Below are 72089 nucleotides of genomic sequence, written 5' to 3' on the forward strand. Positions count from 1 at the left end.
GTTTGTACTATGCTTTAACTTCTTTCCTCTATCTTATCAACTGTATGACCTTGTAGACCAGGTCACAAACCTTGGATCCAAGTATCAAAGTTTGGATCACACAATGAAACCTTGGCAATGAAGTTTCCCTCACATTCGCTCTACATAGCTTATCTTTGCATTTCACTCTTTTCAATCATTCATACACCTCATCACCTCTCTCATGATAAAAGAAAATGTCATTTCTTTATACTTAATCCATAAAAAAATTCCCTAAGTCAACTATTACACTTCTCAATTGATTGTTATACTTGACCTCATTAAGAACATGTTACACTTAGCGATAACATTAATCTTTCATATTGTAACTTGAATATATTTCCATACATTTAATATTATGATGAGTGAGTTTAGCTATGTCATCTCTAGAATGTCTTCTTCACATCTTAAACTTTGGCTTCTCAAATTAACAAATTTGCTAAGAGATTTAACAAGTTTACCAGAACATGCCTCTATAAACTCTATCTCAAAAAATTCTTCATTGAAACTCACATAACTTCTTTCAAACTTAATATCTTGTCCTTCCAAGGTTAGCTGCATAGACTAGACACTTAGTAGTATCTCTCTTTAACCTTTCTTAGTGAAAGTACTCAATGATCTATCCATACCAACATGGTCTTTCCATTAATCTTCTATTAGATACCACAAAAAACTATTATGTTGACATCAATGACAAACACCATCATGAATCTACCATATCATCATGATAATGATTTAATCATGTTTCTACAAAACTCCCCTATAGAAGTATCATCAACATTCATGCTTCCAACAATGCATTATTTATAATGTGTCCTCTCTAATTTTCCTCAGTTTCATGGTGGGAACTCATGGGAGAGTCATTTTTGTGTGGCTTGCCTGGGTAGGACCAGTACATAGGAAGTTTTCAAAATAATTTCTAAAATCTTAATAGATGAACACTTAATGGAATATTTAATGAAACAAAAAAAAAAAAAAATTGTATAAATATGAACAAACTCAATCCAAGATAAAATGTCAATATTTAATCTGTTATCTCATACTTGCTTTATGAAATCCAAAAAACTGTTAAAGGAAATGTGACAAAAATTTTGTATTCAAATTCAAGAATGAACTCTTCCAACATCTGACCAGTAGATTTGTCTTCTTCTGGGTCTTATAGGACCTCCAAGGGCATGGATTTAGTCAAACCAAAAAGTTGTTGACCATATTGCAATATTTTTGCATTTTTAACTTCTAGACCCTTCAAACATTTTTAAATGGAACCAAATAGGTTCAATAAAAGTGTTTAGACATAATGTGTCCCCCTGGTAACCAATATGGCTCTTTTTTCCCCTAGACCCATTTGGGCAACTTCTTGACAACTTACCAACTTTTGGCATTTGGGATCCTAATCAACCAAAATTACATTTTATGAGTTTAAAACACTTGAACAAGATGTAGTATTACTATTTAGGACCTAGTTGGGTCATATCTCACTTACCAATGACTTGTATAGGTGTTGACCCACTTTGACCACCTAGTGTCCCCACTAATATTTATTAGCTAGCACATACCTAAACAAGGCTTAGTCAAACCAACTTGATCTAAGCATACCAACACACCACCCTAACTTGGCCAGAGTCACAACAAGCCTCAAAGAAACAACACAAAAAAATCCACAAGAATGGTTGTAAGATGCCCTACACTAGGATAATGATAGACAAAAGACATCTAAGAAAAAAATGTAACAAATATAGCTATATGAATCCTAAGAAGAGCATATAATGTGTTTCCATGAATGAAACTCTCAAAGAGATGGATAAGAAAATAATATTGATATCAAATTCTATGAATAAATTAAAAACTTTATTTCAAGTCTTCTTGTGTTCTGAAGATAAAGCATATATAAACTCTTGACATGTTTATGATGACACTATGATTCAAGCTTAGACATTTACATAATGCAACCAACTCAAGAGTCAAAATTCAATATTATTTATATGATACTAATAAGAATTCAAGTTTCATTGTTCTCATCTCAAAAAAAACTTCAAATAACTTACACATAATCAAAAGTACTCATAACTTGTACAATCTAAATACAAATTAATATTATAGTTTTATTCACATGTCAAAAGATACTATCAAAGCTTATTATAATGATTCCTACCCTTATTTTGGATATAAATTATATTAAAATAAAATACATGAAATACTTAAAACATAAATAAGAAAAATAAGATATATATTATGATAACCAATAATGTCATATATGAACAAACTGATACATCAAAGTTGTAAGTCTAATAATGTCATGCATCAAATATATATCATACATCAAATATAAAATATTATATATACATCAAATGTATGTCAAATATGCCCAACATAAAATCTAAAATATATGTCTACTAATGCCTATACATGTGTCCATCCCTAGAGATATTCGATCGTTGCATGGAGGGAGATGATTGGGATAATGAGATCTTCACATGCTCGATCATCCTCTTGTTTAGGCTCCTCTCTAACTAGAGCTGATACAAAGGTGATATAAACAAAATATTCATGAATCAATAATTATTATACATTAAAATCAAATATGTGTACACACAAAATTAATTATTTTCCTACCACCATCAAATAGTTACTTTGTATATCCACCTCAAAGGCTTGTGAATGATCAAGAGTAACAAGGCCCTAAAAAAATTCAATCATTATAATCATTCGATCATACTTATAAATAAAATTTAAAATTTTAATATTAACTATTATAAATAACAACTAATACTATGAAAACTATTTCATACCTCAGTCAATGACTCTAAACTAGCCATCACAATAGCAACTCCATGATCAATGGACTGGAAAAAATGAGGAATCTCTAATGTCAATAGTTGCAAATAATATAATATAATTTACATTTTTTTTATAGAATATAATATAATCAAATGAATCAAATTAACATGAAACAAATGTACCTCTATGAAATTTGTATCATGCCTAAGTTAGAGTGCCTTGTGCATGTCGACAGTCCAGTAGAGAACTAATGCACATAGATTAAAAAAAATTGCCAATCCTTCATATATGTATTAATTTAAATGATTAGGTTGATACATACTTGTTGACTCATCGACAGGATGTAAAAAGGGGCTGGAGAATTTTTACTAAGTTCATCAACACTCTTACTTTGAATTTTGAACAATATCAAGACATGCTAATTTATTAGTCATTCATTGTATATACAAAATGTGATCAAATTATTTTATTATAATTATAATTTACCTATGTGTCAATGCCAAATGTCTCACTCAATAAGTTATCAATAACTAGCCTTAAATTCATAGCATCTCCAATGTGACTGCCAAATGTACATAAGGATCCACATGACATGTACATGTGACCACAGTGCAAAGAAGGATCGTCTTAAACTAATGGATTGATGCAATAAATGAGGGTTTGTGTTAAAGCATTGATAGTCCCTAGAGTATTGGTCTCCACATGTTCCTTCACAACTCAAAGAATAATGACATGCTCACCTTGAGGCTTAACAATAGGTGCCCTAACTACATTAAGATCATGATATGCCCACAACCTCTCAAGTGAAGACCCCCTATCTCTACCCTAAGAATTTAACATGTCAAAATAGTTGGGAATCTCCCTAAAGACAAATTCACAATACAATTTCTCTAAGAAATATATTGGAACCTCGTGATTATTACAAGGAGGGTCATCAAAGGCCATCCACCATCTATCCCAAAAGTTAGTTCTAATATCATTGTGGATACACCAGTGCATGGAAAACCTTTTAGATATAGTTTTAACAATGTCTTATTCTCTTGATTTTTTAAAAAATGCACATATGTTCCCTTTCATTATGTTTTTTTTAAAATATCTTTATAGAATAATTTGATTGCATAATAAATTTTTTATTTTTCTCTCTTAACATGCCAAATATCCAACTAGCCACTAACATAAGCTACCTAACTCGTAATGGACTCAAGGGAGGATGTCACTTATGCTCTCATAGGATGAGTTTTCCTAAAAGCTTTTAACCTACCAATGATTACTTCTAATTCATTTTTTCTTATTTCTATTTAATTCACTATATTGTCTTAGGTGCTAGGAGGAAGTCTTTTAATCGATTAAGGTTATAGAGGTTCTGGCTCTTCCTCGTGAGGCTTTTTATTTTTATGTTGTAGAGGATTTTTATTTTTATTTTGTGGACAATTTTTATTTTTATTTTGTGGAGGATTTTGTTGATTAGGCTAGGGATTTTATAGTTGATTATTCACATTTCCTAATAAAAAATCAATTGCATTTTAAATAAATAAATAAAGTTGAAGCAAAACTTAAAAGAACATACAAAAAAATGTAGAAATAAGATTAGAAAACATACTTGATGAACCTGATCTTGATCTCCTATTATGAGGAGGCATTTTGAAGAGAAGAGTGAGTAAAGATTTCACCCTCTATAAAATGTGTGCGCATTTTTTGGGACAGAGAAGTAAACTAGCAAAAGAAAACCCAAAAATTGAGATGTATCACACAACCTATCTCAATTTTTGGGTTTTCTTTTGCTAATTTTCTTCTCTACCCCCAAAAATGCACACACATTTATTGAAGGTGAAATCTTTTTTCACTCTCATCCTCAAAATGCCTCCTTGTCATCGAAGATCAAGATCAAGTTTATCAAGTATGTTTTCTAATCTTATTTTTGTAATCTTTTATATACATTTTTAAAATTTTGCTTCAAGTTTGTTTATTTATTTAAAATGCAATTGGTTTCTTATTAGAAAATGTGAATAATGAACCACCAAATCTTCTACCTCATTAACAAAATGCTCCACAAAATCAAAATAAAAACCCTCATGAGAAAGAGCAAGAACCTCCAAAAGCTCCACTGATTGAAAGACCTAGCACTAAAATAAAAAGAGGGAAAAATGAATAAGAAGCAATCATTGGTAGGTTAAAAGCTTGCAGAGAAACTAATCCTATGAAACCATAATTGACATCCTCCCTTGAGTCTATTATAAGCTAGGTAGCTTATGTTAGTGGTCAATTAGATATTTGACATGTTAAGAGATAAGAACAAAGAATATATTATCAAACAAATTATCCTATATAGATGTAAAAATAAAAAGACATAATAAAAGGTAACTGTTAGTACCCGATATGGTCACAATTTCAAAGCTTCAAGTTTAGAGTTGTTGAACCACTTTGAACTGAAGTTCAAAGTAATTCGAAGTTGTAATGATCCCATCTTTTGGCCTTCACGTTCTTTTAGCAGTTGACCAAGTGTGTGTGCGTTAGCCTTGTTCTACATGGTCTTGAGGGCTAACGAAGGGTTTAATGGGATCTTGGAGTGTTTTGGCCTAGTCATTTCCAGTTTGGGCCAAAACGAAGTTGATTTACTTAGTTTCAGGCATACTATTTTTAGTAAGTCGGCAGGACACAGTGCAGGTCAATTTTGGTGATTGGATTCGATACTCCTCGGTGAGAGCTTTTCGATGAGCTATCACTCGCATTATTCGGAGTCCGATTGCTAATACATTTTAATGCCTGAAGTTTTATTAAAGTAACGTCTAATTTAATTGTAAAATATTAAAGTGTTACTTTAATATTTATTTTATGGTGATGTGTACCCAAGGGAGACATAAGGGGTATTTTAATATATGTTTTATATATTACATATCTTTTATCCCACATTGCCCATATGAGTTGAGCGGACCCTTGGAAATAGAATAAAAGGAAGCATTTGTGGCTTCATTAGGCAGGTTGAATATGAGAAGAAATTGGTGTGTGAGTTGCAGCTCTGTTCTTGGCATTTGAAGACGTCTATCCTCTCTTGTAACATTCTAGACGTCATTCCCTTGGGGTTTGGCCTTTGGAATTCTTTGTTATTGGCTTCATTATCAGGCAATTTAGTTGCATTTCCGGCTACAGGCAGATTTGGTATTTTGCTCATATCTTCTTCACTACTTGTCCAATGCTTATGCTGCTTTGAGGAAATGGTATTACGAAGGTAGTGGACTGATTGAAGGACAAAGTATTGTAGCAGCAAGTTTGAAAGCATGGGCTGGAGTATTATGTCAATACTGCTGAAGTAATTAGTGAATTGTTAAATCTGCCATGTATTTGGTTTTATGAATTCTGAAAATAACATTTTATTAGTAGCAGTTCATTTCCACTTTGCATATTATTGTAGTTTCTTTCTTGTTTATGTTGTATGATACCAATTCCATGCACAAAACACAACAAACAAATAAATGTTTGATTTTCGGAGTTATAAGGGGTTTAAAACATTAAACGAAGAAATAAGAGGTTGCATGCAAACTATTTGGCAAAATTCCTTTCAGCAATTTGGTTTAGTTAGTTGGGACATCCAAGGGTGTCCATTACAGAAGTAGTTCAATGGTTTAGTTGATCTGTCCTGCAGGTTCAATAGAAACAAAATTCAGACTCTCGGTTCAAAATTGCAAATTTTTTATTCAAAAAGGTTTAGAACTCTATCTCAATTCACATTTTAGGCTCATATTTCAAAGCAGTTCAATGATTTAAAAATGCAATGTTCAGCCTTTTTCAATATTTTGTTGATTTCTTCAATCATGATGGAAGATCCTTTCGAGGCAAAGCATAGAATTATAATGGATTATGGAAATTGGACATTGAGAAACCAAATTATTTAGAAGGCCAAACCAATCTCAAGTAACATACAATGAACTTACATTAGAATTCATCCATCTTAAAATGGAACAAACATATACAAGCAGAAGAAATTTTGGATTCTCTGATGACAGAAAAATAGTCATATTTCGGGGGTCATATCTCAGAATTAAACCATTGGATTGAGCCCAATTTTGGATATGTGTTTTCAATCCTAGTTCTCTAAATCTTTACCATATAATTTTTTCATATTGCATATGGATCAAAAGTTACAAGTTCTTGAGTGCACCACTATCGGATCAGCAATAACAGTCATAAAATGCAGATGACAGAAAATAGTCATATTGCGGGGGTCATATCTCACAATCTAACCATTGGATTGACCTAAATCTTCAATATGTGTTGTGAATGCTAGTTCTATAAATCCTCTACAAATATTTTTGTAATATTCACTATGGATCAAAAGTTATGGGTTCCTATTTGCACCTCTATCGGCTCAACAACAGCAGTTACAGAATCCAGACAATCAAATTGGGTCTCAGTGCGTGGGGTGTAACTTCTAATAAAACTGTTGGATTTGGCTCAATTTTAGATATGTTTCTAAGAAGAAAGTTATGCATGATCTGACCAAAGCATTTTTCAAACTCATTTCTGGTTAATGAGTTACGACTGATTTAGTGGGATGCTATCAAAACTGTCACTGACAGATACAAAATCATAATAGAACCTCATCACTAGCAAATGCCACTTGTCAGCATGAGTATACCATAGGGGCCACGAATTTGAAAAGATAAAAGACTATTTTTATAATGATATAAACACCAAAAGGAAGAGGGAAATCAAAAGTTTTTCAAGATTCAGTTAGGAAACTGAAAAGCCATGGGAAAGAATAGATTAAATAAGCCAGCAACAGAGTAAGCAGGGGGTTCCATTTTTTCTCTCCAAAAGACTACAAACTTTGTGCTACAGCAAGGAGGAGAGGTTTCCCCAATTTTATTTCATTTTCTTGTCAAGTTGTGGAGGGCAAAGAAAGTTTTCATTTTCCTGTTCTAAACTGTGTGTTAGCAATAGGAGAGTTTGATTTGTTACAGCTTTCTTTAATGGTGATTGTAATAGCAAGTGCAGCTTTATGCTTTCAGAGGAGGGAGACTTGAGAGTTAATTGTTTTTCAAAACTTTGAGTTTGAGCAATCTACTTTCCACTAAGTGTGATCTTTGTGTCACTTTGGTTTTCTCTGAAATATGTTGTTATATCTCCATATCTTCATTTCTGCACTTTCTCAAGAAGATGGATAATTTGTTTCTTGATTCTATCTGTAGTTAGGGTGAATGGACTTTGTGTCATTTACCATTTAATCTCTTGTAGTTGTTTAGTTTTTCCCGCATCTACGTTGTACTTATAGGTAGATGTTTGATATCTTTTTATGCTTTCTGGTAAAAGCATTCACATTTGATTCACTGAATATTTCATACGGGGAGCTGTACCTAATAAAATTCAGAGGAAAGTTATCAATCCAATGATAACTTGTCCAACTGTTAGTGCTTATTAGTCTTCTCATTTGGGCATTCAGGGTTATATTTGTATATATTTTCTTGGAGGACAATCTGTTCACTAACAGTATTATATGTGCATTGTTTAAAAAGCTAGGAGAACAAGACACTATTAAAACTACAACTAAAAGGTTTTCCATCCACTAGTGCATCCATAATGATATTAGAAATAACTTTTGGGATAGATAATGAATGGTCTTTGATGCCGCTCCTTGTAATAATCATGAGGTTCCAATGTATTTCTTAGAGAAATTGTATCAAGAATTTGTTTTTAGGGAGATCTCCAATTATTTTAACATGTTAGATTCTCATGGTAGAGGTGGGGAGTCATGATTTGAGAAGTCAAGGGCACATTGTGACTTTAATATAGTTAGGGCACTTGTTGTCAAGCCACAAGGTGAGCATGTCATTATTTCTTCACTTGTGAAGGAACATGTAGAGACTAGTAATCTAGGTACTATCAATGTTTTGACATAGATCATCATTCATTGCATCAAGCTATTAGTTGATGAGGAACCTTCTTTGCATCGCAATCATATGTACACATCATGTGGATCCTTATGTACATTTAATAGTCACGATGAAGATACTATGGATGATGAGCCAGTCACTAATGACTTCCTAAGTGAGACATTTGGCATTGACACATAGGTAAACTACAATTATAATAAATTAATTTGATCATATGTCATATGTACAATGAAAGACTAATAAATTAGCATGTCTTAACATTGTTTAAAATTCAGCATAAGAGTGTTGTTGGTCCTAGTACAAATTCCCTAGCCCCATTTTATGTCTCAATGACAAGTCAACATGTATATAACAATTTAATCATTTAAATTAATACATGTATTTATTAAGTAATCATATGAAGGATTGACAAATTTTTTAATCTATGTCCATTAATTCTCTTTTGGACCATTGACATTTATAAGGGACTCTAAGACTAGGCATGACACAAATTTTAGAGGTACATTTGTTTCATGTTAATTTAATTCATTAGATTATATTATATTTTATAAAAAATATATATATATTGTATTATATGATTTCTATTTGTTGATGTTAGAGACTCCTCATCTTCACCAGTCTATCAATCATAGAGTTGTTGTTGTGATGGCTAGTTCAGAGCCATTGATTGAGATATGAAAGAATTTTTATAGTTTTAATTATTATTTATAATATTTAGTAATTAAATTTTAAATGTTATTTATAATTATGATCGAGTGATTATATTGATTGAATTTTTGTAGTGTCTTATTAGTCTTGATCATCCATGAGCTTTTGAGGTGGATGTACAAAGTGACTATTTGATGGTGGTAAGAAAATAATTAATTTTGTGAGTACATATATTTGATTTCAATGTATAATAATTATTGATTCATATATAGTTTGTTTGTATCAGCTCTAGTTAGAAAGGAGCCTAAACAAGAGGATGAACAAGCATGTGAGGAAGATCCTATTATCCCCATCATCTCCCTCCATGCAATAACCAAAGACCTCTAAGAATTTGTTTCCTTCCCATCATGGGAAGGAGAAGATATAGGGATGGACATGTATAGGCATTATTGGACATATATCTTAGATTTTATGTTAGTAGACATATTTGACATACATGTTTAATGTATATATGACATTTAATATTTGATGTATGGCATATATTTGATGCATGACATTATTGTACTTACAACTTTGATGCATTGGTTTATTCATGTATGACATGTTATTGGTTATCATAATATATCTTATTTTTCTTGTTTACATTTTAAGTATTTCATGTATTTCATTTTAATGTAGTTTGCATGCAAAATAAGGGTAGGAATTATTATAATAAGCTTTGATGGTATCTTTTGACATGTGAATAATGTTATGTTATTAATTTGTATTTAGATTGTACAAGTTATTCAAGTACTTTTGATTATGAGTAACTTATTTGGAATTGTTTTTGGGATGAAAATAATGAAACTTGAATTCTTATTACTGTTATACAATTAAAATTGAAGCCTGACTTTTGAGTTGGCTACATTAAGTAAATATCTAAGCTTGAACCTTAGTGTCCTCATAAACATATGAAGATTTCATATATTCTTTATCTTCAATACATGAGAAGACTTGAAATTTTTTATTAAAAAAAAAATTATTTATGGATTTTGATATCAAAATTGCTTGTTTATCCATCTCTTTGATAGCCTCATTCATGGAAATACATTATATATGCTCTTCTTATGACTCCTATAACTATAGTTGTTGCATTATTTTCTTGGACATCTTTTGTGTGTCATTACCCTAGTGCAGGGAACCTAATAACCCTCATTTCAGTTTTGTTTGCGTTGTTGTTTTGAGGCTTGTTGTGACTCTAGTAAATTTAGGATGGTGTGTTAGTGTTCTTAGATCAAGTTGGTTTGACTAAGCCTTGTTTAAGTATGTAAAAGCTAATAAACACTAGGGGGACGTTAGATAGTCAAAGTGGGTCAAATCTCGTACAAGTCATTGGTAAGTGGGATATAACCCAACTAGGTCCTAAATAGTAATTTTGTATCTTGTTCAAGTATTTTAAACTCATTAAATATAATGTTGGTTGATTAGGATCCCAAATGCCAAAAGTTGTCAAGTTGTCAAGAAGTTGATCAAATGGGTCTAGGGGACAAAAAGAGGTATATTAGATATCAAGGGGCCACATTATGTCTAAAAACCTTTATTAAACCTATATGGTTTCATTCAAAAAGATTTCAAGGGTCTATAAGTCAAAAATGCAAAAATTGCAATGTGGTCAACAACTTTTAAAAGTTGTTCGACAATATTTTGTGCAACTTTTTAGTTGTGATGTGGAAGGAAAGAAAGATGGCTAAATGAACACCTTGGGAGGGCCTTTAAGACCTGAAAGAAGACAAATCTATTGGTTGGATATTAGAAGAGTTCATTCTTGAATTTGAATACGAATATTTTGTTACATTTTCTTTAACAATTTTTGGATTTTGCAAAGCAAGTTTGAGATAATGGATTGAATATTAAAGGTTTACCTTGGATTAAGTTAGTTCATGTTTGTATAGTACTTTTTGCTTCATTAAACTTTCCTTTAACTATTCATCTATTAAGGTTTTAGAGATTAGTTTGAAAACAGCCTATGTGCTAGTCCTTCCCAAGTAGCCCACACACAAATAAGAATCATCATGGAACTAAGGGAAATGAGAGAGGAAACATTGTACATAATGTATCATAAAGCTTGGGCCCTACAAATAGAGTTGGATAATTTTCCAATGATGCCCTAGGAAAGTTTTGCATACTTGGCTAGGGAATTACAATACTGATTTAAGGAGTTTAGATTTTGAATGTAGATGATAGTTCAAAAAAAATTTGGAGAAGGTTGAGGGATGAGAAATGATGCTTTGTGCCAAAGAAGGCTTTCCCAAGAATGAATTTTATACCCCTAGGATGTTATCTTTAACATTTTGTATCTTTTTCACTCTTCCAAGTATCGACACACAATATTTAGTGACTCTTAGGGTTAATTCTATTCGACATGCCTGAGAATGTTTGAGAGGTTATTGGGATGAGACAAGCTTGGGGCTAGGGTTTACTCAACTACTTAAAGCTAATTGAGTAGATAGTTTAGTCACATGACAAATAGTTAGAGAGCTTCACTAGTTGGTAACATTGTCCTACCCAATGCTACAAGTTTCAACATTATCGGAGATGGGGCTACAAAATAAAAATAGAATCCAATCTCTAAAAAGTGAGAGATGTTATTGTTAGTGTGAAAAAAAAAAATTTCTTGTAGCACCTAGAATTACATCCATACCTCACATGAGTTATGAGATATGCCTCATCAAAGATTGCTACCCTATGGCATTTAATGACTCTTAGGGTCAATTTCATGGTCAAGAATATTTAAGTAGTAAATGAGACAAGAAAATCTTAAGACTAGGGTTTACCTAACCACTTAGAGCTATTAGAGTAGACAATTTGATGAATAGTTAGAGAGATTTACCATTTGATGATTTTGTACTAGTCAGCACTACAAGTTTCAAGATCACTCAAGATGGTACCACAAAATCAAAGTGGAATCCAATATCAAAAGAGAGATATTTTATTGTAAGTGTGCACAACATGATCTTGTAGCACCCATAATTGTATCCATACCTTCCATGAGCTTTGAGATATGCCCCCTCAAAGTTCCCTACCCTATGGCATTTATTGACTCTCAGGGACAATTCTATTTGGCATGATTGAGAACATTCGAGTGGTTAACAAGATAGGATGGTCTTGAGACTAGAGTTTACCTAGCCACTTCAAGCTAACAGAGTGGATAGTTTGATCCCATTATGAACGGTTAGAGAGATTCACCAATTGGGGATTTTGTACTAGCCAACACTACAAGTCTTAGCATTACCTAAGATGGGGCTACAAAATCAAAACAAAATCCAACCTTTGAAAAGAGAGAGAAGTTATTGTAGGTGTCAACAACATGACTCAGTAGCACATGAAATCACATACATACCTTGCATGAGCTCCAAGATATACCCTTTCAAAGTTCACTGGCCTATGGCATTTAGTGACTCTCAAAGTCAATTCCATTTAGCATGCTTGAGAATGTTCAAGTGGTCAATAGGAAAAAACAATATTTAGACTAGGGTTTACACAGCCACTCAGAGCTAATGAAGTAGAAAATTTGGTCCCATGACAAATGGTTAGAGAAATTCACTAGTTAGCAACTTTGTATTAGCCAACACTACAAGTTTCAAAATCACCCAAGATGGGGCAACAAAATCAAAATGGAATCTAATCACCTTAAAGAAAGAAAGCTTATTATAGGTGTCAACAACATGATCCTATAGCACTTGAATTACATTCATACCTCACACAAGCTCCAAGATATGCCTCATCAAAGTTTACAGCCCTATGACATTTACTGACTCTCAAGGTCAATTCTGTTCAACGTGCCAGAGAACATTTGAGCAATCAATGGGATGGGACAACCTTGGGACTAGGGTTTACCCAACCACTTAGAGATAATGGAAAAGATATTTTGGTCCTATGACAAACAGTGAGAAAGATTCACTAGTGGGCAACTTTGTACTGGTCAACACTACAATTTTCAACATCACTCAAGATGGGGCTACAAAATCAAAATGTAATCTAATCTTCTCAAAGTGAGAGATGTTATCGTAGATGTTGTCAACATGACCTATAGCACTCGACATTTCATCCATACCTTACACGACCTCTAGAATATGTCTTGTCAAAGTTCACTATTTTATGGCATTTAGTGACTCTTAGGGCCACTTTTGTTTGGCATGCCCAAGAATGTTCAAGTGGTCAATAGGATGGGATGAGTTGGAGCCTAGGGTTTACCTGATTTGGAGATAACATAGTAGATAGTTTGGTCCCATGACAAATAGTGAGAGAGATTTACTAGTTGGCAACTTTGTACTAGCCAACACTACAAGTTTTAGCATCACCCAGGATGGAGCTGCATAATCAAAATGAAATCAAATCTCCTCAAAGTGAGAAAGTTTATTATAGGTGTTTACAACACAACCCTATAGAACCCAACATTACATCCATACCTCATACAAGCTCCTAGATATACCCCATCAAAGTTTACTACCCTGTGGCATTTAGTGACTCTTGGGGTCAATTCCATTTGCTATGTCCAAGAATGTTTGAGCGATCAATGTGACAAGATGAGCTTGGGTCTAGGGTTTACTAAGCCACTCAGAGCTGATAGAGAAGACTATTCGATCCCGCAATGAATGATTAGAGAGATTCATTAGTTCATGACTTTGTAGTAGCCAACACTTCAAGTTTTAGCATCACCCTTGATGGGTATGCAAAATCAAAATGAAATCTAATCGAGAGAGAGAGAGAGAGAGAGAGAGAGAGAGAGAGAGAGAGAGAGAGAGAGGTTATTGCAGGTATCGACATCACAATCTTGTAGCACCTAGAATTGCATCCATATGTTGCACAAGTTCTAAGATATGCCTTATCAAAGATCACTGCCCTATGGAATTTAGTGATTATTAGGGTCAATTTTATTTAGTGTACACGAGAATGTTTGAGTAGTCAATGGAATGGGATGAGATTGGAACTAGGGTTTACCCAGCCACTCAGAGTTAACAGAGTAGATAGTTTGATCCCATGATGAATAGTTAGAGAGATTCACTCGAGATGGGGCCACAAAATTAAAACATAATCCAATCTCCAAAATGTAAATGAGGTTATTGTAGGTGTCAACAACACAACCCCATAGCACCCAACATTGCATCCATATTTGATACGAGCTCTAAGATAGGCCCCGTCAAAGTTTGTTTCCTTATGGCATTTAGTGACTCCTAGGGTCTTAAGTATATAAGTTTTACATCAAATATTTTTCCAATTATGTTCATTAATATTTTCATAATTATATTCAATCTAATGAACTAGATGGATTTTCTCTACATTTTAATGCCTCAAGTATTACATCATGGTCTGACTTGCAAACCTTCCAAAGAGCCTTATTATGTGGTTTTCCTCCATATTTTATCAAGTGGATATTTGACATAACAACAAGGTTCGAATAATGAAGAATCTTCCTCTCTGTTTGTCAATCCTTGAATAACCACAAGTTATGGTTCTTCATAGAATATTGTCTAAGCCATGTATCGGTTACAACCACCACACCTATATAGTACTCTAAACCTTCACCATCTGTAATTGAGTGATCCAATTTTTTTTGACCTGGACACAATGACACAAATAATAATTTATCCCTTCTTCATTGTCTTTATGTGCAATAACAACAAAAACATGGCCTACAATAAAAAATGTACATATTATGGTCATTAATTCAACAAATAATTAGGTAAAAGCTATAAAGTTACATATTGATCAAACAAGTGGTCAAAGTCAATGGATGAATCCATCTCTACAATTTCAAGTTCTTGTGGGGGACTTATAGGTGTCAGTTGGGTCCAAAACATGTATATCTCATTTGTCCACCCATTGAGTTGACTCACACTCATCCCAATTTTCCTTTGCACATGATGGACAAGAGCTTGGCATTTTTTGTGTGTGGATACTCCATGAACTTGCATCAAAGCTTCTAAAAGAGTCGAACTCACTTGATATTTTTAGTGTGCAATAATCCTCATATGGTGCAATGTTAGTATTATCTATCAACCAAAAAAATCTACAAATCATAGACTCACCTTCCTTACCTAGACCCATTGTAGCATTACACTACAAGATGATGGATTTTGTATCTGTCAATGTTGCTTTGTATTTGTACTTTAATTCTTCATGAGCTAAGGTTGTTTTAATGCATGTTCCTGCACCATCATGCTCTTCCTTTTCATGACCAGCCTCTGTGAAATTCCACATAAATTGAATTCTAGAAAACTTGTTCATCATACTCAACCAATAGAACATCCATGCATTCTTGAATTGAGATGCATAATTTTTTGACCAAATAATGTGTTGGTGATATGGTATGCCTTTGTTAGCCAATTTTTCATAAAATAGTTTAAAACAACCATGTACAAACTCCATAGAATGTGATTGATCATCAATGATGTAAAAATGGTACTTCCTCTATATCTTCCTTCCAGCCTCTATACTATAGGTGAATACATGAATGTTATGTCAACAAATATGGAAACTTAGTAAGAATTATAATACTTTTTTTGAACCTCATTTTGTGGTTGTAGCATGTAATTCTCTATGAAGTCTATAACCTAAACAATGGTTTCCAATGGAAATGTATCCTTGCACAACTTGAATTGCAAATCCAACCATTGAGCTCAATATGTATGCCTTGCATACTTGTAAATAATCTTTCATGAAAATTCTTCATGGACTCATACACTAGAATCTTTTCAATGACTAAATCACATCTTTTACCTTGTTTCCCATCGTTTAGAGCATATGTCACTACCTTATATTTTTTGTATTCTACTATTTTGGTGCAAAGGTCTTTAGCAAGAGTGTAATGAGTCTGACACTCCAAATTTCTCTAGGTATCCTATACCTATCTTACCCTTCAAGGGTCTACAAGACTCCTTATGACACTACTTCAACCTACCATAAGTTCCAACACAACTCCTTGAGTTTCACAAATTATCTTTCACAAAGTGACTCTAAAAGCTAACCTTGGATCTAGGGACACAACCTGCAAAATGGTCACTACCCAACTCCTTGATCTTAACCAATGCTTGGGACACTCCAAGGGACATACAAGGACCAAGATTCCATAGTAGTTTGGTTTCCCCAACCTTCACAACTGGAAAATGCACCAAGAGGCCTAAAACTTCTAGTAGTAATTTTATGGGTTTTAGGGAAACAACTCAAAATTCTTCCAAAGAACTTGCTAAACATATTATAGTTCTAGATACCCTTTTGGAACTTCTATCTATCCTCCAACTTTTAATTCCTTAGCCTACTCCAGCACTCCTGAACTCACACAGACTTCATAGGCCTAATTAGCCAAATTAGGCTTCAAACACTTGGTAAAGAGCACGGATGGGTTCCTAAGTGTTAAAAATTGACTTGGAATGTCCTCAGTCACTTATTACAACATGAAACCAATGTTCACCAAGTTTTAGGCCTTCATCTTTTTGTTTACGCTACAAACCTGCACCAAATTGGTTGAATACATAAGGATATTCAGTCTAGAGCTCGATCATAGGACCTTCAAATCTTCTGAGAAAAATTTGCAACTTAGGAATCTATTAATACATGTCCTAAACTTGCAAAATCTACTAGGCCATTGAATTCCAATCATGGAGTTGCAAGTTAGGACCAAAAATCTATTAAAATGCTTAATTTTAAGGTATGTTGACCCAGTCATAGAAAAACAACAATATTTCCCTTCAAACTTAACCAAATTGGACTAAATAAAGTGTAATAGAATAAGGACTCAAATATCTATGCAATCATGTCACTAGTTTTACTCTCCCAATCTGTACAAATTTGTACCAGTAATAAATACTCAAAAAAATTGTTTATTCCTCTTCAAAACTAGTTTGTCCATATAGCATATCACATCTCTAAATGTCTCGAGGTTGTTTAGATCTAAATACATCATTCCCAATAGTTACAAATGACACTTGAAAGGTTGGGATTGTTGGATGAAAAGTTGCAACTTTTTAACAAAAAGTTGGTAGCAAGAAAAGTTGAGCATTTACAATATTTTTCCTTAAGACCTTTATACTTGAACATTTATTATTCCACAAACCCTCTCTCATCCTCTCTTTCTCTCTCTATCTCTCAAACTTAACCAAATTGAACTAAATAAAGTGCAATAGAATAAGGACTCAAATATCTATCCAATCATGTCACTAGTTTTACTCTCCCAATCTGTACAAATCTATACCAGCAATAAATACTCAGAAAATCAGTTTATTCCTCTTCAAAACTAGTTTATCCATATAGCATATCACACCTCTAAATGTATCGAGGTTGTTTAGATCTAAATACATCATTCCCAATAGTTACAAATGATGCTTGAAAGGTTGGGATCATTGGATGAAAAGTTAGTAGCAAGAAAAGTTGAGCATTTACAATATTTTGCCTTAAGACCTTTATATTTGAACATTTATCTACTCTCTCTCACTCTCTACCCTCTCTCCATCTCCCCCTATCCATCCTCTTTATTGAGATACAAGACTTACAAAGTGCATACACACTATGTAAGCCTTGAATTTAAAAAGTTCTTCAAATAGCGCTTGCACACTATGGCATGCACAACCTATTTAAATATTTGGATGCTACTAAGCCCAAGGCTTGGATTTTCCTTGGAGATCCAACCCAATGTTTTGGAGTCTCTAAACTAGTATGAAACGTGTTTTGCAGCAAGCATACACAAAATATTTAATTTTTCTTGTGTGCTCTCCTTCAAGTTTCCTCGTGGTTAAGCATTGATAAAATTAGGTTACATGATATTGTAGATCTTTGTGTTAGCTAGATAACCATATAATTTATTTTTAATTCATACTATTTCAAGCATTTCAACCATAATTTCTTTTGAATGTATATCCATTTTCTGTCAAACACCAACATGTACTAATTGGGGTGTAGATTTTAGCTTGTTCATTGAATTTCACAGCTTACTTTTTTAGAAACTAGATTTCATTCTACACACTTTGAAAAAAAGAAGTTTTGATTTTAGATTAGTTTTCAATCATTTCTAAGGGGAGCACACAAATATTGCACATTTTTGAGATGTGTCCAATTACAAAATTCATAAAAAATACACATTATAAAATTACTCAAAAAATCTAGAATAAAATACACTTTTGACCAAACCAATTAAAGAATTTCAAAAAAAAAAAAAAAAAAAACTTTTAGGGGGGGCACGATTTGCACTCTGTTATGGTTTTTTTTGAAAAATAAGTACACTTTTTGTGGCCCCATTTTTTTGACCTAAAACTAAACCATTTTGGAAAAAAAAATAGTAGTTTAAAAGCTAGATTCAAAGGACTACTATTTTTTTTTTGTCATATCTTAAAAAGTTTGAGCATAACTATCTTCAAATTTGGAAGTTCATAAATTGTTAATTCCACAAAAGAAAAAAGAAAAAAAAAAGTGGCCACGTATACCCCCCTTTGGCACCACAACTTGGTGCACTTACCCAATACCCCACTGCCAACCTTGAATAGAGTTCTGAGACACTGATACTTGATGAATCTACCCAAGCCTTCAACCATAATGATGGAAAGATAGGGGGAGCGATGATCACCATGGCGGAGACCTCTAGATGCATTAAATAGCTGGAAAGATTGACCATTATGAAGAATAGAAAAAGAGGCAGGAGTAACACAAATCATAGTCCAACTCATCATCAAATAGTTGAGTAGGTTGACCATTAAGAAGAATAGAAAAAGAGGCAGAAGTAACACAACTCATAGTCCAACTCACCCAATCAAAGCTAAAGCCAAAGGTAAGAAGAATATTCCTTAGGAAACTCCATTTAACCCTATCGTAGGCCTTAGACATATATAATTTAATAAACATAGATTGCTCCCTTGAACTAGCCATAGAGTGAATAGGCATAGTAGCAATAACTACTCGATCTAAAATTTGTCTTCCTACAACAAAACCACCTTGTTCCTCTGAGATAATAATGGTGGAGCCACTTTTTAGTTCTCTCTGTAATCAACTTAGTATTTGACTTTATAAACCACATTACATAAAGCGATAGATCTAAAAAACTCTAGTTGATTAGCCCCCTCTCTTTTTTGAATAAGAGTCAAGAAAGTAGAATTTAATGCCCAAAGTATTTGTTTGCTAGAATATGATTCCTTAACCATCTCTAACAAATCATGATTAATGATGTCCCAAAATTCTTGAAAAAATTCAACTAGATAGAGATCAAGACTAGGAGTTTTGCCCTTAGGCATGTGCCAAATACCACCTCCTCCAACTCATCCAAAGAGATCAGTTGCATGAGATAATCTTTCATTTCATAGGTAACAAGGGAAGGAATACAAGACAAAATAATATTCTCTTCATTATCAATAGGAGGAGAGCCCTCAGAGAAGAGGGTAGAAAAGTATCGAGTAGCCTCCTGGAACAAAGCTGGCAAGGAAGATAATTGAATACCTTCAGAATTAACCAATGAAGAAATATTGCTCTGATTTTGATGAGATTGCATAGTTTTATTGAAAAAAATAGTGTTCCTATCTCCTTCTTGGAGCCAATCAACTCCAGCCTTTTGCTTCCAAAAATTTTCCTCTCGAAGTTCCCATTCTTCTAGAATTGAAATCTAACATGACAAAATGTTTAAAAATTGGAACATATTCAGCTAATGATTGAGGGTGGTAATTAACTCTTCTATTGTAGAGGGGTTAGAAGAATGATAATTTGAGAACATTTTACCGTGACATATAAAATCCATATCAAGGATGATGGTGGTAGGTTAAAATGACATTTATAAGAACTTAACTTGTCCAAGGTGATGTCAACAGAACAAATTAGTCATGTTTGTATCATTATTATGATGAGCTTTAAGAGGTCACATGATAACTAGTTCCTCCTCCCTAGTGCACAACAAAAACATATAATGAAATTTCATGCCTAAAAAGAATAAGAAATATGACCTTGAATAGCACTATCTTGAATCATTTATGATAATTTTCACCTATTCTGAAACAAGAATAAGTTACAAACATCAATTGATATAAATTGTAGATTAATATAACCTAGATTCTCAGTCTACAAACTTTTTGATTTAATTAATCTTCATTAACCTAGTTGGAATTATATATTTGTTAATAAGTAGGATGATTCCTTATACACGTTTAAGATTACTAAATAATTGATCTCAAATGTAAGGTTGATTCCCATGAAATTATTTTTCATCGATTATATAAGTATTTCATAGATTTTATTTTTGGATACAAGGTTGACTCACAAGTTTTAGAGAAAAAATTGACCTAGTTATAATAACTACACATTGCTAGCCTAGAAGTTTTCTTCTTCCTTATAGAGAGCTAGCTCACGCCCATTCAATCTAATGAAGTAACATCTTTTCTCATACCTTTTTTGTCCTCCTTAATCAAACTACAAATAATTATACATATCTCAAATCTTAACCCAAAATCCTTAAGTAGAGGTTCATGACATAACCTTTGTAGATTTGAAGCACAACAACTTCATTTTCCTTCATTATACATAAGACATGGTTGATTCAAACTTGTGATTGAGGAAATTATCCACCAGATATGGTTCACTCAATTGATTTAGAAATGGTTCTAATAAGTTTATGTATGGCATTTAGTCATATTTGTCAATAGCATGAGCCTTGAATCAAACATGACTGCAATAAAATTGATGGGTCTTCTCGCAAATCTCCTCCTATCCGTATTGCATGGAAATGCAGTGTTTCCTATATGGATATAGATATCACATTTACTGAGAAAACAAAGACATTATCAAGCATATACGCATATACTATTTTTTTAAACTAAATTATTTTCATATGTTTGTTTTCTTTCTTTTTTTCAATTTTTTGATTGGTATTCCTGAACATAAATTATCAATGTTGATTTCTTTTTTCAGTGTTTCAATTTTTTGTTCTTATTGCTATGGCACGGTTCTGGACAGCCTTGTACCATTATACAGTATCTAAGGCTATATTTTATTCATAAGTATCTGGCAAATTTGAAGATAATTTTGCAAATTTTCAAAGCAAAAAACTCGTATTATAAGAGTAAGTAATCATGCTTAATCCTATCTATCTTTAGATATGATTGTTGCATGTCCTTCTATCCAATTGTTGCAGCATAAAGACTAGATTTTCAAAAATACAAGAAATTAAATATGTCTTCTATATGATTTAGATGTTGCAGAATAAAGACTAGATTTTCATCAGATTTTTCCTACTTCTATTGTGATGCATAATTCTCTCAAATCTGTCCGTCTTCTCGAGCAACTCCATGTGTTCTCTATTACGTAATTCAAGAGCAGTAACATATTCAAGAGCAGTTCACATGGAAAAAGCTCAATTCAGGAGAAAGTCAAATTTGTTGTAGTTAACTTTAATCTTGGATTGGATAAACAAGACACTTATCTCAAGGGTCAAGGGTTATAATCATATATAAACAAGGATGGCACAATTGAGTCTAAAAACACGGAAAAATGTAGTGAAAACATTGTCAATATCATAAATGTTGGTCAAAGATACATTTTATTACTACCATGGATAGACCAACAAGTTCCCCCAAGAGATTGTCTCCCAATTCAATGGGTTCCTTCTAACCGTGCTCTCTCGAGCTTTGTTGATTTTGATAGCATTCATGAATTATCTATGTTAATATGGCTGTCAAAGCCTCAAAAAAGGAGGAACCTGAGTACATGTGGGTGACAATCATGTGGCATCTCTTCATCAATTCACCAAAGGAGCCAATATAGAAGTGAAGCCTCAGACATTTTGATGACTTAACCATGAAAATAAATATTGCCGACCCAAGAAACAAGATGTGAAGGGAGACCAGTGGCAACAAGTGTCTAGTCCTGCAAACTTACCCATCTCAAAGTCAAAGGCTTGGGCTATATATATGTCCCTATTGTAAATTGTCACAAACTAAAAAAAATATCACAAATGCATGCAAGAAAAGGAAAAAAAAATTAGTTTGAGAATTATAGACAATTAAATCCCCTTCATCATTTTCTGCTCTTTTCTACCCTTCTGATGATCACGGTTGCCTTTCCTCTAAAATAATAATTTTGACTTCAAATTGTTTTAAAATAACAGGAGAAAAAAGTATTAGTTACATAACTATATCAAGGGAGCTTCCCAAGAGTTTGAGAAATGGCAGAGTTTGGCTATGCCCACAAAGATTCATCTCCACCAGTAATACAGTTATAAGTGATACAGTTATAAGCAGCTGCTCCTTTGGGAAAAATAGGGGAGAGCAACAGTTGTAACAGGTCTATTTCTTGGACCAAGCATGCTTTGATATGCAAATTTTTTGGAATCTGGATTTCCCTATCCGCTTTTAAGGCATGGATCCGTCGCTCATGGCAAGTGGAAGGCGATATGGAGATTATGTTGGCAGGGAATAGTTTTTTTTTTGTTGTATTCTCTTGCATGTTTGATCATGATCGTGTTTTTGAAGGAGGCCCTTATTTTTACAACCATGTGGGGTTATTTGTCAAACCCTGGCATTCAGGATTTAATTTTGCTAAGGATCTCCCTTCAACAGTGCCAATTTAGGTTCACTTGCCTCGCCTTCCCCTGAAATTTTGGCGTGAAGACATCCTCCGAAAAATTGCTGCTTTGTTGGGAAAGCCGACTGCAATTGCACATCAATCCCTTGATAAAAGGTCATTTCTTATGCTAGAATTTGTGTTGAAATTAATTTGAATAACCCATTACCAGATTCTTTGGAAATTTGTCTTGGGGCTTCTTCCTGGGTGCAGCAGTTAGATTATGAATCCCTCTCTTTTCGTTGTCAGATTTGTCATGAGTATGGTCATTTATAGCATCAGTGCCCCCATAACTTGACTTCCAAAGGAGTGGATGGTTCTACAGCTGTCAATGCTGGTGGTTTGGCAAATACTACAGGGAAAGGACAATCTCAGATGGCTAATTCTACCAAGGGGATGAATCCGCAAGATGCTTTAGTAAAGGGTAAGGCTCAAATGCGGGATAAGGATGGATTTACCCCTGCTCGCCTCGAGCTAAGGGGTGTGATCAAAAGAGGCCTTTGAAAGAAAGAGTATCTGATTCGGGTTTTAATCACTTTGAGGTGCTGGATAGTATGCTTCTAGAAGAGGGTATTCCTCATATCTCTTCTGACCCAATTTTCCCAGATGAGGAATTTGTACCTAATGATGCTTGTGGGGCATCCCAAGTTGTGGTATATCAGAACTGTGAGGTCCTTGTAGCTCCTGTGTCAGAGGCTCTGGTGACACCTACAGTATTGGAGGATAATGGCATTGTTTTGGCCGACTTGGTTAAGGATGTGCGACCATCAGGTAAGGGTAAGGGATCTCCTCTCCCCTTGGGGTTGATGCATAGACCCTTTAAGCGGGTTTCTTTTACTTCCCTTCTAAGGAGTGGGCACAAAATAGACCAAGAGAAGATTAAACTCACAGGAGATATATTGATTGAGTCTAGGTCAGTGAAACCTTTGGATGCTCATTTTTCCCATTCTAGTCAATGATGATTATTCTCTCATGGAATGTTAGGAGGTTGAATAGCATCCCTAGACAAAAGGCTATTCAAAATTTGGTGGTTGATCATTGTCCTGATGTTTTTTGTATCCAAGAGACTAAGCTTTCTATGGAGTCTATGGTCCAACATGCCTCTAGTATTTGGTCTTGTGGCCAATGCCAGTGTGTTGGGGCTATGGGCAGTGTTGGTGGTTTAGCTATCTTTTGGGATCCACGAAAAATTTCTCCCCTTGGCTGGGTATCTTCTCGCTCAGCTCTCTCTATTGTGGCCTCTGCTTTAGACTCGGGAGAGGTAATCATGGTTATTAATGTGTATGCGCTTGTTGATCTTGTGGGAAAGGAGGAACTTTGGAGGCATATTCAATATATTAGAAATTGTCACCCTTATCATCCTTGGGTGTTAGCAGGGGACTTCAATGCAGTTTTAAATCTACAGGAGAAGAATGGTGGTTTGGCTAGAATGGGGCCTTCTTCTGCTCTTCTTTGGCAACACATATCTCTTTTGCATCTCTCTGATGTTAAGCCTTCTAATGGTCTATATACTTGGAATAATCGAAGGACTAGGGTTGATGCTATCTCAGAACCTCTGGACAGATTTCTTGCTTCTTGCTTTTGGGTTAGTGGCACCCTTACTCTCTCTTCAGAAATCCTTGATTGGAGGGGTTCTGATCATTGGCCAATCAAATTTTTTGCTATTGGGACTTGTATTCCAAAGCGTCCTCCTTTTAAGTTCCAGTTGATGTGGCTTTGTGACACCTCTCTTCATGATTTTGTTTTATGTTGGTGGAAAGATGGTGCTCCTCCATATGGTATTGCTATGTTCTCATTTTCTAAAAGGCTTCAATATGTTGAAAGGTAGCTCAAAATATGGAATAGACAATGTTTTGGGAACCTTCACTCTATGAAGAGGCTTGCTCAAAAAGATCTTGATCTCATCACAAGGGAGATTAGAGATAGAGGTTTCTCGAAGGATCTTGGAAGGGCTAAATCCCTTGCTTCTAGAGCTTTAGAAGAATGGGAGCTTCGAGAGAAAATTTTTTGAAAGCAAAAGGCTAGAGTTGATTAGCTCCAGGAAGGTGATCGGAACATGTAATGTCCCCTTTTCAAATAATAAAAAAATAATAATCTTTGCTAAGGCAGACAGGCCCAAGAAAGTGAAGTTTCAGAAAAAGGGGGTTAATCTTTGGAAACCGTTGGACTAATAAATGAAATTATTATTAAAATATGTTTCATTAACCTCTCTTGGACGTGAGTTATAGTTATAGCCTCTTTTAAGGGGTTTGGAGGCATTTTGGGCAAATTCCAGAACTGGATTTTGCTCATTTCTTTGTTATTCTTCAGAGGCTGCCAAACCTGTGGAGAAGGAGACCCAAGAACGGGAGTTTACAGGTTTCCAGGGAGACCCAAGAACGGGAGTTTGCAAGTTTCTAGGAAGGCTAAGGATGGGAGTTTGAAGCCATTCCATGTGCATGCTCATACAGAGTTTGCCTTTGTGCTGAACAGTGCAGATTTGTGGGTTTTCGGGTGTGTTTTTTTGTATGAGTTTGGTGTTTTCAGTTAAGTATTTCATATCAGTTTTGGTTGCTGCTGTATTTCAAACTTTAAGGTGTTAAAATAGAGCTGAATACATGTATTCGGACATGATTAAACTTTTAAGATAGATTATTAGTGTTTTTGTGGTGTTTCCGGGCATTTTTGTGTTAATTTCGAGAGCCCGATGAGCATAGTTTTTGTCCTACATTTGAGAACTGTTGTGTAAAGGCTATACGGATTTGGAAATTTCATTTTGTAGGCTGTTATGCTACTGAAATTTCTGTAAAAATGTCCACTTTCAGATTTATTAATAATAGGTGAAGCTGTGAAGCTTTTGGCACCATATCTGACATACCCGATTTGGGGTTTCTTGAGAAATTTGGAGGATCTTTGTGATATTAGTTGTTTGATCTTAAAGATCTGATTAAAGGTTGGAAATATCATACAAAATCAGTAAAGGGACATTATAGTGGTATCAGAGCCATGATCTTGCCAGCCTGAGGGTTTGTAGAAGTTGTATGTCAGTTTTAACAACTACCCAGATCTTGCATTTCAGTTTTTAGAACTACCCAAATCTTGCATGCCATAATTTATGATTGCATGTTGCTTTTAATCAGCTGCATGAAAAAATTTATGGTTGCATGCTACTTCTAATCATTTGCATGTTAGTTCTTGGTGAATTTGGTGGTTGTAGAAGTTTGCACGTCAGTTTTGACAACTACCCAGATCTTGCATGTCAGTTTTGACAACTACCCAGATCTTGCATTTTTGACAACTACCCAGATCTTGCATGTCATCATTGATGATTGCATGTTGCTTCTAATCAGCTGCATGAAAAAATTTATAGTTGCATGCTACTTCTAATCATTTGCATGTTAGTTCTTGGTGAATTTGGTGGTTGCATGTTGCTTCTAATCAGTTGCATGTCAAAATCTATGGTTGCATGCTACTTCTAATCATTTGCATGTTAGTTCTTGGTGTTTGAAGAAGTTATATCCTATTGGGGTTACACTCTACTTTATCCAGAATGGACAGGTATAGTGCAGAGTCTTAGAGGACATGATCTTGGACAATTGATATCCAGAGTCAAAACAGTAGAAAGGATGGTTATTTAGACATTCGAGATAAACTTATGAAAATAAGCCATGACATGTCTAAACAGTTGATTGAGCACCACCGTATAATGAATGACATGTTGTCTGACCCAGCTAAGATGGATAAGTTGACTGGATTTCTATTTGGCAGATTTTCTCATAGGGCAGATGACACAATTACCAAGAACTTGCATGAACAGTTTGAGAAACTAGATGATAGCCAGGTAGAGGTCTCAGATTCTACTCTGCCACAGGAGGTGGTGGGAAAGGATATTACACAGATTGATAGTAATGGTCAACTTGATACTCAAATTGAGACAATTGTTTACAGGTCGTCAAAGGGTGATGCCACAGGTATTCAGGATGGTATAGTTACAACAGGCAGTGACTACAGTGTAGTGGGTTCAGATGATGATTATGAGGATGTTGTTGTGCAGGATGGTGAGATACCTGGTAGAGATGAGCAAACATTGAGCATTCATGACTTTGCTGAGAAAGAGTACCAGGCATAGTTAGATGCTTCATCACATGAGGTTGAGGCTGGTAGTACTTCACATGATTTGTCCAGCCAGCTGAAGGTGAACAAAGATAGTATTGTGACTTCATTATCTCATCATGACAAGTATGTGGAGTTAGTTGGTATTGGTCATATTACTCAGGTGAGGAGTTTGCTTGAGTTACCAGTTGATTCTAGTTTACGGATATGGACTCGAGATTGTTATATTGGCATTTGGGATTCAATTGACTGGAGATCTTTAACACTTTTTGGTAGCAGTGTTTGTTTGGGTGCTATTATGGATTTGATTAGCAAATTACACGGTGTTGTCTTTTCTTGTGCCAGTATCTTGTTTGATGTTGGTATTAGTTTTTATACACCAATGTTGGGCTTTGTTCATATATCCAGTCGACCATACTTGCTGGAATGTGTTGATGATATTTCATATTTGGCAGTGTGTATAGATGAGTCCCAGGATCATATTGGCATTGATGACAGCCAGGAGGATGCAGTGGGCAATTTTGAAGACTTAGTTTCCTTGGGTATAGAGGAGTTGGTCAACAATGCTAATGTTTTTGATACTCTGTATGTTGATATGAGCTTTAGATTTGATTCACAGGATATGGATGGTAATACTCTAGAGACTAGTAACTTTGAGGATACTCCTTCAGACAGTGCATCAGAGGAGGTTTGTAGGAGACAGTCAAGCCAGTGCCATCATGTGTCTAATCAGTTGAGAGTTAGTGACTGAGACATTGCTATCACTTGCCAACATTTCGATGCTGCTCATCAGTTGTTAGCAGTTTATGGATGGGGTTCTCCTACTAGTGATCAGCAGGGAGGCAGTTATCTTTCCTTGACAGAGTTCCACTCTTTATGGGAGGCTATTCGGATTTCGAGACAGAATTATATGCAGTTGGTAGCCGACAGAGATTATCTTATGGAGTGGGGCAGTACAGCATATGATGCATTGTTGGCCAAGAAAGATGAGGTGAGTGAGCTTACTGAGCAGCTTGACGTGACTTCTGAGATTCTTGAGAGTACACAGTTGGCTTTCAAGGAGTCACAGTTTCATTTGGCTAAGGTGACCATGGAGTTAGAGCGACTACAGTCTTTACCTGATTCTATACAGTCACAAGTTGTGGTGTTTGGTGATCCGAGGATGTCCATGACCGAGATTGTCAAAGACAGTGGAGATGGGGATCATCCATTCTTGATACTAACATTGGCATATCAGGTTCATTCCCACTAGAGTGAGGTTCAATTGAGTTGGGTGTTGTAGCAGATTGTTGTATGCCTGACATGGTGGTGGCCTCTAGTATTGATGGCATAGAGACTAGAGATGTATCAAAGATCATGTGTGATGTTGGTGAGTCAACAGTTGGCATGGTTCCTGCTAGTGATACTACTCCCTTGGTGATATCTTCAAAGGTAGTAGTTAGTTCCAACACGGTTAATGATCAATTGCAGTTAGTTTCATCTGGATTACAGTCTGAGCCACTAACTGAGATTGGCGCATTCTATCAGCATTACACTGTGAGGTACACTCATCAATTTACCTTTGATGATCATGTTGATGAGATAATGATACAGAGATGTACTTTGGTTCCTAGTGCTTATCATCAGTTATGGAACAATTTGATGCCTCAAGATGAGAGTTGTGATGGGCATGACATGGTGATAGGTTCTGCAATTGACAGCTTGATAATATGTGACTTAGAGCAGGAGTTTGGGAGTTATGCTTCACTAGGTGTTGTTATTGATCCTACTCCTTTGGCTATGACATCTCTTGACTTAGCTAGTGATCAGTCACAGTGGGTTGTATCACTTGTTCATGGTGAGTTGTTGACTGAGGTTGGTTTTTTTAATCAACATTATATTGCAAGGTATGTACATCAGTTAGCATTTGATCCTTGTTTTGAGGAGTTGATGGCAGGCAAATTTGGTTTGGATTCCATTTCTTACTCTTTATCTTGTAATTTCTTTTCACCATCAGCAGTGCATGGGAGTTATGGTTATGAGATAGTGGTCGGTGATTTGCAGAGTTGTGTTGACTACAGGAGTTGTACAGTGTGTGGATTCTCCATACTTGGTACAATTTCATTCGAGAGTTTTCACCATTATTGCAGAGTTGGATTGTACATTCCGTATAGGCCAGTGGGATGCGTTGATGGTATTTACTGTGTTGGTAGTTTGATTTGTCCACTTTACTTGGGTTCTGATGTTCTAAGAGTTTGTGTCTCATGGGTTTTTGACTATGGTGGTGGTGATTTTGGAGTTTGGTTGAGCTATAATTGTCAGTTTGATTATGGATTCCTCTTGGTCATATTGCAGAGGATATTGTAGGAGCCTGTGTTAATTGGTAGTAGTATAGTTCATGACTACATTTGGGATCTAGGTGGATTGATTGGTTTATTGTTCAGCCATTGCTTGAGGACAAGCAATGTTTGGGAGGGGAGGACTTGTCATGTCCCCTTTTCAAATAATAAAAAAATAATAATCTTTGCTAAGGCAAGCAGGCCCAAGAAAGTGAAGTTTCGGAAAAAGGGGGTTAATCTTTGAAAATCGTTGGACTAATAAATGAAATTATTATTAAAATATGTTTCATTAACCTCTCTTGGACGTGAGTTATAGTTATGGCCTCTTTTAAGGGGTTTGGAGGCATTTTGGGCAGATTCTAGAACTGGATTTTGCTCATTTCTTTGTTATTCTTCAGAGGCTGCCAAACCTGTGGAGAAGGAGACCCAAGAACGGGAGTTTACAGGTTTTCAGGGAGACCCAAGAACGGGAGTTTGTAGGTTTCTAGGAAGGCTAAAGATGGGAATTTGAAGCCATTCCATGTGCATGCTCATACAGAGTTTGCCTTTGTGCTGAACAGTGCAGATTTGTGGGTTTTCGAGTGTGTGTTTTTGTATGAGTTTGGTGTTTTCAGTTAAGTATTTCATATCAGTTTTGGTTGCTGCTGTATTTCAGACTTTAAGGTGTTAAAATAGAGCTGAATATATGTATTGGGATGTGATTAAACTTCTGAGATAGATTATTAGTGTTTTTGTGGTGTTTCCGAGCATTTTTGTGTTAATTTCGGGAGCCCGATGAGCATAGTTTTTGTCCTACATTTGAGAACTGTTGTGTAAAGGCTATACAGATTTGGAAATTTTATTTTGTAGGCTGTTATGCTGCTGAAATTTCTGTAAAAATGTCCACTTTCATATTTATTAATAATAGGTGAAGCTGTGAAGCTTTTGGCACCATTTCTGACATACCCGATTTGGGGGTTCTTGAGAAATTTGGAGGATCTTTGTGATATTAGTTGTTTGATCTTAAAGATCTGATTAAAGGTTGGAAATATCATACAAAATCAGTAAAGGGACATTACAAAACACTGCCTTTTTCCATAAAATAGTGCAATCTCGTCAGAATCAGAGCAATATCTCTTCTTTGGTTAATTCTCAAGGCATCCAACTGACTTCCTTGCTAGCTTTGTTCCAGGAGGCTACTCGGTACTTTTCTACCCTCTTCTCTGAGGACTCTCCTCCTGCTGATAATGAAGAAAATATTATTTTGTCTTGTATTCCTTCCCTTATCACTTAGGAAATGAATGATTATCTCATGGGTCCAATATCTTTGGAAGAGCTTGAGGAGGTGGTCTTTGGCATGCCTAAGGGGAAGGCTCTTGGTCCTGATGGCTTTCCAGTTGAGTTCTTTCAAGAATTTTGGGACATCATTAATCATGATTTGTTGGAGGTGGTTAAGGAATCCTATTCTAGCAAGCAGATGCTTCGGGCTTTGAATTCTACTTTCTTGACTCTTATTCCTAAGAGAGAGGGTGCTAATCAATTGGAGTTTTTTAGACCAATTGCCTTATGTAATGTGGCTTACAAAGTTATTACTAAGTTGATTGCTGAGAGTATTACAAAGCGGCTTCCCATTATTATCTCTGAAGAACAAGGTGGTTTTGTTGCTAGAAGACAAATTTTGGATGGGGTGGTTATTGCTACTGAGGCTATTCATTCTATGGCTACTTCAAGGGAGCAAGCAATGTTTGTTAAGCTGGATATGGCTAAGGCCTACGATAGAGTTAAATGGAGTTTCCTAAGGAATGTTCTTCTTTCTTTTGGATTTAGCTCTGACTAGGTGAGTTGGACCATGAGTTGTGTTACTTCTGCCTCTTTTTTTGTTCTTCTTAATGGACAACCTTCTCAACTATTTGGTGCCTCTAGAGGCCTCCGCCAGGGTGACCCTCTCTCCCCATATCTATTTATCATCATGGCTGAGGGCTTGGACAAATTCATTAAGTATCAGTTGTCCTAGAATTCTATTCAGGGGTGGCGGTGGGGTAATGGTTTACCTTCTCTTTCCCATCTTCAATTTGTTGATTATTCTGCTCTTGCGGGTCTTGCTAGGATCAAGGAAGCTAAAGCCTTTCGACATACTTTGGACATTTATTTGGTAGCTTCAGGCCAGAAAGTTAACGAGCACAAATCTTCCATTTATTTTTTCAACACTCCTAATTCTATTCAGCACAGGATTGCTGGCATCCTGCGGTTTCGGATTGGGTCACTTTCTTTCACTTATCTTGACATTCCTATTGTTGTTTCTAGGCAGCCACGTCTCTTCTGGAAAAATTTGATTACCAAGCTTCAGGATAAGGCAAATCATTGGACTCATAGATGGCTTTCTACTGTTGCTCAGGTTAATCTTCTTCAATCTATTATCCAAGCTCTTCCTACTTATAGAAGCATGGTTCAAGCTGCTCCTATTTACTTTCTCAAGGAGTTTGATGCTCTTTCTCGGTAGTTCCTTTGGAGTGGTAATTTGCGTAGTACTAAATGGAGTTTGATTAGTTGGGAGACTATTTGTAGGCCTAAAAAGAAGAATGGTCTTGGGCTTCGATCATCTCTCTTGAGTAGTCAAGCATTGGATGCTAAACTTTATTGGCAATGGTGCTCTGGACAACATCTACTTTGGGCTCGTATTATCACTCATAAATATTTTCATGGTGTTGATCCTTGCTCTATTTCTGCACTTCCTCTTGAAGGTCATGGCTCAATGGTTTGGCATACTCTAAAGATAGGTACGATGTTAGTCAAGAGGGGTCTGTTCTAGATATGTAAAGGAGGTTCTGAGGCTTTGTTTTGGTCTGATGCTTGGGATGAATTCCCATCCATATTATCCATGTACCCTCATCTTCAGACCCTTTGTGACTCTTTTCATGCCACTAGATGGGATAAAGTGGCTCATTACAAGACTCCTTATCAATTGAGACCTGTTGTTGGTTACAGATGGAAGCACTCTTTTGAGTGGCCTCCTAGAGGCACAGATGTGGATGGTTAGGAGCTTTCTCAGATTTTGGCCTCTAGAGAGTGTTCCTCTTTTCTCGGTCCAGATGTTTTGGCTTGGGGAGGTACCTTGTCTGGTAAATATCATGTCTCTACTGGGTATCAGGAGATAACTAGACAATTATTTGGGGATGCTGAGGTCCCATGGTGGAAGCAAGTCTGGAATAAAGTTTCTTGGTCCAAGTGCAATTTTTTCATGTGGCTAGTGGCTTACAACCACTGTCTTACATGGGATAATCTTTGTAAACATGGATTTCAAGGCCCCTCTTATTGTGTTTTGTGTGGTAATGGGGAGGAGTCTATTTCCCATCTGTTCTTCTATTGCTCCTATTCTATTCAGCTATGGCACCTTTGGTGGAGTGCTTGGGGTTGCTCTTGTAGGCATGCTTCCTCTTTTCCTAAGTTCTGGGCCCGCTTGGGCAATGCTCCCTCCAATTCTTCTCCTCTCCATGCTGCTTGGATTGCTGGCCCATTGTTCATGCTTTGGCATATTTGGTTGGAGAGGAATCGTTGCATCTTCTAAGATGTTCGGCTTGGTGTTTTGCATCTTTGGTGGAAGACCTCACATTCTCTTCAGGAAACTATTCAGGTGAAGTGTGAGCTTGATGGGGGTATGGATCCAGTTGATCTTGCTATATGCCATCGCCTCAATTTTCATCTTCAGGATGTGGCTACAGCTCAAAGGTTTCCTTCTGTGTCCAAGCAGCTTCAGCATCAGAGGAAAGGTTAGGTGAATCGGGATGGGCATTGGACTCCTCCTCCTTGTGGAGTTCTAAAAATTAACACTGATGGTTCTTCCTGAGGGAATCCAAGCCCTACTAGTATTAGGGGAGTGGCTCGTTGTAGTTCTGGTGATGTTAAATTCTTTTTCTCAGTTCATAAGGGTGATTACACTAACAATCTCATGGAAGCTCGGGCTATTTTATATGCTATGGAACAGTGTTGCTTGCGGGGATGGAGTAAGATTATCTGTGAGTCTGATTCCCAAGTGGTGGTGAACTTGCTTTCCTCGCAGGAGCTTGAGGATGTTAGTTGGCAGCTGGCCACTGTTGTTAATCAGATTATTTTCTTTTCTACCTCTTTTCAGTTCATTAGGTTCACTTATATTCCTCGTGAATGGAACAGAGCTGCTGATTGTTTAGCCAAATGGGCTTCTAGTCATGATCCGGGTTGGAATATTATGGATAGGGGGCAACTTTCCTTTGAGATGGTGCAAGAATTTGATGATCTTGTTGCTCAAGATCAAGCTTTCCTTGTTGTTTTTCTTTTTGTCTTAATAAATTTTTACCCCTCTTTTTCCGAACAGGTCTATTTCAGGTGAATTGAAGATTAAAAAATGGAAGCAATTACCAAGAGTTTGAGAAAATGACAGTGTTATTAATTCTCACAAAAATTTTCCCCATAAGTGATACAGACAATGAAAGAAGCAGATGCGTTGTAATCTTTCAAAGTTTCTAAATGCAACCCAAAATTTGCCCCATAGTTGATACATGTACAAGAAAAGGGCAAAGCAATGACTAGATATGCCAAGTCTACAAAAATCGTGCCAAGTCAATTGCAATTTATAATTTGAGTGATTTAAATATATACCAGTTTTCACCCACAAACTAGAATAAGACTAGTTCAGTGGTCACTACCTATTTCAATCAGATGAGTGAAGTCTTCATGCTGAGAAATAATGTATCAATAAATTAACCATACCATCCACAATTTTGAGATTTTCTATAGCATATCACATAATAATTATATCTATTACTATCAGCATATTAACATTAATGCTTACAGTTGCGAGTCTGGATCATTTAAGCTTATGAAACACCTAGTTTGAACACTCTACTAAAATTACAGCTTTGATATATGCAAATGGGAGTCTAGTAGACAGACGAGGTTTTACTCAGTAATTTATGGTTGTGAAGACATAATAACTAAATTTATAAAAGTGTTTACCATGTGACAAATTACAAAAAAATCACAAAATCTGCATGGTAATTATTATGGCTGCTGGGATTCGAGCCCAGGTCCCCACGGCCACAACTGATGATCAAAGCTTAAAATGGTTTTTAATGGAATCCACGGTGGGGTTTAAATTCATTTTATGCTCTTGTGCAATAGCAAACGTGGTGTTTATGGTCCCAACTAGAAGTTGAAAACACTGTACAATACTTCCAATTATGTAATATTTGTGTTTTATTCCCCATAAATCATAGAAGAAGAATAAGATGCTTTCTAGTTCAGATTTCAACTTCTTCCTTTATACATCTCACCAAAAATTTTGGTAATCCAAAACATTGTTAAGTACCCATTGCAATAACAGTGCCATTCCTGATTTGTGAGAAGGGAGAGGAAAACCTATAATTTGGCCATAATTAAGCTAAACTTTGGTGTAATTACTTATTATTATGCCAAAACTACATGGTTAGTGCCATAGAATTGGCCTATGCAGGTTTCGAACCTGCGGCCTTCGCGTTATTAGCACGACGCTCTAACCAACTCAGCTAATAGGAGAATCAATGCTAATTTCCACACTGTGATTGCCTCCTTGCAATCCCTTGAGTCTCGCCTTTTTACGCAGTTTGCCAATACTATGCAGTTCGACATCAATAGCCTCCGTACTAATTATCAGAGTTTTCGCACTTCCAGCCAAGCGTGGTGGGCCGATAGCACAAATCGGTTATCTTCTTTGTCTGCAACTTCCCATAGCATAGCCAGTATAGCACAAAGTATCACCACTACTACCCAGACTATTGCCAAGAAGTTATCAGTTATAGAACAGACTACAACGCAAGTATGTTCTCAACAGCTATCAGATGCACAAGGCATCCATAACAGTTTACAGTCTGTAAAAGATACTGTAACTGATAAACTCAGTGCTTTACCACAGCCTCCACCTGCCAAAACTCCTAGCAATTTTCTTAGCTCACAGGCAGATCACCAAAGGCTTAAAGCTCTACATTCTGGTAAAGCCTTAGTAGTCCATGTACCTCAGCCAAAGCCTCAGGAGTTTGACCCTAAGACAGGTACTTGGAAACAAGTTAATATGGTTTCTCAAGATCCGTATGATCAGCTGTATGCCTTCAATGAAAATGTACCATCGTACATTAATTTAGACAACTACGACCCTGTTAAGAACAAAGCAACTCTAGATGCATTACGAACCTGGATGGACAATGCAATCTACGCCGCCAACATGACACCAGACCAAGCTATCAGAAAAGGTCTAAATGCCCTTACAGGCATTGCAAGAAGTGCTTGGGACAGTCTTCCTACTGAATATAAAGATGATCTTATTAATGCTGGTGTCACAACTGTTAGTAGTACTTTATATAGAATGTTTGTGGGTCAGCATGATAATGAACAGCGAGTAGCGCTGAAAAAATTCACAGAAAACAGAATCTGTGATATGAGCAAATTGGATAAGTACTGCAGTGATCAGTGCACCAATTTTTATAGATCAAGCCAAACAAATAACAATGTTTGGATGTACAATACATTTCTCAATGGATTTCCTCTTCAGCTGCAATCTTACTATAGGGAAAAGATTCTTTATAGTATTATGAATACTCCTGATATGAGTATTAATGACGTTACTTTCCCGCAGCTATGTCAATTCATCAAAGAGATCAATAGTGATCTTTGCAGTGAAAAGCAGAATCGAAAAAAGAAGAAAGAGGTATTGCCTTAACTCAAAGCTAGACTTTGTCATTGTCAGTCTACTTCATATGGTTGTGAAAAGCACAAATCTAAGCACAGACCTTATAGAAAGTCTAAATTTCATAAGACTAATGATCAGTATCCTAGGTCCAGAAAGAAAAGAAAAGTGTTTCTAAGAAGAAAAGTTAAAATCAAAAGGAAAGATTTCAAGCCTACCTGCTACATTTGCAAGGGAGAACACTATGCCAATAAATGTCCAGATCGTGACAAGAAAGGTAAGCGCGTTCGCGCACTTCAATCTGCCAATCTGTTTAATGAACCTGTTTCAATCATTTCTGATGCTAGTGATTCAGAAGATATCTGCATAGAAGACAGTTCATCAGAAAGTGATGAAGAGATTATGCAAGTTCGACATCTACATCTTGCTCATAGTTCTACTGATGAAGAATCTGACCGATTCTTCTCACCTAATGAGGACGATCAGTCAGAAGTATCCTTCTACTGCAATATGTACCATTGTGTTGATCACATCCCAGACCGACATCGCTCAATGAGTTAGATCAACCCTCAATGGTTGAAATTGACTCCGCGATAGGAGCTTGACTGAATACAAGCTCGTAGTAACCAGCTGCTGAAGCGAAAAGAGGAGTTCATGACTCCATATCAGTTCACACAAATCAAGAAAGAGTTAGTTGCTTTAGAAGAGCAAAGGAATAAACTCTTACTGGTAGATGAATCTGTGCTAACACAGTATGATCCAGATGCTCCAGGACAAAGGTCATCTCCCAGACCTCATGATTATGTTCACAATCCACAAGGACAACAAGCTTTTGCCAAAGCATCAAGGAAAGAATGGCTGTCTCAACGGCTAGCCTTCTTGTATCAAGCTAAAGTGGATATTTTCTGAGAGATCCATCAAGTTCAGAATGAACTCCGCGAATATGAAGCCAGCAGTAGCTCCTTGATAGCCTTTGAAAAGTTGCTTCTTGAAAGAGAACAAGTTCAAGAACCAATTCCTGCAGAAGAACCTGCTACTTAAACCAGTCCTTATCAACAGCCTCCAGATGATGAGTCAAAGCAAGTATACGGATATCAGAAAGGTATGTGAAATCCATGCCCTGCATTTCTGTTAACCGTCAAGTTATCTGGTTTAAAACCATATCAGCTATGTGCTTTGTTAGACTCAGGCGCAGATTGTAATCTGGCCCATAAGGAAGCCTTTCCCCTTGATTGTTGGGTTCCTACTTCCACTAGTATACATTCAGTCACCCATTCAAACAATCCAATCCGCTTCCAAGCACATATCCCTATTCAGTTTGTGAAGCAAACTTGTGTTGTTACTTTTTTATAGTTTCCCGTCGACCAATATGATTGCATCATTGGCAGCCATACTTTACAACAATGGTCCCCTTACACCGTTGGGCATCAGGGTACCTTTATTGATTTCCAATTTGGTCAAGTCTCTCAGATTAATGAGTTTCGCGCATACTCACCCAAGCTCTCTTTTCCTTCCATGCCGAAACCCATTCCTCCTACCTCGCGTGTTTGGTTAGCCACGTAGTCTCTTGCCACCCGGGGGGATTTAGCTAATATACAGTCTGATTTTTGCGCCACCATTTTAATTAAGGATCTCAACAAATATCAGCGCAATATGACTTGTACACTCCCTCTGAAAACTGATGAGAATAATCAACCAATGCTTCCAATAAGTAAAGCCAATTACTTTATCCTATCTCCAGAAGAGCAAGCATTGTGCGACAAGGATATTCATGAGCTTCTGAGCAAAGCCATCATCAGACCCAGTAATAGCCCATTCTCCTGTCATGTCATGTACGTACCAAAACAGGATGAAAATGGCAATATCATCCCAGAGAAAAGGTTAGTAGTCAACTACAAGCCCTTGAATGTCTGTTTACAGAATAACCAACATCCTCTTCCCAGTAAGGATTATATATGGCAAAGGCTTCAAGGTTGCAATATTTTTAGTAAATTCAATCTAACGAAAGGCTTTTGGCAAATTAGTCTGCAAGAGAAAGATTGATACAAAATTGCCTTTTTAGTCCCTCAAGGACTCTATGAATGGAACGTGTTACCATTCGGGATCAAGACCGTACCATCTATCTTCCAGAGCCACATGGACCGTATCTTTAGTCCATATGCAAAATTCATACAACCATATATTGATGATATTTTGATCTTCAGTCAAGACTATCAAAGTCATATGAATCATCTGAAGTAGTTCTTGACCATATGTCAAAGTAATGGCTTATGTCTGAATCCTACTAAGTTGCAGTGGTGTACTGAAAGTCTCATCTTCATTGGGACTCGCATCGAACCTAATGGCCGACTGTATCCGTAGAATCATCTCCTCACTGCCATCTCCAAGGTAGAAGTTAGAGACAAGAAATCCCTTCAACGATTTCTTGGTATGGTCAATTACATTGCTGGATACTATCACAGAATAGCTGAAGCCAGAAATGAGCTGAATAAGCTTCTGCGCAAGAACGCACCACCATGGACTCAACAGCATGATCAGATCATCCAGTCCATCAAAGATTAGTGTCAACAGCTCCCTCCTTTGAAGATTTTAGGAACAGGAAAGAAGATTGTTCAGACTGATGCCTCTAATGAAGCATGGGGCACTGTCCTTCTTGAAGAAGTTCTACATGAAGGTAAAGTTCGAGAAGAAGTTGTCAGGTATGAATCTGGCTCATTCAGAGGTGCTAAATTAAATTATCATAGCACACATAAGGAATTGCTTGCTGTTGTAAATGCTTTCACCAAATTCCAGTTGTTCATAGGTGATAAGCCATTTGTGTTAAGAAGTGATTTGAAACATCTCGCAAGCTTCTTCAAAAAAGAATCCAAGCACAAAGTCACTCGTGGTCACTTGTTGCGATGGGCGCAATTTCTAGACACATTTGAATTTGAAACAGAATATGTAGAAGGCATCAAAAATGTCTTAGCAGACTTTCTCAGCAAAGAAGGTTACCATGTTAATGCCTTAAATGAAGAAGAGGAGTATCAAGAATATATCCGTCCTCGAGCTAATCCAGTGGCTCAAAATTTACCGAATATTGTGTGTAATTTGTATAATAGCTCATATTTTGCTTCTGATTTAACAGATCAACAGATTCACAATGATCAAGTTCACATGAGCTATGAAGAAGAACGAGGAAGACTAGCAGAAGATCACAGAGATCAAACTCTGCAACGATTGCCACAACTAGATAGATATATCGCAGTCCCTCTAGCTCCACCTGTTGTTCCTCCTCCAGCACCTGCACAACAACAACAAAATCAACGACATGTTCGTGTGATTATGGAACGAAGGTCCACTTACCCAATGGTGTGTAATACACGTTGGATTGCAAATACAAGGATGTTGACAAAACAAATCTATGATGAATTTTGTTCGGTTCATTTTGCAGCCAGTCGACAGCTTCTCATTGATGCTCTCATCATCAAATATCCTTGCTAAGAAGCCGATCCAGAAATCTCTGCTGCCATAGGAACTATTCCTACCTATGCATCCTGTTATGAATGGCCTATTGAGTTTTTCACGAATACACATATACCAAATCAACATCAAAGCCAATACCACTATCTATCCAGGCTTGATGATTTCTTTTTAGGCCTATACCCACATTCACATTTGCAAAATCCTCTAATTATAAACTATGGGTATCTGTTTCGTTTATAGTTTTTATCAGCAACACCAACACCAATTACCCTTGGCGCTTTCTCTAAGTTTGGACCTACACTAGCACAAGAAGATACCATTGAATTGCGTACCCTTTCTTCCTTTGTAACACAAAGAAAACCACTGTGGTTGTTTACATAGTTTGAGACAATCCCTGAAGATTGTACTCCCGATATCAAAAACTCTACAGCATTCCTTCAGGTAACACGACGTATCTTCTAGAAGGAAGAATCTATTGAAGATCGCCTTACAAGACTTGATGCAGAACACAGACCCATGTCTGAAGATGAAGAAAAAATGAACTGGGAAGTCAGTTATCCACATTCGCATTAGTACTAACACTCATCAAGTGGGGTTGTCACTTGACGCAGGCATCTTAACCTGTGTTAGTAAAACTAAGACAAGGACGTCAGCCTTGGTAAAATTGACATTAGCCGAGTTACCTTTCTCGTTCAAAAAGATGCTGTTGTAATAAAGTATGTCGGTGTATCCCTGTTCACCGTCTTTTGTGAGTGGAGTTCCTGTAGCAGATTCCCTCTGTCGAAGAGCCTCTTTACGCGTGTCCGTTTCCTATGGTCGGACTTGAAAATTTGTAAAATGAAGAATATCTCTTCCATCTATATAAGGAAGATCGATCTTCATTCAAAATCAGAAGAGGTAGTCGAAGTAAATTTAGTTGCTAAGTTTAAGTTCTTAGGAAGAAGAGTCTTAGAAGTTTGTTATCTCTAAGCTAGATGTTCAATCTGTAAATCTCAATCTCTAAGGTTTCTTATACTCATATTCTGGTATAGAGAGTATGCTCTTATCTCTGTTTGAGATAATAAAAAATTAGACTATCAGCGCGTGATGTATATGTAAACATATGTAAGAGTTCCGCTGCATATCAATGAAATATCATAATTCAGTTTACATTCACAGCTGTGGAAAAGTTGGTATCAGAGCCAAGTTCTTTCTTATTACTATGATGTCTTGCTTCTGCACTTGTCAATAGAGCCTCTCGTGTTTCTGTTCAATCCTCGCATGATGTAAGTCCTCGTTGTTCAAGCCGTGTGAAGGCGTTTAGAGGCAGGGAGAGTAGCGCACTTCGGATCACGATAACAGAAAAGAGATCGAGATGGCCGATCCCCGAGATCAACAAGATGCAGACCAGACAACAGAACTAGTAAGTCTGAGTTCAGTTTTTGATTCCATACAAGATATTAATGTGGATGAAGATGTATCACAGTCTGAGGCATACTCTATGCCTACAGATCGTTTTAAATTAGCAGTTAAGAAATGGAGTGAGATTTACAGTGATTTAGGTTTGTTAGCTTATAAGTCTAAGACAATATGTAAATTAATAGAATTGCAAGTAGTAGTGAAGAATGATCAGCCTCACAGCTTTATCAATCTGTTATCTAGTAAAGACATACAGAATCTAGTTAAACAAGCCAAGACTAAGAATGGATACAAGTATTTGCCCATAGGTAGTATTGTGGCTGGAATAGAACCCCTATATCACAAAGGTATACCAGCAACAGTCATGATGACTTTGCTTGATTGTAGACACAACAGATATAGCGATATGCTCATGGGAGGTATTTCTGCACCCATGGCTGCAGGAGCCACAACCTTTGATGTCATCCCTAACTTTGCAGTTAGTCTGTTAGATGATCATTTAGACAAGGTGATGATGTTCCAATTTGGAACGAAATACTTAAATATGAAAAAGGGCTCAAGAACACATGCTTTATGGTTTGCCCTCTATGGCCGTTTGTTTAACACTACAGTTCCAATAGTTAAAGATCCAAGGATTGATAAAAGTCAGAATAGATATTCATTACTCTGGCAGACAGATGCGAAGGGTGCGTAGATCACTGCACCTCGCATGCTTCAGTTGACAGATATTCAAGTTCCAAAAGAGTGGATAATTGATATGAAAGCTTTACGCCAACTAGAAGGCCCTAGTAATATGACAACAATTACTAATGTACAAGAAGATTATAATCAAGCCCAAATATCCTTTGGTTCTTCCCAAAGTTCATCCTCGACTTCTACTCCCATCCGACAACCGTTGTCCAGAAGTCAATCCTCACTGAGTTCATCTTCTGTACCTAATATAACCAGACAGCCTTCTATGCCACCAATGCGAATGCCACCTACTATTCCTGTCAACCCAATATCCAAGCATTCACCAATAGTAGTTTCTAATCCTCTCGCTGCTCCATGTGAACATCCTCAGTTCATGGAGTTGGACAATGGTGAAATGCAATGCACCAACTGTTCGTTCATACATCCCCGTTATGTCCGCATGATCCTTTCTGGTCAACAAACTACTTTTGACCAAGCTAGACTGCAGTCTCCCGAAGTCCCATCCTTTCATGACTTTCTCTTGCAATCTGCCAATGATAAGGATAGCATTCCTGGCTGGCCCCAACACGTAATAGCCTCTGGTCAACCAGATGCTCCCACACAGATCAAAATGCTAAATTATGCTAATCTGTGTATTCAGAAAGCCTTGCTTGTACAGCAAAATGCTTTTCAAAAATTTGTTTAGATGGAACTCGCTGCCCAGTAAGCTCAAGCCAGTAACAATGCTAATTTCCACACTGTGATTGCCTCCTTGCAATCCCTTGAGTCTCGCCTTTTTACGCAGTTTGCCGATACTATGCAGTCCGACATCAATAGTCTTCGTACTAATTATCAGAGTTTTCGCACTTCTAGCAAAGCGTGGTGGGCTGATAGCACAAATCGGTTATCTTCTTTGTCTGCAACTTCCCATAGCATAGCTAGTTGGGCGGCGAGTTCCATCTGAACAAGTTTTTGAAAAGCATTTTGTTGTACAAGCAAGGCTTTCTGAATACACAAATTAGCATAATTTAGCATTTTGATCTGTGTGGGAGCATCTGGTTGACCAAAGGCTATTACATGCTAGGGCCAGCAAGGAATGCTATACTTATCATCGGCAGATTGCAAGAGAAAGTCATGAAAGGACGGGACTTCGGGAGACTGCAGTCTAGCTTGGTCAGAAGTAGTTTGTTGACCAGAAAGGATCATGCGGACATAACGGGGACGCATTTCACCATTGTCCAACTCCGTGAACTGAGGATGTTCACATGGAGCAGCGAGAGGATTAGAAACTACTGTTGGTGAATGCTTGGATATTGGGTTGACAGGAATAGTAGGTGGCATTCGCATTGGTGGCATAGAAGGCTGTCTGGTTATATTAGGTACAGACGATGAACTCAGTGAGGACTGACTTCTGGACAACGGTTGTCGGATGGGAGTAGAAGTCGAGGATGAACTTTGGGAAGAACCAAAGGATATCCGAGCTTGATTATAATCTTCTTGTACATTAGTAATTGTTGTCATATTACTAGGGCCTTCTAGTTGGTGTAAAGCTTTCATATCAATTATCCACTCTTTTGGAACTTGAATATCTGTCAACTGAAGCATGCGAGGTGCAGTGATCTGCGCACCCTTCGCATCTCTTTGCCAAAGTAATGAATATCTATTCTGACTTTTATCAATCCTTGGATCTTTAACTATTGGAACTGTAGTGTTAAACAAACGGCCATAGAGGGCAAACCATAAAGCATGTGTTCTTGAGCCCTTTTTCATATTCAAGTATTGCGTTCCAAATTGGAACATCATCACCTTGTCTAAATGATCATCTAACAGACTAACTGCAAAGTTAGGGATGACATCAAAGGCTGTGGCTCCTGCAGCCATGGGTGCAGAAATACCTCCCATGAGCATATCGCTATATCTGTTGTGTCTACAATCAAGCAAAGTCATCATGACTGTTGTTTGTATACCTTTGCGATATAGGGGTTCTATTCCAGCCACAATACTACCTATGTGCAAATACTTGTATCCATTCTTAGTCTTGGCTTGTTTAACTAGATTCTGTATGTCTTTACTAGATAATAGATTGATAAAGCTGTGAGGCTGATCATTCTTCACTACTACTTGCAATTCTATTAATTTACATATTGTCTTAGACTTATAAGCTAACAAACCTAAATCACTGTAAATCTCACTCCATTTCTTAACTGGTAATTTAAAATGATCTGTAGGCATAGAGTATGCCTCAAACTGTGATACATCTTCATCCACATTAATATCTTGTATGGAATCAAAAATAGAACTCAGACTTACTAGTTCTGTTGTCTGGTCTGCATCTTGTTGATCTCGGGGATCGGCCATCTCGATCTCTTTTCTGTTATCGTGATCCGAAGTGCGCTACTCTCCCTGCCTCTAAACACCTTCACACGGCTTGAACAACAAGGACTTACGTCATGCGAGGATCTAACAGAAACACGAGAGGCTCTATTGACAAGTGCAGAAGAAGGACATCATAGTAATAAGAAAGAACTTGGCTCTGATACCAACTTTTACATAGCTGTGAATGTAAACTGAATTATGATATTTCATTGATATGCAGCGAAACTCTTACATATGTTTACATATACATCACGCGCTGATAGTCTGATTTCTGATTATCTCAAACAAAGATAAGAGCATACTCTCTATACCAGAATATGAGTATAAGAAACCTTAGCGACTGAGATTTACAGATTGAACATCTAGCTTAGAGATAACAAACTTCTAAGACTCTTCTTCCTAAGAACTTAAACTTAGCAACTAAATTTACTTCGACTACCTCTTCTGATTTTGAATGAAGATTGATCTTCCTTATATAGATGGAAGATATATTCTTCATTTTACAAATTTTCAAGTCCGACCATAGGAAATAGACACGCATAAAGAGGCTCTTCGACAGAGGGAATCTGCTACAGGAACTCCACTCACAAAAGACGGTGAACAGGGATACACCGACATACTTTATTACAACAGCATCTTTTTGAACGAGAAGGGTAACTCGGCTGATGTCAGTTTTACCAAGGCTGACATCCTTGTCTTAGTTTTACTAACACAGGTTAAGATGCCTGCGTCAAGTGACAACCGCACTTGATGAGTGTTAGTACTAATGCGAACGTGGAGAACTGACTTCCCAGTTCATTTGTTCTTCATCTTCAGACATAGGTCTATGTTCTGCATCAAGTCTTGTAAGGCGGTCTTCAATAGATTCTTCCTTCCAGAAGATACGTCGTGTTACCCGAAAGAATGCTGTAGAGTTGTTGATATCGGGAGTACGATCTTCAGGGATTGTCTCAAACTATGTAAACAACCACAGTGGTTTTCTTTGTGTTACAAAGGAAGAAAGGGTATACAATTCAATGGTATCTTCTTGCGCTGGTGTAGGTCCAAACTTAGAGAAAGCACCAAGGGTAATTGGTGTTGGTGTTGCTGATAAAAACTGTAAATGAAACAGATACCCATAGTTTATAATTAGAGGATTTTGCAAATGTGAATGTGGGTATAGGCCTAAAAAGAAATCATCAAGCCTGGATAGATAGTGGTATTGGCTTTGATGTTGATTTGGTATATGTGTATTCGTGGAAAACTCAATAGGCCATTCATAACAGGATGCATAGGTAGGAATAGTTCCTATGGCAGCAGAGATTTCTGGATCGGCTTCTTGGCAGGGATATTTGATGATGAGAGCATCAGTGAGAAGCTGTCGACTGGCTGCAAAATGAACCGAACGGAATTCATCATAGATTTGTTTTGTCAGCATCCTTGTATTTGCAATCCAACGTGTATTACACACCATTGGGTAAGTGGACCTTCGTTCCATAATCACACGAACATGTCATTGATTTTGTTGTTGTTGTGCAGGTGCTGGAGGAGGAACAACAGGTGGAGCTAGAGGGACTGCGATATATCTATCTGGTTGTGACAATCGTTGCAGAGTTTGATCTCTGTGATCTTTTGCTAGTCTTCCTCGTTCTTCTTCATAGCTCATGCGAACTTGATCATTTTGAATCTGTTGATCTGTTAAATCAAGAGCAAAATATGAGCTATTATACAAATTACACACAATATTCGGTAGAGTTTGAGCCACTGGATTAGCTCGAGGACGGATATATTCTTGATACTCCTGTTCTTCATTTAAGGCATTAACATGGTAACCTTCTATGCTGAGAAAGTCTGCTAAGACATTTTTGATGCCTTCTACATATTCTGTTTCAAATTCAAATGTGTCTAGAAACTGCGCCCATCGCAACAAGCGACCACGAGCGACTTTATGCTTGGATTCTTTTTTGAAGAAGCTTGCGAGATGTTTCAAATCACTTCTTAACACAAATGGCTTATCACCTATGAACAACTAGAATTTGGTGAAAGCATTTATAACAGCAAGCAATTCCTTATGTGTGCTATGATAATTTAATTCAGCACCTTTGAATGAGCCAGATTCATACCTGACAACTTCTTCTCGAACTTTACCTTCATGTAGAACTTCTTCGAGAAGGATAGCGCCCCATGCTTCATTAGAGGCATCAGTCTGAACAATCTTCTTTCCTGTTCCTGGAATCTTCAGAGGAGGGAGCTGTTGACACTAATCTTTGATGGACTGGATGATCTGATCATGCTGTTGAGTCCATGGTGGTGCGTTCTTGCGCAGAAGCTTATTCAGCTCCTTTCTGGCTTCAGCTATTCTGTGATAGTATCCAGCAATGTAATTGACCATACCAAGAAATCGTTGAAGGGATTTCTTGTCTCTAACTTCTACCTTGGAGATGGCAGTGAGGAGATGATTCTACGGATACAGTCAGCCATTAGGTTCGATGCGAGTCCTAATGAAGATGAGACTTTCAGTACACCACTGCAACTTAGTAGGATTCAGACATAAGCCATTACTTTGACATATGGTCAAGAATTTCTTCAGATGATTCATATGACTTTGATAGTCTTGACTGAAGATCAGAATATCATCAATATATGGTTGTATGAATTTTGCATATGGACTGAAGATACGGTCCATGTGGCTCTGGAAGATAGATGGTGCGATCTTGATCCCGAATGGTAACACGTTCCATTCATAGAGTCCTTGAGGGATTGAAAAGGCAGTTTTGTATCGATCTTTCTCTTGCAGACTAATTTGCCAAAAGCCTTTCGTTAGATCGAATTTACTGAAAATATTGCAACCTTGAATCCTTTGCCATATATAATCCTTACTGGGAAGAGGATGTTGGTTATTCTGTAAACAGACATTCAAGGGCTTGTAGTTGATTACTAACCTTTTCTCTGGGATGACATTGCCATTTTCATCCTGTTTTGGTACGTACATGACATGATAGGAGAATGGGCTATTACTAGGTTTGATGATGGCTTTGCTCAGAAGCTCATGAATATCCTTGTCGCACAATGCTTGCTCTTCTGGAGATAGGATAAAGTAATTGGCTTTACTTATTGGAAGCATTGGTTGATTATTCTCATCAGTTTTCAGAGGGAGTGTACAAGTCATATTGCGCTGATATTTGTTGAGATCCTTAGTTAAAATGGTGGCGCAAAAATCAAACTGTATATTAGCTAAATCCCCTCGGGTGGCAAGAGACTGCGTGGCTAACCAGACACGCGAGGTAGGAGGAATGGGTTTCGGCATGGAAGGAAAAGAGAGCTTGGGTGAGTATGCGCGAAATTCATTAATCTGAGAGACTCGACCAAATTGGAAATCAATAAAGGTACCCTGATGCCGAACGGTGTAAGGGGACCATTGTTGTAAATTATGGCTGCCAATGATGCAATCATATTGGTCGACGAGAAACTGTAAAAAAGTAACAACACAAGTTTGCGAAGCAAACTGAATAGGGATATGTGCTTGGAAGCAGATTGGATTGTTTGAATGGGTGACTGAATGTATACTAGTGGAAGTAGGAACCCAACAATCAAGGGGAAAGGCTTCCTTACGGGCCAGATTACAATCTGCGGCTGAGTCTAACAAAGCACATAGACGATATGGTTTTAAACCAGATAACTTGACGGTTAACAGAAATGCAGGGCATGGATTTCGCATACCTTTTTGATATCCGTATACTTGCTTTGACTCATCATCTGGAGGCTGTTGATAAGGACTGGTTGGAGTAGCAGGTTCTTCTGCAGGAATTGGTTCCTGAACTTGTTCTCTTTCAAGAAGCAACTTTTCAAAGGCCGTCAAGGAGCTACTGCTGGCTTCATATTCGCGGAGTTCATTCTGAACTTGATGGATCTCTCGGAGAATATCCACTTTAGCTTGATACAAGAAGGCTAGTCGTTGAGACAACCATTCTTTCCTTGATGCTTTGGCAAAAGCTTGTTGTCCTTGTGGATTGTGAACATAATCATGAGGTTTGGGAGATGAACTTTGTCCTGGAGCATCTGGATCATACTGTGTTAGCACAGATTCATCTTCCAGTAAGATTTTATTCCTTTGCTCTTCTAAAGCAACTAACTCTTTCTTGATTTGTGTGAACTGATATGGAGTCATGAACTCCTCTTTTCGCTTCAGCAGCTGGTTACTACGAGCTTGTATTCGGTCAAGCTCCTGTTGCGGAGTCAATTTCAACCATTGAGGGTTGATCTAACTCATTGAGCGATGTCGGTCTGGGATGCGATCAACACGATGGTACATATTGCAGTACAAGAATACTTCTGACTGATCGTCCTCATCAGGTGAGAAGAATCGGTCGGATTCTTCATCAGTAGAACTATGAGCAAGATGTAGATGTCGAACTTGCATAATCTCTTCATCATTTTCTGATGAACTGTCTTCTATGCAGATATCTTCTGAATCACTAGCATCAAAAATGATTGAAACAGGTTCATTAAACAGATTGGCAGATTGAAGTGCGCGAACGCGCTTACCTTTCTTGTCACGATCTGGACATTTATTGGCATAGTGTTCTCCCTTGCAAATGTAGCAGGTAGGCTTGAAATCTTTCCTTTTGATTTTACCTTTTCTTCTTAGAAACACTTTTCTTTTCTTTCTGGACCTAGGATACTGATCATTAGTCTTATGAAATTTAGACTTTCTATAAGGTTTGTGCTTAGATTTGTGCTTTTCACAACCATATGAAGTAGATTGACAATGACAAAGTCCAGCTTTGAGGTAAGGCAATACCTCTTTCTTCTTTTTTCGATTTTGCTTTTCACTGCAAAGATCACTATTGATCTCTTTGATGAATTGACATAGCTGCGGGAAAGTAACGTCATTAATACTCATATCAGGAGTATTCATAATACTATAAAGAATCTTTTCCCTATAGTAAGATTGCAGCTGAAGAGGAAATCCATTGAGAAATGTATTGTACATCCAAACATTGTTATTTGTTTGGCCTTATCTATAAAAATTGGTGTACTGATCACTGCAGTACTTAGCCAATTTGCTCATATCACAGATTCTGTTTTCTGTGAATTTTTTCAGTGCTGTTCGCTGTTCATTATCATGCTGACCCACAAACATTCTATATAAAGCACTACTAACAGTTGTGACACCGGCATTAATAAGATCATCTTTATAATCAGTAGGAAGACTGTCCCAAGCACTTCTTGCAATGCCTGTAAGGGCATTTAGACCTTTTCTGATAGCTTGGTCTGGTGTCATGTTGGCGGCGTAGATTGCATTGTCCATCCAGGTTCGTAATGCATCTAGAGTTGCTTTGTTCTTAACAGAGTCGTAGCTGTCTAAATTAATGTACGGTGGTACATTTTCATTGAAGGCATACAGCTGATCATACGGATCTTGAGAAACCATATTAACTTGTTTCCAAGTACCTGTCTTAGGGTCAAACTCCTGAGGCTTTGGCTGAGGTACATGGACTACTAAGGCTTTACCAGAATGTAGAGCTTTAAGCTTTTGGTGATCTGCCTGTGAGCTAGGAAAACTGCTAGGAGTTTTGGCAGGTGGAGGCTGTGGTAAAGCACTGAGTTTATCAGTTACAGTATCTTTTACAGACTGTAAACTGTTATGGATGCCTTGTGCATCTACTAGCTGTTGAGAACATACTTGCGTTGTAGTCTGTTCTATAACGGATAACTTCTTGGCAATAGTCTGGGTAGTAGTGGTGATACTTTGTGCTGTACTAGCTATGCTATGGGAAGTTGCAGACAAAGAAGATAACCGATTTGTGCTATTGGATCTTGGAAATATGCACGCAGTCAATTAAAATCCAAATCATGTTTAAGAAGACGTAGTTTTTATCAAAGAAACTCTCCTTTTATGATTAGTTTTTAGTTGCTTGAAGTTGAAAATTTTCTTGATCCTTCCTCTCTATTTCCCTCTCTTCATGTGGTCCTCATTTCGGATCTGCAGTGCTGCATTTTTTTTTAATGTTGATGTGCCTTGTCGCAATTGAAGTTATCATGGTCCTCTTGATCATAGAATCTGCATTCTTTCCTAACATTCAATTCCACAATGACCTTTTTTTTCTGATATGATCATCTTCCTCTTTCTAGTTTTGGATTTTGTACTACACTTGCATTTAATTTGTTGTGTTATCACGCAGTATGGTGTACATATGTGATATCTCAATACCTCAATACAATGAATTTCAGTGTATTTGTTTTTTCTAGTGAAATCTCCCACCATAATCTTCATGCTCTACTAAAAAATAACTCAATTAAAGATATGTGTTCAAAGGCATCACAAGAATTTAAGAAACCTAGATTCCGAACATCCATAGAAGATGCCATAGAAGATTTCGTGGACATAGGTTCGACTAAGTTTCATGTTTATTTCATGTTTATAATAATGTTTCTAGTCAGACATCCTACAGACCATTTGATACATCTAACTATCCTGTTTCTTGTATTGATCAAGAAAAGCAAGTCCGTATTAATAATAGCAGCTGGCAGATGATTGTATTTGGTTAATTTGTAGTACTGATCAGAGAGCAGAGGCAATTTAGTTAATTAGTGATACTGAGAGTATTTGGTTCTATTGAGACAATTTGATTAATTAGTAATACTGAGAATATTTGGTTTTATTTATGCCCTTTATCATTCATGAAGTGGGCCTTTACAAGAGGTGAGACGCAAACAAGCAGGGGATAAATAGTGAAATCCCATCTAAAACAAGTCAGCTGATTGCATGTTATTTGGAATTGATTAAAGAGGCTATGTAGTATTGAAATTTGCTATTTAAAATGGCAATTATGTTTTGCTTGAACAAATTGGCCGAAATCTAAATTTTCACTTTAAAAAAGGAAAAAATCAGAAATAGAAGAAATGGGAAAGGAAAAACTGACATGGCATTTTGATTTCTTTCATGCGATACATCTCAGCATATTTGAAATGTTTTTACCCCTGTTTCTCTCATTTCCTCCCCGGTGCTACAACTCCTCCATCTTCCTTCACTTTCCATACCAGATCATTTCTTTTAGTTATTTGCACGCCCACTTCAATGGTTTCAGGCCATAGACAATTCTGATAATAATAAATTCAATGTTGATAATAAAAAATTCATTTAACTATCTATGCTTCTTTCACTACCCTGCTTCTTCATCTGCGTGTACGCTGTGGAAGCAGACAACAACAGGAACAGACATACCAGCAAATGAAACTTACTAAGAACAGCACCCAAAAAAGATTTACCAAATATTCGGATTTGGGAAAACAAATAAATAATCAGATAAAAACATCGAAGGAAAGGACATAAAACTGTATATAGAGTCTTTACCTGATATGCTTTACCCCACTCCCTGCAACGGCTATTTTGGTTTCAAAATGTTTGATTTTTAAATTCCTCTTGCCGTTGCATTTAATTTCAAACTCTCTCAACGGCTATTTTGGTTTCAAAATGTTCGAGTTTTAAATTATTCTTATCGTTGCATTTAATTTCAAACTCTTCCAACGGCTATTTTGGTTTCAACATGTTTGATTTTTATATTATTTTTGTCCGTGCATTTTAGTTTGAGATTTTTTTTAAACTCTCCCAATAAGAATTAATACTTTGATTAATATTTAATTATTTGAGGTTACATCTTATATATTCGTTTTAAGAATTGCATGTATATTAGTTATTTTTATAAAGTTAGTTTATATTACTATTTTAAAAATATTTTTATTATTAGTGTTATTAAAAACGTAAAAAATATTTAATGAAAAATGTTATCTAGTATAAATTTTATTTATTTTTATTATTTAATAAAGTATATACTTTTATTATTCTATAAAATTTTTTAAATTAATGTATATATATTGCATATTTCATTATTTTACAGTAAAATAATATACATATATACTATTTTACAATTGTTATAAGTTAAAATTATTTATTATGTTAAAATTTGTAATTCATATTATTTCTTATTTGCTTATGTGTTCAATTTGTTAGAATGTTCCAAATGCAATAATGTATTTACAAACACTTGTATATAATTATTGTATGTTTTAGAAATGTTGGCTTTTGTTCAATTCTAAAACATGTGGAAATCAACCATAATAATCTCTAACTACTAAATTGAAAGCTTAAATATCTTGCCCTTCCAAAAAATTATTTTGAGCTACTTAACACATGTTTATATAGGTCATGTAACTTTGTCATGGTATTTAAAGGCATTCAAATATTCATTAATTTAAATGTAGTTTTGAGTAACGTGAAATAGTAATAACCTGCTATGATATTCAAAGGGGCAAATAATCAAGTCTAACTTATCTAGATCAAAATTAAATTCATGTTTTTGTATGTGTCCTTTGACATCTATCATCATGATTTATTTTTCCCAATGAGAGATTAATCGAGATAACATGTTCATTACTGTAAAAATTATAGTTAATCCTATAAAACAAAGTATGGATCTCATTGGAAAAGAGAGAAAAAAAAATTGTGATTGTCATGTACCGTCAGCGTTCATATGATGCAACTACCAAAGATCTTTGTGTTGCTTCTGAGGCATTGGCCATGATTCTGTTTGAGATGGACATGCAACTTTGACTTGTCCATCTCTACCATTAAAAGCAAGTTGAAAACAATTATGTTGTTAGGGGAACTCAAATCAAGGCTCACTTTCACTAGCTTGAAGTTGGGAACCAAGCTTCCAAAGAGTTTTTCCATATTCTCAAGGCTCATCATACCTCTGTGGGGATTAAAAGAATCAAGGAAGGTCAGAAAATTCTCTCTAAACTTCATGAAATTCTTCAAGATTTTGTCTAACATTATGAGAAGGTGTTCACATTACAGGGAAATTTAGTTGCCAAGGACCAAACCTTGAAAGATTATATTGTTGTTACCCCAAATTGGCTTATGATCGAGCAACGTTCTTTCTGTAAGCAAATTCTCACCATCAACAACTTCAAATAAGTTGTCTTTTTCATGGTAGATGACAAGGCTCCTAGGTGTGATGGTTTTCCTTGTGAGTTTTACAAGACTCTATGGACTTCATTGGTCCTGACCTACATATGGTCTATCTTGAAGCTTTTTAAACTAAATCTTTAGGCAATATCATCAACAAAGGGAACATTAAGTTCATACCCAAAGTCGGCAACCCTGAGGAAATATGCAATTGGAGACCTATCAATCTATTGAATGTCTCCTACGAGATCATTGATAAGGCCTTGACTCTCAAAATTCATCATCTTCCATCTTTAATTGTGTGCCCTGAGCAAACTGGTTTCATCAAATCCTACTATATTTTGGATAATATTATTGTAGTTTGGGAACATATGGAGTGGGCTCACAAGTCTAATCTAATCAATAAACTATCTTCCTCAAAATTGACTTTGCCAAAGCCTACGACCATATTGAATGGCCCTTCATTTTTCTGATGCTCCAGGCTCATGGATTCAGTCTCATTTTTACCTAGTCAGTCCAAATTTTATTTGGGGACCTTCAGCTTGTGTTACCATTAATGGAAGACAATATGAAGCTTTTTGTCTTTTCTAATCCATCCATTAGGGTTGTCCTTTGGCTTTGACTCTTTATGTGCTTGTTGTTCAAGGATTTGGTTACTTTCTCACTAATGCAATTGGCCTTGGTAGAGGTATTTCCTTGCTCGAGTCACCTACCCAAATGGTTAATGGACACTTTGATGATGATGATTTCTCATAAATCTTCCCCCTCCCCCCACGCGGTGCAACGATTCACCTCTAGAAATATGGGAGATGGAGTGGATTTCAACACAACTATACAAAAGATGTGGTGCCCTAAGGTGGTTGAGGATCACCTTAAATAATGTGTTGAGGATCCAATAGAAGAATAATGCACAATTGATATTATGGAGGTGGAGTTGCGGTCGTAGCAAGATTCAATGAGTTTTTTAAGCAGTAATGTTTTATTTTGAAATGAGGAGGGAAGTGGCCAACTATTTGTAAGCTCAAAGACTGGCATGACGAATAATGATGAAATGCAAAAGATTTTAAAACTTTAAAAAAATGGGTTTTATATGATCATGGTGGATAGTGTCCATGATGTGGGCTACATTTTAAGTAGTGTGCCTTATTTTTAGATGGGATGTGCTTTTACATCAAACCATGGGAGCCCAATTTTTAACCAACAAAAGAGGCTAATAGATCCAATATGGATTAGACTAGGGAACCTACATCAAGAATATTGGAATGTAGAGAGTTTTCAGCTGATAAGAAATAAGCTAGGAACTTATGTTCAAACAGTTGAAATAGTTGATCGAGAAATCTTTCAAATGTTTCCTCACATATGCATTATGTGGAATGACTATCATCCTTTACCAAAAATGGTGGAGTTATTTTCAATAGAAGGAAGGTGGAGACATGTTGTGTCCATAGAGGAGGTGTTGCATGTGTCTTGGTAAAGACCATGATTCAGAGGGGTAATCTATGAAAGGAAGGCTGAAAGAGAAAGAGGTAGAGAAGCTTTTCAATAGAGAATTGATGTTGTCTGAAGCCTCCTCTATAAATAAAGGAAGGGAATGTCAAGAAATATTACCAAGGAATGTTGAATGGAAATGTAATTTGGTTGTGAGAACAATGATGAATAATGGAAGATTGGAAAGTATGGGTAAAGGGTTAGCTGGAAAAGGAAGTAGAGGGGGAACACAATAAGGATTAGATTCTCAAGGAGGGTTGGAAGATATTTTGAGGAGAGAAGAGTATTTGGAGAAAGGGACAAAATGGATCTCAATAGGAAGTGAGGTGGCTAAATGAGGTGTCTCAACATACTTTAGAGGTGAAGAGAAAAGTAAAGAAATAGTGGATTTCAGCTCTCCTCAATAGAAAAAATTTGAGGAACCTAGTCTCGATTAAGAGATGAGCTTGAGGAGAAGAATGGAGAAATTGGATAAGGATTGGTGGCACTACTCATAAAATTTAGATGGAGAAATGTTGCTTAACAACAATATTGGTGGTTTGGGAGACACTAGGATGAAAGATATAGAAATCTCTCCAATAAGAAATTTAGAAGGCTCCTTTGATGCTAAAGAAGGGTTTTGGGAAGATTTAGAGGAGGATGACATAGAAGAGGAAGGACCAGTAGAGGATTTTTTTGGGGCTATCTAATAATATTTTATTGAAGGAGAAAAGAACATTATCTCAGTCTGAGAGGAAAAACCACAAGATTAAAGTAGGGAGAGTCAATAGAGAGGTAAAAGGATGTTAAAGGATTTAATCTAGATTGTTGGCAGTGCAAAATGACAAAGTAAGCTAAAAGCGGGAAGAGGAAATGCCTCTTCCCAAAAGAGATGAAGATCCTTTCATTAAACATCAAGGGCTGCAATGTACTTGACATGATTAGCTTCATGAAGAGAGGTCTTGATCAAGTGAGACCAAATGTAGTTCTATTTCAAGAAACTAAGATTAAAGTGGAAAATGGATGTAACTAAGAAGAGGTTTGGTAGATGGAATAGTGAATGGATGGAAGCATTGGGAACCTTAGGATGCTTAGGGGTCTTATGGAAGATGGAGTCTACTTCAGTGATTGTAATGCATCATCATTTTAATTGGCAATGGTTAAAGGTTAAGTCAAAGAAACTTGGAACAAAATTTAATGTTATCAATTGATGTTTATGAACCTTCTCAAAATAGGGAGAAGAAGGTGTTATGAAAAATGTTGAGTGGGCTTTTGGAGGTTCTAAGTGATGAAATGGTCGTGTTAAGAGGGAATCTATCCTCTATCCCAAAGAAAAAGGGGGGGGGGGGGGGGGGGGAGATGGAGGTTTGCAAGTCAAGATGATTTCACAAAATTTTTAATGGGAAATGGGTTAGTGGATATTCCTTTCAAAAAGGGGGAGTTCACATGGACAAACAAAAGATCAAGGTTTTTCAACATTGTGAAAATTTTGGATATATTCTTAGTATTTGGTGATTGGAATAATTTAAATTGGATGGTGGAAGCAAAAATCCTCCCAATTCATGGCTCTAACCATTTTCCCATTGGTCTAAAAGTCCAAGAAGATTCATCTCCAGATAGATGTTTTCTAACTTTGGGCACTGTGGCTTAGGGCTGATGGTTTTAAGGATTTGGTAGGAAGGTGGTGGGCTAATGCACCATCCTTCAAAGGAAATAAAGCCTTTATTTTCTTCAAGAAATTTCAATTCTTGAAAGAGCAGATGAAAATTTGGAATAAGAAGTCCTTTCAAAATATCTTTAAAAAGAAACTAGACATGGGAAAGTCCCTGAAAAAGTTAAATGAGAAGGTTATTAGCCAAGGATGAGAGAGGAGGATTTTTTAAAAAAAAAGTATTAAGTATAGAACATGAAGAGGTTATAGCAAGGGAAGAAATATTTTGGTTTAAAAAATCAAGATAAACTCATTTTAATGAGGGGGATAGAAATACAAAGTTTTTCCATAAATTTTTCAAAGTAAGGTGTGCACATAATAAGATTTTCTTCTATTAAAATTATGGATGAGGAATTGATTAGGGATGAAAGATTGATAAATGAGAAGGTTGTTTCCTTATTAAAAAGGAAAGGGACACAAGATGTTGTAGATGATGCAGGCCCAAATGAGGTATTGGATTATATCCCACAAAAGGTTACCTTAGAACATAATACAATGTTGTATGCTAAAGTTTCAAAGGAGTGGTGTTTCAAGATTTAAAAGGGCTAGGTAGGGATAAAATCCTAGGCTCCAATGGGTTTCCTACAAGTTTTTTCATAAATTTTTGAGATTTGTTGGCCTAAGAAGTGTGGGAAGCGGTGGAGGAATCAAGGAAGGGGGAGGTTTTACGTTAGAATATTTGAATAATACTTTCATAGCCTTAGTGCCAAAGAAGGATAGTGCCAAGAATTTTGAAGATTTTAGGCCTATTGTATTATGTAATACAATGTATTTAAAATAATTTCAAAAGTAATTTCTAATCAAGTTAAAAAGGTTTTGAGTGTGGTATAATATCCTTAGAGAAGAGTGACCTTTTTCCAAGAAGATCCATTTTTGAAAGGGTAATAATAGCTCATGAAATGATTCATTCTATAAGGTTAAAGAAGTTGGATAAGATGGTGGTGAAATTAGACATTAAATAAATTTATTGTGAGGTGGATAGAGCTTTTATGGTAAAGGTATTGTAAATATTTGGGGTTGATCCTAGATGGATCAAATGGGTGAAGAATTGTATCTAAAAAATGCACTTTTTAGTATAGGTTAATGGAAGTTCTCAAGGTTCTTTTGAATTAGGAAGAGGTTTGAGACAAGGGGACCCCCTCTCCCTGTTTCTCTTTATTATTTTGGCAAAGGTCTTGGGAAGATTGATTGGTAAAAGAAAAAGGGATGAGCTTTGGAAAGGTGTGAAGATAGTTGAAGAGGTGGAGGCTATTTCTTTCCTATGATTTGTTGATGACACTTTCCTAGTTTGTAATGCTTCTGAAAGGGAAGCAAGGATAATGAAACAAACACTATATTTATATAGTAAATATTCAATACATAAAATTACTTAGCATAAATCACAAATTTTCTTTTTTAAAACCTCCTAGTGTAAGTAAAGAGTCATTTATAGGATTTTGAATTATTAGGTGTGGTGCTTTACCAAGTAGATATCTTGGGATTCCTTTGTTTCAAGGGAGAAATAAGGTTGATCTATGGAAAATATTGGTGGAGATATGTTTGAAAAGGATGGAAGGGTAGAAAGGGAGACGGTTAACTTTAGTTGGGCATATTTTGATGTTAGAGGTGGTGGTTTCTGCGATGTCTATTTTCTCAATGACGTGTTTAAAAATCCTTAAAAAAATCATTCGAGGTATTAAAGAGAGGATGCTGAAATTATTTTGGAATGGCTCAATGGAGTGTGAAAATACCCCCTTGCTAAGCTAGGATAAAGTATGTCAACCAAAGAAGTGGGGTGGTGCTAGGTTAAGGGCTTGGAATTTGATGAATTTAGCTCTTGGGACAAAACTTATGTGGTAGGTTTATAGGAGCCCTACACAACTATGGAATAAAATCTTAAGAGAAAATTATTTGGATTCAAATGATGGAGAAATGACTCTTACAATTCAAAATCCTATTAAAGTTTCAACAATTTGGAATTTTATTATCTCATGCAGAGATGTGATCTATGATCATGTTTTACGAAGTATTGATGATGGAAGGAAAGCTCTCTTTTGGATGACTCTTGGAATGGTTATGTAGTGCTCAAAGATGAGAGTTAGGATCAAAATTTGAAGAGAGTTCTTTGTGATAGATGGTGTGTTAAAGTGTGAGACTATATGTACGAAGTTGAAGGCCCCTAGGTAAATAATGGAAGTGGAAGGACTAGAGAGTTGAAGGATTTATGTTTGTCAAGGAAAGTTTGTCTAATTGATGAGGAAAATGTTAAATGGCATGCATCTTCTTCAAGTGAGTACTTAGTTAAACTTGGTTATGAGGTGTTGGCATAGAGAAGGTTGGCTACTTTTGAGGTTGGCAATTTGTGTTGGCATAAGATTGTTTCCCAAAAGCTAGCTCATTTGTATGTCTTGCGATGTAAGGTATAATTTTAATAGGGTAAAGGAGGAAAATGATACATTTCCATGGTCCATCTATGCACATGAGTGTAATTAAGGAAAATAATCTATTGATCATCTATTTTTAAATTGTGAGGTAGCTTCAGCTTGTTGGAGAAATGTGCAAAGTAAACTTGATTGGCAAGGACCTTGGATGACTACTTTGTAGAATTTTTTATTTCATGGCCTCAAGTCAGACATGGTGATATGTTGGGAAGTGTGTGGAAGGTATGTGATTTAATTATGATCTCATAGAATTGGAAGGAACATAATAGACACATCTTTCAAGATAAGAGAGAGTCTTTAGAGAGGTTAGTCTAGAGAATTGTTCACGCTATTGAAGAGGTTTTGAGTGCAACAATTTTTAGAATGGATTCTTGAAAGATGATGGAGCTATTCAAAGAAGGTGGATAGGGATAAAGATAAGGATGTTAGGTTATAGAGATGCAAATAAATCAAAGGCAAAGGCAAGAAGTAGGGCTCGATGGGAAGTCCCAAAAGTAGGATGGATTAAAGGAAATTTTGATGGAGCAGTAAACAGTAACCTAGGACTATTAGTGGAGGGCTTTATTGTTAGAGATAATGAAGAAGCAACTTTGGCCTTTGGGGGTGCGATATTGATGGAAGGATCAAATAAATTTGTAGAGTTTTGAGCTGCTCTAGAATGTCAATTAAATGTGCAAAGAGGGTTTGAGGCAAAAAGATTTAGCTAGAGGGTGACTCTTTAATTGTGACTAATGTAAGCAGAAGAAATAATATTTTGATTTGGCATTTGGAAAACTATGTGGTAACTCAAATGGAATTAGAAAGTTTGGAAAATTTGGAAAACTATGTGGTAACTCGAATGGAATTAGAAAGTTTGAAAAATTTCAAGGTCAACCATATATACTAGGAAGGAAATGTGGAGGCAGATAAGCTTTCAAAATGAGTAAAAAAATTTAAGAGGAAGGGGAGTGTCATTTTGAATTGTGTAGCCATTGGGAGGTTGGTTTTATGGACCCAAAATTTGACCATTGTTTAGTTGTGAAAACTTAGAGAGCCTTTATTGAAAGGTACGCGCAAAAAGGCCAATAAATTAATGATAGTTAAGGAATCCAAAATTAGTCATGTTGGTGGTAGTAGAAACTATTGTTTAGGCTTCTAAGGAGTTAAGGAATAGATTTGGTGTGTGTGGGTGATTATTTTGATAGATGGCCAATAGGATTTTTGAAAGGACAGTCTAACACCTCATAAATGATCGATGTGGTGTGTGGTGGCATGCATTGGAAGTTAAAAGTGAGCTCACATGAAGGAAAAAATAAAAGGCAAGGATTTAACAATGTAAATTAAACTTTGTTAATTAATATTAGAAAGAAAGTGAAGCTAGTTGTAATGGAGGCTACCTTTACCTTGAAGATGAAGAAACAACAACAAAAATATTTTTCCTAATCAAAGACCATCACTTGAAATTATTGCTTCATTGCCCTTCAAGGGGGATCACAGATGTAGTGAAAGGAACTATAGGGCATTTACTTCAAGACCTAGTTCACCATTGGAAAATTAATGTAGATATTGTAATGATGATTATGGCTTGGGGTTTAGAACTTGGAGCAATGGAAGTAGATTAGTGAAGTGGGTAATGGAAGCCCTATTTTTGAAGAATTTGATAGTGGATTTAGATGTGATGATAGAATGGGATTGGTCGAGATTTGGGTTTGATTACAATGAGTGTTTTGAGGATGAGGAGGAAGGGGAAGTGCTTGGGAAGTTTTTTTTTCTTATGGTGGCTAGTAGGTCTGGATAGGGAAACTTATAAAGAAAATATTTAGGGAGAATGGAGGAATTTGGTTGCAGAAATTGGAGCTTTCCACAAGTGGCAAGGATGACAGGTGTGGGGCTCTAATGTAGTGAATACCTCTAGGCACCAGTCTACTATACTCTAAAGGAAATGGATGGTGGTAAAAGTGGAATTTCCTATGGAGGAGTGAAGGGAGAAGCATGATTTTTTCAAAATTTTAGAATTTTGTGTTTTTATTGATGGGTGTGTTGGATACAAATGTTCAATTATGTGTTGTCTTTGATGTTACACAAATGTCATATCAGTCATCAGACAGAGTCTATCAAGCTCAATTGGTTAGCAAGGAAAAAAGCAGAGTCTACCAAGCTCAGAAGGTTAGCAAAGAAGGTTTACAGTGTCTACTGAGTGTTCTCAAGCTTTACCTTGTGCAGACAGTTGTTGCTGAGCTTTCAAGGTTAAACAAGGAAATTCAATTATTACTGAGCTCACTTAGTCATCAAAGGGAAATATGGCAGAGACAATTCTTATCGAGCTCTCATGGACAGTGAAGGAAATTTAGTTCTTAATGAGTTAACTCAACAGCCAAAGGATTTTGCAAATTTTGCAGTATTAACCAAGTTAAGATGGTTAACTCAAGAAATTTTTTTTGGAAGTAGTGCTTACCGAGCAGGGTCAGGAAATGAAGGATTTCATTGATTTGTAGAATAAAGCTTATTTGTTTAATGTAATATTTGTAGCCGACTGATGTATGGTTTATTGGTAAATGTAACTTGTGAATGAGCTGACTTGATAATTTGAATGGTATATATAAGAGGTCAAGTTGCAAATTCTAAGTGTGTGTGATGGATTTGATGTGATTCAAGTGTGAAGGAGGACTGATTATTGGGAGAGTGAATTTTGAAGAATGATCAGAGATCATTGAGGAGTAACAAATCTATATTTGATTGAGGAGGATCTAATGGTGTAGAATAGAGATCTATAATCAGAAAATTCAGTTACATCTTATTCAGGTCAATTCATTGTTACTTTCTAACTATTGTAGCAGTGATTTCAAAATCACTTAATAGAGTTGGTTTAATAGCCATTTTGTAAATTCTCTAACAAGGTGACAATTTAGTTGAATTGTTCTAAAGACCTCTAGCAAGGCCACTACTAATAGGGTCACACCTAATAGTGTGTATTGTAACCTTTGACAGGGTTGGCTCCTAACAGGGCTCACTTCAGAAGAGTGAAAATTGGTAGCTAGTTACTTGGTGATTTTTCCCATATTTGGTTTCCACATTAAATTTGGTGTCTCTTGTGTTCATGTTATTTACTTTTTCATGCATGCTAATAATTATGAATGTCTAAAAATTAGTAACAAGTTAATCAATCAAGTTACAACATTTTGTGAAGTGTTTATCGAGTGACAATAGTAACTAGTTATTTAAGACATCTAAGGGATCATGATTTTTTTTGTGGTAAGTGATTCACCCCCTCCTCTCAGTTAATTCATCTATAATCCCAAAAATTGGTATCAAAGCTCTTGGTGCTTGTAGGAAAAGATTTCAAAGATCTAAGCTAAAGATCAGGATGTCTTACAAGAGGGAAATTCCAAGACTCAACAAGGACAACTTCTTAGCATGGAAAGGATTGATGAGACTTCATCTGGCTTCTATTGGTGATTTAGGGTTGAAGTACCTTGATGAAAAATATGTAGAACCTATTGGTACATTATCTATCAATGATATTGCATAAAAGAAGACTCACAACAACATGATGATAGATATTGCATCTGCTCTAAGTTATGAAGAATTTGATGACATCAAGGATTACAAAATTGCCTTTGAAATGTGGAACAAACTGAAAGAGATCTATGGAGGTGATGATAATGTAAGAAGAGCCAAAGAAGAAAGTTTAAGAGGACAATTTGATCAAATGAGGATGAAAACATAGAAAAATATGTTGAAAGAGTTAAAGCAAGTGTTAGTGCAATCAAAGCATTTGGAGGAGATATCAAGGAAGACACAGTTACAAGTAAAGTTCTTAGAACTCTACTTCCTATTTATGCAATTAGAGTTTCTGCAATTCAAGAAAGAAGATGTGAAGAAAATCATAAGATAAATTTAGAGGCCATAGTTGGAAGATTGACTGCATTCGAGCTAGAAAACTATGATAATTATGTTCCAACTACCAAGAACATTGAATCAACATTTGAAGCCAAGCTTTCACTCAAGGAGAAAGGCAAGAAGATAAAGAATCTTCAATCAGATAGTGATGAAAAATTAGAATAGAGTTTAGACAGTGATCTTGAGGTGGTTGAAGCTCTACTAGCAATGAAATATTCAAGAGGCAAAGGGAAATACAAACTACCAAGAACATTGAATCAACATTTGAAGCCAAGCTTTCACTCAAGGAGAAAGGCAAGAAGATAAAGAATCTTCAGTCAGATAGTGATGAAAAATTAGAATAGAGTTTAGACAGTGATCTTGAGGTGGTTGAAGCTCTACTAGCAATGAAATATTCAAGAGGAAAAGGGAAATACAAAGGTAAGGTTCCTCTAATCTATTTTTCTTGTGAAGAAATTGGACATATTTCTACTAGGTGCCCAAATAAGTAGAACAAGGATGAGAAGAAAGGTCACAAGTGCAATGGCAAGAAAGACTTCAAATCATTCAAGGATAAAGGTAAGAAAACATGTTTCGTAGCTAAAGATTCTAATGATTTTGATGATGAAAAAGAAGATGAAATTTGCTGTAAAGGATGAATCTGATAATGATGAGGAAATGGCACTTATTTTTCATGTGAGCAAAAATGATACATGGATTATAGATAGTGGTTGTTCTCATCACATGATTGGTGATAAAACTAAGTTTGAACATTTCGAAGACTATGATGGTGGTAGTGTGAGATTTGGTAATAATGAACCTTGTTGCATAAAAGGAAAAGGAAGAATCTCACTAACCAAAGAACTTGTATGTGATAATGCATATTGGGTAGAAGGACTAAAATACAATCTGTTAAGTGTGGCACAACTACTCAATAATGGATTCAAAGTGGAATTCATGCATGGAAAAGCAAGACTGTTGGATGGCAAAGGAAAGTTGATTGGATCAAGCATTCAAACAAAAGGTAACTTTTTTTATCTTGAACTTGGTGAATGTTCATGTTTTATTGCTCAAGTTGAAGAAAGTTGGTTATGGAATAGGAGGTTGTGTCATGTGAACTTTGATAACTTGGTGAAGATAAGAAAATTTAGGAAAGTAAGAGGCATTCCTAACATAAAGAAACCTAGGTTTGGTCTATGCAAAAATTGTCAAATTGGCAAGATGGGAAAGACTAGCTTCAAAAGCAAGAACTATTAGTATAAAGAAATTTTAGAAATTGTGCATACTAATTTGTATAGACCTATTGGCATTGAAAGTTATACTGGTGAAAAGTTCTTCATTCTTTTTGTTGATGATTACTCAAGAATGATGACTGTCATGTACCTAAGAGAGAAATCAGAAGCATTTGAAAAGTTCAAATGGTATTTGGCCAGAGTAGAGAAGGAAATAGGAAAAAGACTAAAGTGTTTGAGGTCAGATAGAGGTGGTGAATTCATTTCACATGAGTTCAATAACTTTTGCATTGAAAGGGGAATCAAAAGATAGGTTTCTGCACTGGAACTCCTGAACAAAATGGAATAGCTAAAAGAAGGAATAGATCTATCATGGACTATGCAAAAACCTTAATGATTTAAAAGAGCATTGCTATCAAATACTGGAAGGAAGCTATTAGCACTGCAATTAATACCTTGAACTGAGTACAACTAAAGAACACCTCATTCAAAACCCCCTATGAGTTATGGTATGGCTACAAACCCAATGTAAGTTACCTATAAGTATTTGGAAGAAAATGTTACATTTTGAAAGAATCTAGAAAAGGTAAATTCGATGTGAAGGGTGATGAAGGAATATTTTTGGGATATTATTGCAAGAGTAAAGCATATAGATGTTTGAATTTGTCTACTCATAAAGTCATAGAAAGTGCACATGTGAGAGTTGATGAGTTTGCAGAAAAATTGAAGAAGAAAGCAAAAGGGAACCAGAAGACTACAGGAGATTTGTTTACATTGAACCTGATACAGTGCCAGATACACCTTTCAATTAGGAAACTTCAACTCACAAGTCTTCAATAATCAAGTAGTAGGAAGTTCAAACCAAGCTAATGCCTACTAAGTTGCAAGGACCCAAGTTGCAAACATAAGCTACCGAATCAACAGCTACTGAGCCTAAGCAACCAGAACCAGAAGTTGAAGCACAAAAGGATAACAATAGAAGTAATTCAAAAGGCAAGGAGCTTGTGCTAGCCAAATATGTCAGGAGGCATCATGCACCAAATCAGATCATTGGAAACAAATTTGAAGGAACAATGATAAGAAGTAAGTTGAAAGACATTTGTTTATTTGCTAATTTTGAACCTAGAAATGTCAAAGATGCATTAGAAAATGAAAGTTGGATTGAAGCTATGAATGAAGAGATAGAAAAGATAGAGAAAAACAAAACATGGACTCTTGTACCTAGGCTTAAAGACAAAAATGTGATTGGAACTAAGTGGGTATTTAGAAACAAGTTAAATGAAGAGGGTAAGGTGTCAAGGAACAAAGGTAGACTAGTATGCAAATGATATGCTCAAGAAGAAGGTGTAGACTATGGAGAGACTTTTGCTCTTGTTGCAAGATTGGAAGGTGTCAGAACCTTACTTGCATATGCTGCATACAAGGAATTCAAAGTTTATTAGATGGATGTCAAGTTAGCATTTCTCAATGGCATACTAGATGAAGAGGTTTACATTGAACAACCTAAAGGTTTTGTTGATCCAGACAAGGACATGGTCTACAAATTACATAAAGCATTGTATGGTCTGAAACAAGCCCCTAGAGCATGGTATGAAAGATTGCATAACCATCTTATTCAGATTGGTTTTCAAAGAATTAATGATAACAATAGCTTGTACATCAAGGAAGGACTAGATAATAAGATTGTTTTGGTAGAAATATTTGTAGATGACATTTTTTTCATAGGAAATGATGATCTTTGTAAAAAAAATTCAGAGCAAATGAAAAAGGATTTTGAAATGTCAATGTTTTGAGAAATCAAATTCTTTGTTGATTTTCAAATTCAATAGAATAAGGATGGTATTTACATCACTCAATCTAAATACATTAAGGAGATACTAAAAAAGTTTGGTATGGAAGACTGCAAACCCATTGGGACTCCTATGTGTATTGGATTGAAACTTACCAAGGATGATGAATCAAAGGAAGAGGATTAGACATTGTATAGATCTATGATTGGAAAGTTGTAGTATGCAGTTCATACAAGGCCAAACATTGCCCTTGCTGTAGGAATTGTGGCAAGATTCTCAACAAAACCAAAAGAAAATCACATGATGGAAATCAAAAGGATCATGAGATATTTGAAAGGAACTGAAGATTACAGATTATGGTATAAATTTGGAGGAAATCTAGATTTAAAAGTGTTCACTAATGCAGATTAGGTAGGGAATTTTGATGATAGAAAGAGTACAAGTGGAGGAGCTTTCTTTCTTGAAAAGAGGTTGGTTTCTTAGACAAGTAACAAGTAGAACTATACATCCCAGTCCACAGTAGAGGCTGAATATGTTGCAGTAGCAATAAACTATTCAAACATTGTTTGGTTCAAACAATTATTGGAAGGTATGAAGGAAGAAATCAAAGAACCTATTATTATGTTTTGTGACAATACAAGTGCAATTAACATATCCAAGAATCCAGTGATGCATTGAAAAGCCAAGCATATTTCTATAAAGTATCACTTTGTTAGAGAATTGGTATACGATAAAGAAATTAGATTGGAATATGTCTATACAAAGGAACAAATTTCTGACATATTCACAAAGCCTTTACCTAAGGATGCATTCTTGTATCTAAGAGGTAAGTTACGGGTCATCCCCTATCTGAAGCTCACTAAAATACAGTTTTAGTGATGCATCAATAGAAACAGAATTGAAGATCTATCAGTTGATGCAAAGTAGTGAAGACATTGCTTATGAATTAGTACTTAAGGTACATTGAATTTCATTTTGGTTTGTGTTGTCTTTGGCATGTGTTGTCAAAGAGGGAGAGTTCACTGTCATATATTTCTAAAATTTGCAAGAAAAAGAGAATTTATGAAAGAAGGAGAGAATACTATGAAAGAAGGAGATTATTGTATTTGAGGAGTTTTGTATAAGAGGGAGAAGCATTTTGTTAGAGAAGACTTGTTTTCAAATTTCATTTTTCTATGACATGATGTATTTCCATCAATGCCAAAGAGGGAGATTGTTGGATACAATTGTTCAATTGTGTGTTGTCTTTGATGTTACACAAATGTCATATCAATCATCAGATAGAGTCTACCAAGCTCAATTGGTCACCAAGAAAAAAAAAAAAGTCTACCGAGCTCAAAAGGTTAGCAAAGAAGGTTTACAATGTCTATCGAGTGTTCTTAGGCTTTACCTTGGGCAGACAGTTGTTACCGAGCTTTCAAGGTTGAACAAGGAAATTCAGTTGTTATCGAGCTCACTTGATCATCAAAGGGAAATATGGCAAAGATAGTTCTTACCAAGCTCTCATGGATAGCGAAGGAAATTTAGTTCTTACCAAGTTAACTCAGTAGCCAAAGGATTTTGCAAATTTTGCAGTATTAACTGAGTTAAGATGGTTAACTTAGGAAATTGTTTTTGGAAGTAGTGCTTACCGAGCAAGGTCGGTCAATAAAGGATTTCATTGATTTGTGGAATAAAGTTTATTTGTTCAATGTAATATTTTTAGCCGACTGATGTATGGTTTATTGGTAAATGTAACTTGTGAATGAGCTGACTTGATAATCTGAATGGTATATATAAGAGGTCAAGTTGTGAATTCTAAGTGTGTTTGATGGATTTGATGTGATTCAAGTGTGAAGGAGGACTGATTATTAGGAGAGCAAATTTTCAAGAATGATCAGAGATCATTGAGGAGAAACAAAGCTATATTTAATTGAGGAGGATCTAATGGTATAGAATAGAGATCGATAATTAGCAAATTCAGTTGCATCTTATTCAAGTCGATTCATTGTTACTTTCTAACTATTGTAGCAGTGATTTCAAAATCTCTTAATAGAGTTGGTTTAACAACCATTTTGTAAATCCTCTAACAAGGTGATAGTTTAATTGAATTGTTCAAAGACCTCTAGAGAGGCCACTCCTAATAGGGTGATTAAATCCTCTAACAAGGTCACACCTAACAATGTGTATTATAACCTTTAATAGGGTTGGCTCCTAATAGGGCTCACTTCAGAAGAGTGAAAATTGGTAGCTAGTTACTTGAGGGTTTTTCCCATATTGGGTTTCCACATTAAATCTGGTGTCTCTTGTGTTCATGTTACTTACTTTTGCATGCATGCTAATAATTATGAATGTCTAAAGATTAGTAACAAGTTAATCAACTGATTTACAACATTTTGTGAAGTGTTTACTGAGTGACAGTAGTAACTAGTTATTTAAGACATCTAAGGGAGGATCTAATGGTATAGAATAGAGATTGATAATTAGCAAATTCAGTTGCATCTTATTCAAGTCGATTCATTGTTACTTTCTAACTATTGTAGCAGTGATTTCAAAATCTCTTAATAGAGTTGGTTTAACAACCATTTTGTAAATCCTCTAACAAGGTGATAGTTTAATTGAATTGTTCAAAGACCTCTAGAGAGGCCACTCCTAATAGGGTGATTAAATCCTCTAACAAGGTCACACCTAAAAATGTGTATTATAACCTTTAATAGGGTTGGCTCCTAATAGGGCTCACTTCAGAAGAGTGAAAATTGGTAGCTAGTTACTTGAGGGTTTTTCCCATATTGGGTTTCCACATTAAATCTGGTGTCTCTTGTGTTCATGTTACTTACTTTTGCATGCATGCTAATAATTATGAATGTCTAAAGATTAGTAACAAGTTAATCAACTGATTTACAACATTTTGTGAAGTGTTTACTGAGTGACAGTAGTAACTAGTTATTTAAGACATCTAAGGGATTAGGATCTATTTTGTGGTAACTGATTCACCCCGCCCCCCCGCCCCCCCTTAGTTACTTCATCTATAATCCCAACAAGGCAGTGAAGTCAAAAGAATAGCTAGTGATGAATGAGGTTTCTTGAAAACTAGAATGAAGAATGGAGATGTCTTTTGAATGAAGGTAGCCAAAAGAAGGGTTTTTGGCAGATGAGTTAAGGTTAAATCAATATATTGTAGCCTTGGGTGATGGTGGCCAAAGAGAGATGCTTGGATCAATTAGGAAAATTTTCCTTTGGAAGTCTCTCCTGGAATAGGATGGTTGGAGGATCATCAGGATTAAGGCCTACTAAGTGTTGACAAGCAGGGTGATGGGGTCTTTAAAGAAATGAGGAAGATAGTGATGGCTAGCAGTTTTGAATCATGGTGTGATGGTTTATGGTGTTCATGTCATAAGTACAACTGATCATAATGTATAGGTTGTTAGCCTCATATGTATAAATAAGAAAGGTGGTTTATAGGATGAGTTTAATATGGATATGCTAAGAGCCGGGTATAGGTATTGGATGTTTATGTTTTAGTAAGTCGTAATAGTCTTGGGATGTTATGTTGTTGTTTCTATATGTATTGCTTTATTAAAAGATCAATAAAATCTCTTATTACTGATGAAAAAAAAAACAAAAAGCTTGCAATATTGTCATCGCTAAAAAATAAAGTTGTGATTGTTAACACTAAAAAACATATTTGCAATATTATTATAAAAAATAAAATTACAATATTGTCATCACTATAAAAATGCAAACTTAGAATATTGTTAAAAAAAATTAAAATTATTCTCATTAACAAAATAAAATTTGAAAATTGTCATTACTAAAAAATAAACTTGCGATATTGTCATCAATAGAAAATAAACTTGAAACGTTGTCATAAAAAATTAAACTTGTAATTTAGTCATCACTAAAAAAAAACCTTGCAACATTGACATAAGAAAATGAACTTACAAATTAAAAAAAATGGCAAGCAAAGTAGATTGCGAAAAATGAGAAATATGATCATTGTGAATAAAGACATACAACAAAGAAGTTGAAGTTGGCAACCAAAACATTTGGGATTTTTCAGTAAAATGTACACTAGTTCAGGCATCCCAAAACCCTAGTGATTGATAGGATAAGGCAAGGAAATTCTTTGATCTATGCCCATCCTCCAATAAGAACCCTAAAAAGCTCAATTTTGCTATAAAAATGTCAAATTCATTTGCTATCTTAGATGAAACTTATGGTCTAGAGCTACATGATAAATAGTGAAACAAACACAAATTGAGGTCTATCTAAGTAGTGAACCCAACAAATAATGATGAAAGGATAGGGCATTAGATTTTGGCAATACCAAATCTTAATTTTAGCAGTCAAACCAAATGGCACCCATATTAGGTCTCTTTGGCTCCTCTTCCCCAAGCCCAAAATAAATCTAGTAAACATGTGGCTATATCCCATAATGTGGATAGGGATCCCCGCCCTCTATTCCTCTCTACATTAAGTCTTGACAAAAAAATCCACTTTTTCAATCTTACTAAATATGCAAACAATAATAAAAATTCCTTGTATGCTCAATAGATAGGTTTTTTAGCAGATTCCTATGGGGATCTTGTTTCCCTCCACAAGAGTCATCCTTGGAAGATTGAGAACTCAAGTATCAATCCTTCCCCTTCCACTCCCAAAACTTACATCCCACCACATCAAAGGATTTCAAACTCCAAATCCCCTTCTCATCCTATTACCCTACCCCTCTTGCCTATTACCCCTAATCTAATATAATCTGAAGAAAAGGTCCTTATTATTAGTAATCAGGATAGTAAAAATTGATGGCAGGAGTGTCTAAATGTTGGTGTATTTTCATTCTAGAATGGACCTAGATCAGAAATGTACAATCTCATTACTTGGCTTGAGAATTTTTGCAAAAAATAGGTAAGTATCTCTCACCATTCTGATAAACTATTATACATTCACTGTACTGATGAGTATGTCAAAAAAAACTTCCTCTATGTTTCTAATTGTTTCTTTAAAGGATATGTGGTTAAATTCTTTGAGTGGTTTCCAGATTGTAAGGAAGATAGTTTAAATTTCTTGATACCCACCTAGATCTCCCTTCATTTCATCCCACCAGAATTAGTGCAAATAGAAATCATCAGAAAAATAGGTCTGTCAATTGGAGACTTGATTAGACTGCATGCATCTTTTAAATTTTGTAATAACATCAAACTTTTGATTAAATGTAAGGCTAATAACATGGAATTCAATCCCATCAAAGTAATAACCAACATATCTCTCTATAAACTAAATTTCCAGAGATGTGAAGGTATAATCTCAAAAATTATTAGACTAGATGATGAGAGGAAAATCATCTTCAAAAAGTTGCAACCTACAATAGATCTTCCTGCTACCTTCCCCATGATGAACATAAGAAGTCAAAAAGTCTATCAAAAGGAATCCATATATAAGCAAGGCAATATGAAGACTCCTCAAGACATAGTAGAGAAAGTAGGCTCAAAGATAGAGATTGGAGTAGTTAAAAAAGGCAAGACAACTAAGTCAAGCCCTCCTACAAAGGACATCATTAGTGTTGACATTCTAGTCATGTTTTATATTAGTGACATACACTTATTCAGATTGTGAGTTCATACTGATCATCTTATACAACTAACAGTCTTAACCAAGCATTTCAATTGCTACTGAGTCCTACAGTTGCTACCGAGTCCTATGGAAAGATTTTAGTTTGAACCAAGTAGTTACTACAAAGTTGAAGTTTAGCAGTGTGAATCAAGCATTTCAGTGTATGCCAAGCTTACCAGTGTAAACCAAGTTGTGCAGTATTTATCAAGTTTGCATTTGATGTGATGTGAGTCTAGTGTTGGCTGAACTACTTAGTGTTAACCAAGAGACTCAGTTTATACTGAGCTCAAGGTGATAGTGTTTACCAAGCTATGTAGTGTGAACCAAGTGATCCAATTTATATGTCAAGTTTCACAATATTCATCGAGTCACTAGTGCAGACTAAGTTCAAGACTACTTGGAAGTGATGAGTATGGACTAAGCTTCTACATTTACTAAGTGCATGGTGATGCTAAGAATTGATAGTGGATGCCAAGCATTGAAACCTCATCGAGTCAGTCTTCAAAGCCTGAGTTCCTACACTTTGGTTGACTTTGTAATATTTTGTGTAAACTTGTATTGTGGCTAACTTTGTAATTGTGTAATTGGATTGATATATATGTAATGTATTGCATCATATCCAATGTATGTATGGAATTGAATAGAAGGAATATAATCATTAGAGAAGAACAAAAGAGTGAATTATAAAGGATACAATAATATAAGAAGCAACAAAGATTCATCTATCACAACAAGGTGATTTGTACACTCAAAGGAATCTCATTTGGAAAACCAAGTTGCAAATCAGAGATCAGCTACTATTTTATCCTAACAGGTGGATCAGTCAAATCCTTTAACAAGGTAGACCTAATAGTCTTATGTAAATCACTTTACTAACTGCATACTTTATTGTATGTTTGTAAATCCTTTCACAAGGTGGACTTAGCAGTCCTTATTGCTTTGAATAGGGTAAATCATCAGAAGTGATCAATGTAAGCCTTAACAAGCCAACTTTATACTACAATACTAAAGCTTGTAGGTATCATCCCCACCCCAATTTTGCTTTCTATTTGGAAGGTTTCTAGGTCACCAAATCTTATGTCAAGGTGTTATGTATGCTTTCATGTTTTCTCAATTTCTCATGCATGAAGATATATTAGAATTCATACAAAGGATTAATTTCTAATTGGGATAAAAGTTTTAG

General features: G+C 36.0%; 1 long non-coding RNA gene across 2 annotated transcripts; it reads right to left on the minus strand.

Moving 5' to 3' along the window:
- Nucleotides 1–2228: 2228 nt before the first annotated feature.
- On the minus strand, nt 2229–51181 carry LOC149560243 (uncharacterized). Of its 2 annotated transcripts, XR_016363338.1 has the most exons (3): nt 50795–51181; nt 2808–2861; nt 2229–2534 (listed from the first exon to the last, which is right to left on the minus strand). It is a non-coding gene; the product is annotated as an uncharacterized LOC149560243 (long non-coding RNA). The 2 variants fall into 2 exon arrangements; XR_016363337.1 differs by lacking the exon at nt 2808–2861.
- Between the last annotated feature and the right edge of the window lie 20908 nt (nt 51182–72089).

This window comes from Cupressus sempervirens, chromosome 4, assembly GCF_028749045.1.
Source record: "Cupressus sempervirens isolate cs-2001-9-10 chromosome 4, ASM2874904v1, whole genome shotgun sequence".
Classification (NCBI taxonomy): domain Eukaryota; kingdom Viridiplantae; phylum Streptophyta; class Pinopsida; order Cupressales; family Cupressaceae; genus Cupressus; species Cupressus sempervirens.